The sequence below is a fragment of the Hyperolius riggenbachi genome, chromosome 7, assembly GCF_040937935.1.
Source record: "Hyperolius riggenbachi isolate aHypRig1 chromosome 7, aHypRig1.pri, whole genome shotgun sequence".
Classification (NCBI taxonomy): Eukaryota; Metazoa; Chordata; class Amphibia; order Anura; family Hyperoliidae; genus Hyperolius; species Hyperolius riggenbachi.
Window position 1 is genome coordinate 148,831,588 of NC_090652.1, and position 72,089 is coordinate 148,903,676.

Genomic DNA, 72,089 nt, shown 5'->3' on the forward strand with positions numbered 1-72,089 from the left:
CTGATCGATTTCTCATAGAAGTGAATGGAAAACGATCGGAAGATCAATCGAAAAATCGATCAGTAAATCTGCTGAAAAATTGTGTGTTTTAACGTCACTATGTACTGCTCTCCGTCTGTGCTAATTCATTGGCTTGGAAGAGAGGCCCAGAGTGATCCTGAATGATTTCTCTGGGAAGCTCTTCTGCCAAAAGTAGGCCTAACAAGAAATAATTGGTGTACACAGCAAAATGATGGCCTATCAACCTCAGAGTCAGCACATTTGAGTAGTGATGGATATGAAATAACACAGTAAAATAAAGTGCATACAGAACATGGATATGGAGATATAAATGCACAGGGTGGAGGAACACAAAAAAAAAAAAAAAAATTAAAAGAGTTGTTAACACTTTTCATTAATCCCACCTACCTATGGATATGAGTGGGCATGGCACTATGCAGTCACATGCCATAGTGCTGACAGTGCAAGTGGATATGTGGTCTCCCTCCACCACAGACAATGTAGGCATATACTATATCCACCACATGCTTCTGGGCCCTGTGGCTGCTTTGTGTAGTGCTACATCCCTGTCTCTGTCCCCAGCATTACCCATTCTGTAGTACAAGCAGAGATTCCCACTCATTGCTGGAGATGCCACGATTGTTTGAGTGATGAGCAGCAAATCCCTTTACTGCTGCCGTATCAGGGACATCATGATACTGGATGCAGCTTATGCCCTTTTATGCCATCCGTCACATGCAGTATATCATTTGTCAGTTGTAGCTGTTACCCCTATCATTCCTAAGACCACTGCTCTGCTGCCGGCACCTGATTTACTCAAGTGAGATGAAATAAACCTGTTGTCAGTTAGAGCATCCAAAATTTCAATGATGTAAATTAAAAAAAGAAGAGTTTCTCCTTCAGGAAAATGATTATGTTCACAGTAATTAGAGGCTCGCTTCAGTTGATTGCACTTCTCCTCACTTCACAATTGAGTAAATCAGGTCCTTAGTGTACTTGCATAAGGCAAGAGTGAATAGATCTGCTTCTCCAACAAACAGGACAACTTGATTGCGCCACTTCCAGCTCTGAAGGACATATCTGTCTGTTATCATGCAGCCGTTCTAGTGTTCATTCTGTTGTATTAGAGGCAACATCATGAATTTTAATGCTCACATTCCATGGGGCTCTGACATCATCCACATGTAAGAGTGCTAATGGCATAATAACAAGTGCTGGGTTAGACACAAACACATATAGGCCCTAGCTCAATTCATTTTCTCTCCTAAATTTTCTCCTAGGTAATATTTTCACATTTTATCAATACAATGCCTTTGAGGCCCCTTTTACACTTGCCTTGCAAGCGTGTGTTACGTTACCCTGTTTTACCGCAGGGTAACGCAGTGGCAATGCAAGGCAATGGGGCCTAGCACACTTACTGCGTCACATTGTGCCGGAAGTACCCAATCGGCCAATTTGTATAACAGGTCCTTGCCCTGGAGGGAGATCATGTGGCCCTGTAGCAAACTGAACAGGAGAGCAGTTTCTCTATACAGAAACTATGTACAGTGATATACAGAAAGTAAGTACTTACGTGCTGCTAGGCTACGGGAGCCGCTCTCCTGTTTCCTCTTCGCTGCAACGCTGCGAGTCATGCTGATCTGAGGTCTGTAAGGGGAGGACCGGGACTCTTGTAGAGGAGGCGTCCACCAACTCATTCACAAAAGAATGACCGGCGGCTGCGGGGAAGGAGGGGGGGGGGGCAGGCTGTCTACCTATTGGGGGTACCTACCTGGCTAACCTACTGTATATACTGGGGGCAACTATAATGTCTACCTATACTAGGGAAAACTATACTGACTACCTATACGCCGTCCTATACTGACTACCTATACGCCGCTTCGCCGTCTGTCTCCTGAACGGCGAACGCCACTCGGAGACTGAAGGCAGGGTGGAGCTCCACCCCCCGAGCAGGAGATGCGCGCGCAGCCTGCGCGCGATCTCTTGCAAACTGCAGCCCCAGGACTTGACGCTAATTGATGCGTGACCCGGTTGTTATGTAGTTAAAGAACACCTAAATTAAGGGGGATATCGAGGCTGCCATATTAATTTCCTCTTAACTTAAGCCCCATACACACGCTCAATAGCACGAACAATAGCAAACAACTTTTTTTTTAGTTGTTTAAACTTGTTTCACAACAAAAATTGTTTGATAATTGTGTTGCAGAGTGTGTATGGGCCTTTAACCATTTCAGCCCGCGGGGATTTTTCACCTTATGCATCAGAGCAATTTTCACCTCCCATTCATTCGCTAATAACGTTATCACTTCTTAACACAATTTCTTGATCTATATCTTGTTTTTTCCGCCACTAATTAGGCTTTCTTTGGGTGGTACATGTTGCTAAGAATTATTTTTTTTTATAAATGCATGTTAACAGGATTAATAAGAAAAAATTGAAAAAATTAATTATTTCTCAGTTTTCGTCCATTATAGCTTTAAAATAATCCACGCTACCATAATTAAAACCTATGTATTTTATTTGCCCGTTTGTCTCGGTTATGACACCATTTAAATTTTGTCCCTATCACAATGTATGGCGCCAATATTTTATTTGGAAATAAAGGTGCATTTTTTGCGTCCATCACTATTTACAAGCTTATAATTTAAAAAATGTTCGTAGTATACCCCCTTCAAATGCATATTTAAAAAGTTCAGACCCTTTGGTAACTATTTATGTTTTTGTTTTTGTTTTTTTTTATTGTAATTTTTTTCCTATTAACAATTTTATTTGGGTAGTATTTTGGTGTGGGAAATAAACAGTTCATTTTTAATGTTATTATATGTGTAAATTGTAATGTAAAAAATATGTGAATGTAGTTTTACTATTTGGCCACAAGATGGCCACCTTGAGTTTTTATTTCTCCTTGTGCTTCTCGGTAACCGGAAGCACAAGGAGGACGCAGAAAATTTTATTGGCAGAAAAGCTGAAGCCTCTAGTAAGAGAGCTTCGGTTTTTCTGCTGGGGACACAAATCGGTGATCGGGAATCATCCCAGGGCTACTGGGGGACAGCAGGGGGGCGAAGTGCAGCACCGCAGCAGAGCAGCCGTCTGGACGTGAGCATCACGTCCGGGCAGATAAAATATCAGGTTCCTGTAATCTTGCTGATCTTTCATGGAGATCAGAAGTGTCTGAATCACAAACCTGAAGCATGTGGCAAATCCAGGTAAACGTCAGTCAAACATCTGATCTGATGCATGCTTAACCAGAGTCTATGGTTCAAAGTATCACAGGCAGAGGATCAGCAGGACATCCAGGTAATTTAAATCTTTTAAAAAGAAGTAAAATATGGCAGCCCCTATATCCTTCTAACTTCAGCTGTGGTTCGAAGTCTAGAGTTCCCACCACATCCCATTATGGATATGGTATAGACATAAACTCACTGAGCACTATTATGAACTCCTGTACGACTGCCTATTTAAGCTATTTCCTAATAAGGCAAGCATGTGGAAGCAGTGCAATGTATGACATCAAACATCAAAATGGGAAAAAATTTGATCTCTGTGATTTTCACCATGGCATGATTGCTGGTCCTGATGGGCTTCCTTGAGTATTTTGTAAATGCTGATTTCTGGGATTCTCACACCCAACAGTCCTTGGACTTTACGCAATATGCTATGAAAAATAACAATTAAGCAACAGTTTTGTGGACAAAAGCAGCTCATTTATGAAAGGTCAGAGGAGTATGAACAGACTTTTTAAAACTTACAGAAAGGTTACTGTAACTCAGATAACTGCTCTTTATAACTGTGATGAGCAGAACACATAAAACCACAGCACATTCCAGTGTTGTCAGCTAACAGCAGAAAGCTGAGGCTGTAGTGGGCACAGGGTCACTAAAACTAGACAGCTGAAGACAGGAAACACATAGCTTGTCCTGATGAATGATCACCTATAAGTCACAGATGGAAAGTCATAAGAGAAGTCATGAGCTGGTAAGACAGGACAGTATGCATCCATGTACCTAACCTGCCTTGTGTCTGCAGTCCAGGTTGCTGTTAGTTTGGGATTTGGTAGAAACTAGAAAGGAAGATCTGCAGGGATCAGAATCACAAATTAATATTTCCAACATCTGTTCTGGAGGCAAAGAAGCCTCTAGTATAGTGTTTTTAGTAATGAGAGTATATGGGCATACAGTAGCAAAACAGGAAATTTGGGTGAAGCACCCCCACTATTTGTAGCTGCAGTTGGTAGAGCCCCAGTGCCCTCTATTTTATAGCTGCAATTAACACAAGCACTTATGGGGCACACACACGTCCATGTCACCAAACGTTCTAAGTATATCGTAGCAAATGCATTACGGATATTGTTGGGTTTGCAGTGGGGGGAGGGTTAGTTTTAGACATTGGTGTGGGGGTCGGATAGGGTTTGAGTTAGGCATGGGTGGAGGGAGGAGGTGGGTTAGAGTTAGGCATTAGTAGAGCGAGAATTGATGTGAGAATAGGGCTTGGTTTAGCATTAATAACATATTGGTAAAATCAGAACTACCACTGTGCAATTGTAGGGTATCTGTAAGTTTACTGGAATTCTACTAATGGCTATTTCCAGCTCCCAGTTTCCCCGGTGCCCTTTTTGCATGTATGCTACTGCAGATACCTATTCAGTAAGGAGTTCAAGGCAAGACTCTTATTTTTATTAAGAACAACATCAGTTTGGGTAATAACCTTATTCAACTGTCAGTTACAGAAGATGAGCAGAAAAGTTGGGCAGATACAGTACATAGTTAGTTTGGCTGAAAAAAAGACATTCGTCCATCAAGTCCAACCAGAAAAAATAAAATAAGAATAAAACAGTATCCTGAACCTGCACATATCCAGCTAATCCAAGGAAAGGCAAAAAAACTTACAAGACTTGGGTAAATTAGCCTTAAAAGGGAAAAATTCCTTCCCGACTCCAGATGGCAGTCAGATAAATCCCTGGATCAACTCTTCCGGGACTTACCTAATAATTATAGCCGTGGATGCCTTTCAATGCAAGAAAAGCATCCAAGCCCTCTTTAAATTCAGATATAGAGTTTGACATAACTACTTCCCGAGGTAAGATGTTCCAGATTTTAACCACTCTCACCGTGAAGGACCCCTTTCTAAATAGATGGCAAAAACTTTTTTCTTCCACAAATCTTGTCCCCTTGTCCGTCGTACAACCCTAGGGACAAAAAGCTCATATGCCAGGCTTTTGTGCCGTGCTGAAAATAAATAGAAACATTACATAGCATTAATGCTAATCAATAAATACTTATAGTACATCACATCCTATTCAGGAAAAATCATTACACAATGATAAAAGCAAAGAGAAAAAAAAAAACAACAAAAAAAAATAAATAAAAACAAGGAGTATTTTAGCATTTAACAGGGATGTGTGTAAAGTCGCATCTACACGAGTAGATGCGGCCGCGATGCTCCTTATCAATCGAGCCGCTGATGCGGCTCGATTGATAAGATCCGACAGGACGGATCTCCGCACCGCCGATTCCCTGCTCGCTCCCCGCGAGGGGACAATGGCAGGGAATCGAGCGGAAGATAAGCGGCGCTGGCAGGGACGAGCGGGTATCGAATGTGGCGCACGCGCAGCGAGCGGGGACGTGGCGGGCACGCGGAAGAGGCGATCCGGCGGCTAATCGAGCCGCCGGATCGCAGCCTCATCTACCTGTGTAGATGAGGCTTTATGAAAGGTAATGAAATAAGTCTGTATGTCTTCAGCACATGTAGTGAGTCACATCTTATCAGCTGCTACAGTAATTCAGTGCATGTTAGTCTTTCTACTTCACTCAACACAGGCATCCTCAGCACCCACTTCACTTCACTAGGGCATGGCCTTATAATCACTTCCTGTCCATTTGCCTTTATCACTGCTGCTTGCATGGACACAGTTTATCTTCTGCATCTGGTTTCATGTAGGACTTTATCTGTAGAGGATTTTCTTGGCATGTAGACATTCTTCTGTCTGTTATCGTCCTGCATGCATATGTAGTAATGTATTCATGGTAAAGCAATGCTGCTGTGTTAATCTGGGCTTATTCAGAATGAGAGAATAAGCGACAAAGATGATATAAACTGTAATTAAGTTAATTAAGATACAATTGGCCGTTTTCACTTAGTGCATTTACACATTATCACATTATGGTTGCTTTTTGAGCATCCTTACTGAATGTAACTGTGCAGTGGAGCACTACTGTATCCAGTGAGGGAGCACTTTAGAGAGCGTTTAAAGGTAACAAAGGATGGCGAGTGACGGATGTGTTGGGGGAGGGCATTCCAGAGGAGGGGTGAAGCGCGTGCAAAATCTTATAAACGTGAATGTGAGGAGGTAATTCTAAAGGAGGACAACAGAAGATCATGTGTAGATCTGAGATTACGATTGGGTTGGTATCTGGATATTAGTGAGGATATGTACTGGGGAGAGAAATTGTGGAGAGCTTTGTAGGTTAGGGTTAAGAGTTTGAACTGGATCCTCTGGTTAATTGGCAGCCAGTGAACAGCTTGACAGAGAGGGGCAGCAGAGGAAGATCGAGAAGAAAGATGAATGAGACAAGCAGCTGAGTTCAGTACCCACTGGAATGGGGTCAGTCTGTTGGAAGGTAGTCCACGAAGTAGTATGTTACAGTAGTCCAGACGAGATTATAAGACAGGGGTGCCCAATAGGTCGATCGCGATCTACCGGTAGATCGTGACCGCCTAATCGGTAGATCGCGGCTTCTTGGCCGCGTCCCATTGAATTTAGCAGCCAGCAGCTGTATATCGCAGTTTCTGCTGCTGGCCGCTGGAGGAGAGAGCCTGGCCAATCAGGGGAGGGGAGGAGAGAGCCTGGCCAATCAGGGGAGGGGAGGAGAGAGCCTGGCCAATCAGGGGAGGAGAGGCAAAAAGTACAGAGGCGCCAACAGAATAAAAGAAGGACTTATTTAAAAGGTAAAACAGGGGGGTAAGGGTGGACTTACCTCCCCAAAATTCACACACCACAAATGTGTTATAGTATGCAACAAAACGTTTAATCTGTACTCCAAAAATGCAACGCGTTTCGCGGGTCTCAAGCCCGCTTCATCAGGCAAAATATAGAAAGGAGCAGCTGTAACAAACAAAAAACAGAAAAATCCATAGACATGCGGTCTAAAAACAGTGGCATCAGCAAAAGATACAGTAATCTCACGGAAATAAAAACATAATAAAAAATTGAAGAACATATAGGATTATAAGTATATACCTGACCAAATACAAATTACAAATTGCAGCTCAAAAATACAATCATACAGTAAATGTAAATATAAGTGTGGCAGGGAACATACACTCATAATAGATGCCCAACTCATTTGAACTAGAAAGGGTGCATTCCCAATGATAGCAGTGCATGATTATCCCCACCCTCACCATATATCCCATATAACATGTATTTTAGTGGTGCTGGTGAACGCCAGCTCATATTCTTTGCCCCCATGAGGATTGGATAAATCTTACCTTACAAGGTGTGCAGCATAGCGCAGCGCCTCTGTAGCGAGCGGGCGCTGCGCCGACATCTGATATACTCTCTGGCCGCTCTGTGACAACAAAGCTGGCGGGAGATTCGTACGGGAGGCGTGATCTGTAGGGGGCGTGGCTCCCGCCAGCTTTGTTGTCACAGAGCGGCCAGAGAGTATATCAGATGTCGGCGCAGCGCCCGCTCGCTACAGAGGCGCTGCGCTATGCTGCACACCTTGTAAGGTAAGATTTATCCAATCCTCATGGGGGCAAAGAATATGAGCTGGCGTTCACCAGCACCACTAAAATACATGTTATATGGGATATATGGTGAGGGTGGGGATAATCATGCACTGCTATCATTGGGAATGCACCCTTTCTAGTTCAAATGAGTTGGGCATCTATTATGAGTGTATGTTCCCTGCCACACTTATATTTACATTTACTGTATGATTGTATTTTTGAGCTGCAATTTGTAATTTGTATTTGGTCAGGTATATACTTATAATCCTATATGTTCTTCAATTTTTTATTATGTTTTTATTTCCGTGAGATTACTGTATCTTTTGCTGATGCCACTGTTTTTAGACCGCATGTCTATGGATTTTTCTGTTTTTTGTTTGTTACAGCTGCTCCTTTCTATATTTTGCCTGATGAAGCGGGCTTGAGACCCGCGAAACGCGTTGCATTTTTGGAGTACAGATTAAACGTTTTGTTGCATACTATAACACATTTGTGGTGTGTGAATTTTGGGGAGGTAAGTCCACCCTTACCCCCCTGTTTTACCTTTTAAATAAGTCCTTCTTTTATTCTGTTGGCGCCTCTGTACTTTTTGCACAATATTATCCACCTGGTGGATGGGTGTGTACACCCCTTTCTTTTTCTACGGAGAGCGACTTCTTAACCTGCGTGGGGACAGGGTCAATATCCCCATCTGCGCGTTCAGTGGTTGCCTACATCTTGGCAACCCGTGTTTGTGAGTATATCTCTGATTTTTATCATTACGCCACCTATATTATCAGTATTACACTATTGGGGGCTCCCGTCTTCTTTTCCTTTTTGTTTCTTCACATAGGGGAGGAGAGGCGCGCAGCCAATCAGGAGAGGAGAGGCGCGCAGCCAATCAGGAGAGGAGAGGCGCGCAGCCATTCAGGAGAGGAGAGGCGCGCAGCCATCCAGGAGAGGAGAGGCGCGCAGCCAATCGGGACTCGGAGAGGCGCGCAGCCAATCGGGTGGAGAGGCGGAAAACTTCCGAGTTCCGACTCCACTCACGCTGCCCACCGGAGCCAGGCTGAAGACCTGGACGCCACAGGCCCTATATCCAGGTAACCTATACTGAAGGGACCTATACCCGGCTAACCTATACTGAAGGGACCTATACCCAGCTAACCTATACGGAAGGGACCTATACCCTGCTAACCTATACTGAAGGGACCTATACCCGGCTAACCTATACTGAAGGGACCTATACCCTGCTAACCTATACTGAAGGGACCTATACCCAGCTAAGCTATACTGAAGGGACCTATACCCTGCTAACCTATACTGAAGGGACCTATACCCTGCTAACCTATACTGAAGGGACCTATACCCGGCTAAACTATACTGAAGGGACCTATACCCGGCTAAACTATACTGAAGGGACCTATACCCGGCTAGCCTATACTGAAGGGACCTATACCTAACTACATTTCCGGGGGGGGGGGGGGGGGGGGAAGGTGCATTTGAAACATCGGTAGATCTCCTGGCCTCGGCAAATTTTAAAGTAGCTCGCGAGCCGAAAAAGTGTGGGCACCCCTGTTATAAGATCATGTATTAACATTTTAACATTTTAATTGTGTCTTGAGTGAGAAAAGGTGGAATGCGAGATATGTTTTTGAGTTGAAGATGATAGGAGCTGGTCAGGGAGTGAACATGAGGTATAAAAGAGAGAGATGAGTTGAATATTACCCCCAAGCACCCTTTGGGAACTGACGTTAGCAGTTAACTGTTTCCAGGCTCCAGCAGCATACACTGAACAGGAAAGGGTCTGTAAAAAAAACATTCCATGTCAGCCTTTCTCTATGTAGGTGTTAAGTAAACCAAGTGTCTTATCTATCTGCCATAAATACCTCACAATCCTTGCAATGTCCCTTGTAATTAATGTATCTAGATGACACTTATGTTTGCAAAAAATTGTCAGTCAACAGGAATAGAGTCTGAAGAAGGCTTACTAGCTGAAAGCTTACGTTTTTTCTTTTAAATTAGCCAATAAATGGTATTATCTTGATTCAGGACTTCCTGTCTGTAAAATACTGTATAAGATCTTGTCTGCAGCAATACTTAGCTACTATGCTAATGAATTACACACAAAGGCCTCAATTCACTAAGATCATGCTGGAGATAATAAGGCAAGAGAAAACTTACCTCCACACAGTAAGAGAGTTATCTTATCTCTTCATTCCTTACATTACCTCCTCTGTAGTTAATTTACCTCCTCTGTAGTTAATTTACCTCCTCTGTAGTTAAGTTACCTTCTCTGTAGATATTTTCACACACAGTTAATGAACAGCCTGTCTTTAACTCTGGAGTTATTTTAAGGATTAAAGAGTTAACTTAAAGACAGAAGAGTTAACTTTAGGTTTGCCTGAAGTAAAATGTTTCCTGAATGCTACATGCCTTATCACCATGGTAACAACTCTAGAAGAGTTATTAAAGACAGGAGAAAAGCTTAGTGAATTGAGGCCATAGTGTTTCTCTCCCTCCTGCTTCTTCTCCCTTCCCTTGCTTGTAGAGTCGTTAAACACAGGCTTGGGGCTGGAATGATTTGTTGGTGATTTGTCCATACAGGAATAGTTAACCTTTAATTTTATCACCTGAGTTAGGTAAAAAATATCTAATGGTGGCCATACATGGTTCAATTTTTTCATACAATCTTACCATTTCTATGTAATATAAGGGAACTGCCTAAATTATCATTTCAGTATATTCACTCAATTTACCCTTATACTACATAGAAATGGTAAGATTGTATGAAAAAATTGTACCATGTATGGCCACCATTAAGCTTACCTAACATCAATTTTGATCACCCAAATGAGCCCCACCAGCCAACCCTTTGAGCTCCCCACCAAAAAAAAAAAATTTAATCTGGAGTCGCCATTGACTGTAGCGCATTTTGGCATTTTACACATTCAAAGGAAAACTTTAGTATGATTACACTATTTGTTTAACTTATTGGAGCTGCTCCTTCTTAGTGAAGCATCCTGAAAGACACGACTTCAGCCATACCAACTATAGGGCCTAGCACAACAGGGTAAAATAATGTACCGAGACCTGAAGGTAAATAGTTAATCATTAGCCCTGTCACCTGTTAGCTTCCACACACACATTCATTTTCACATTCAATTTTCTGTAGATTTGATCACCCAGCTCAGCGGATCATTCAGAAACAGCCTTATCAGTCCGCCAACAGCGTGTACACACACGCATACTGTCAGCTAAAGACTGCCCAGTGGGAGGGTCCGGCGGACCCCTCGTTTCCTTTTGTAGTGTGTGTGTACGCACCTTATCACATCTGCTGACTAAATGATTAACAGAAAGTTTGCTGTACTGGTTAAAGGACAACCAAGGTGACATGTGACATTATGAGATAGACATGTGTATATACAGAGCCAAGCACACAAATAACTAGGCTGTGTTCCTTTTTTTCTTTCTGTGCCTGAAAGAGTTAAACATCAGGTATGCAAGTGACAGTTTCTCTCTGGGTTGGGACCGGGGCGGACTCAGTCAGACTATAGCATAACCCTCACTGATAAGTAATTACAGTCATAAAACACTTTTCTGTCAGTAAATGGCTTCTGAGAGCAAGAAAGAGATGAAAAGGGTCAATAATTCATAGATTTGAGCTCTGGCATACTTCAGTGAAGGTGTCATTGAGCAGAGACAATGAAACAGTAAAAACTTAAAAACTAGATTTAAATATAAAATAAAACTGTGGGATATCTAAAAACATTATTTTTAGGAGAGGAAGGATAGATACAAATGTTTTTCTCATCAGTTTATTTTCACCTCGGATGTCCTTTAAAGACACCACCTTTGACATAGGAGACCAAAGTTAAAATCTTGGCTGGAACTAGGTCCTATTCAGTAAGGAGACCTTGGGCAAGACTCGCTAAGGCTCCCACATGGCCTACTGAGGATGGCCTTAGTGGCTGCAGTTCTCACGTGCTTTGAGTCAGACAAAAGAAAAGCGCTATATGCATTAAAAGCACCATATTTAGTCTGCTTCCACTTCCTGGGCCAATGGACATTTAAATGTTAGCAGAGTTTTCCCCTGAACACTAGCTGAGACACAACAAAACGGATATGATATTGTTTGGCTGGTAGCTCCACAGGAAATATAATGGACTGCCTGGCAAAAGCTACTTATTGCTGACAAAAAGTAAGGAAAGGCCAGTTCAGGCCTCGGCATTGGAGAAGGTTCTGGCTATCTTCCATAAGTCAGATGAGTGAGTAAATAAACATGGTAAGGACTATTGAAAACTTTCGCCGATAACTTCTGAAGAATCTCTTTTGAACAGATATATGCTTAATTTTTACATTCTTTTCAATTGCAAAATATTTCAGCATACAGTAACTACTCTGACACCCAGGTGGTGAGAAGCAGTATACCAGATTTCCAAACAAGCCCTCAGTGCCTGCACTTACATTAGAAAAACAGTTTAAAGTGCTGACATGTTTAAAAATGCCCAGATGTGATAGAAGGCTTCGGTAGCAAAGCATGATGGGAAGTAACAATCATCACCACCTCAGCCTAATCTCAACCATGCTTTTTCTATGAAGATGAAACACTCAGCCATAATAAATGCCACAAATCTTCCTAACTCTACTCTACAGCTAGCAGATTTCACATACAAACTACTAGCAAAAGTAATAGTGTTTCAGTCACATTCCTTTTCACCAGTGGTTGGGGTCAGAGGGTTATTGCTTGCAAACTACAGCATGGACCCAGCAGAGAGGTGATCAGTTATAGTTACTGTTCAGGAGCTGCTGAGGCACTTGGAGAATTCAGAGCAGCCTATCCCACAAGTGGCTGACAGTTCTCATCTGAGGAGGGGTGTGTTCTGCATGAGGAATATTACATCTGCTTTGGGAAACTTTACATGCTCGGCAAAGGCTTCCAACTCTGACTCCAAGAGGATTTGACATCTCCCTGAAGCTGCTTTATAAAACCTGAAAATGAGGCACTGTCTGACGCCTTCACTTGCATGGGACGAGTTCATAATCTTTGCATTAACTGTCCTCACAGCACAAGCTTTTCCCCAGACGGAAATTAAACTCAGTCAAGGTGAGTGATGAATGATGAGCATCATTTGATTATACATGTATTAGGCAGACCCTGAGTACATCATCTCCAGAACTAATTTGTGTCCTATTTATTGCCATACTTTGTTGGGACTTTTAATGGCTTCTATTTTAAGTGGTCTTCTCGCTGAAGGTCAAATACATCATTTTGTGGTACTTGAGGATTTTCTTGTCTGCCAAAATCTGACAGTTTACTGGGCTCTGCTAAGTAGAATACAGGGATGTGTCTTTTTATTGTTCTACGATTTATATGTATTTCTAATGCCTTTAGCAGCATAAATAAAGGGATAGCTGCCTTCAATGTGGAACACTCATGCTAGGCAGATGGCCCTATCTATTTACTGCAAGGGGGCACAACACACTGCACAGCTGTGTCTTTCAGGCTCAGTGGCGTAGTTATAGGGGATGCAGAGGTTACGACCACATTGGGGCCCCTGGACCAAAGGGGGCCACTAGGTGCCCTCCTTCATACATCTTATTAGCTTTTAATTGGTGTTATGCCGGTAATGAACACGTGCATTGTATAGTGGTAATCCTTAAAGAAAACCTGTAATGAAAAATACTTTCCCGAGGGGTACTCACCTCGGGTGGGGGAAGCCTCCGGATCCTATTGAGGCTTCCCCATCCTCCTCGGTTCCACGGCGGCGAGGATAAAGCTCCCCGAACAGCGGGGATGTAAATATTTACCTTCCCAGCTCCAGCACAGGTGCAGTATCGGCTCTCCGCTCGGAGATAGGTGGAAATAGCCGATCGCTGTTGGGCCGCTCTACTGAGCAGGCGCAAGCGGACCCAACAGAGATCGGCTATTTTCGCCTATCTCCGTGTGGAGAGCTGTAACAGCGCCACCCGCTAAAGCCAGGAAAGGTAAATAAATCAGTGCTTATCAGCGCTTGTCAGGCTTATCGAGGGAGGATTCCGGGCCACTTTGGAAAAGCCAGCGCTGGACTGCTTGCAGCTACGGGGAGGGGGAAGCCTCATTGGGACCCTGAGGCTTCCCCCTTCTGAGGTGAGTACCCCCCAGGGTAACTTTTTTGTTACAGGTTCTCTTTAACAAACTGTTCAAACTTTTTTTTTACTCTGATTACACCTCTCAGACACTGAGACACTGAGCTGTCCTTAGTAGGTTTTGGGGCTTCACATCAATAGAGTTCCTGGGGGCCCATATAAAATTCGCACTGCTGCCCCAAGCTCCTTAGCTATGCTACTGTTCAGGCTGCTATTAGTGTACATGATGGTCAACTGAAAGAGGGGACGTAGAAAGACTACGGGCTATGCCGTGCAGGAGAATATCTCAGCCCCTGGTGACGCGATTCGCCCCCCCCCCCCCCCCCCGCCAGAGCCCTGCGCTGCCCGGACCAATGAGTTCCGGGCAGCGCTATGGGCTGGATCCGAGACGTCTGACGTCAGGACGTCGGCTGACGTCCATGACGTCATTACGATCGTTATATACGCGTTCCCCTGTTTGCTATTGATGCCGGCAACGATCGCACTAGAGGGACACATGCGCCCTCTAGTGGTGTTTCATGTAGCTACCACTCTGGTAGCTTTACAGGAAACAAAAAATTAAAAAAAAAAATGGATTTCTGCCTATTTGGCAGAATAAATAAACCACCAGGAGGGTTAATTGCCTTTAGTAATTCACCTTTTTATTATTATTATTATTATTATTATTATTATTATTATTATTATTATTATTTAGTATTTATACAGCGCCAACATCTTCTGCAGCACTGAACAGAGTCTTGTCACTTAACTGTCCCTCAGAGGGGCTAACAATCGAATCCCTACCATAGTCATGTGTCTATGTATGTATTGTATATGTATCGTACACTGTAGTGTATATATTGTAGCCTAGGGTGGTAGGGCCAATTTAGGCGGAAGCCAATTAACTTATCTGTATGTTTTTGGGATGTGGGAGGAAACCTGGAGTCAGTGTTGCCAATTCATCCCTTTAAATACGGACACTTATGAATTATACATGACTTGTGGCTAGTTAGAGGCAATTTAGGCACTGATTATGTGTGAGAAGCCCCAGAACCTGTATAACTTAGATGTGTATTTAAAAGAATGAGTTGGCAACCCTGCCTGGAGCGCCCAGAGGAAACCCATGCAGAAACGGGGACAACCAGGGACCCAGCACTGCAAGGCGAAAGTGATAACCACTACGCCCGAGTTCTGCCCAATTTCATTACCTTCATCTAATAAAAGTAAAGCATAACAGGATTGTGTATGCAGAGTTATAGATTTGATAAAAGTTTATACACTGACATAAAAACATTGGATGATAAATTATTATTATTATTACCAATATCATTTTTATCTTTATTATCTTTATCTTTTTTACATTTATAGTGCCAACACCTATATATAAAGTACATTATGTTGTAGATGGCTTGTTGTCCCTTACAAGTATGTTATGCAAATTACACTGAAAGAAAACTGTGGGCAGTTGGTGTTTGCTATCTGACTAGGTGCTCACTGACATTTATGTCAGCCACTTATCAAAAGCCTGAGGTGTTTTCCTGACATTTGCTGATTGCTTGCATTTAGATTTCATTACATTGCAAATTGCTTAAGAGTGGACATATGGGAGACCTGCTTTGGATAAGACTTTCAAAAAGCCTGAAAACTACCTAGCTAAGCATTCCTGTTCATGTCAGTGGGATGGTTAGACACAAGTGTTCCCAAACTGGCTGCTGATGACTTTACTCTGTAGGAAGCTGTGGAGAAGCAGAACAACTGCTGTCTTGTGTCATTACTAGTTTCTGGGGAAGATTGCTCAGCCACTCTCCCAATTCAGCCACCTGTCAGTCATTCTCAGTGCTCAGACTTACATTATAATGCCAGTTCGAACTGATTTGATTCCAGTTCTGTTCCAAACTACTGCAAGCTAGAATAAAAAGCATTTCACTGACTTGAAGAGAATTATTCCAGCTAATCTCTATAAACACTGATTAGACCTGTTGAGAATTAAAAACATCCTATATAATAAAACCTGTCACTGCATCCTCCTGCGTTCCTATGTCCGTTGTGATGGCGCGCATGCGTGCCTGTGTTCGTGTCATGGCCGTGCGTGTGGGGGGAAGGGTCACGGCCGTGGCCTAGCTTCTGTTTTTTAACATGCAGCTTTTTTTATTAGCTATTATCATAATTTAGAAAGAGCTGCAATTAAGAATAATTCCATTGTTGATACCTGTGTGTGTAACAAGTAAAAACACTTTCTGAGAAGCTGTCTCTGCTTCAGGCACACACACAGTTCAGAAACACTCATTAGAATATTTTAATATATAATAAAAAGCAGTTAGAATAAAATGCAACGGCAGCTTTCAGGGCAAGAAAAACTACACTTTTAAACTTGTAATTGTATTACTTATGCACAAAAGCAAATATGATAATTGAATAATAAAAAGTAGAAAAACACATTTTTATTGAATGTTATGTCAGAGTTTCAGACCATTTTAATGTCAATTAATTGCTGTCTTCCATGAGTTTGGGATTGGGGACAATAGTGTATTGTTATATGCACTTAAATTGGTATGTTTTGCCTATCCCTATCCCATTTTCCTTGTTACTGTAAAACTGTGTAAAATACTGGTGACAGGAAGTTCATTCAGTTCATAACAACAATACTAAGGGTGTCACCAGGACAGGAAGACAGCAAGTGAGAACACATTTAATCGATTGGAGACTATTTTCGATCACAAAATAAGCACCCTGATGAATCAGATCGAGTAAAGGTTGATCTATTACATAATGAAAAGCTCTCGGTTCTTGTTCCACCGATTGAAATAACCCAACATACTTGATCAAATAATGTTAATAATTCGAGCGAATATTGGCCGATAAGAATTGATTCTACATCAAAATGGCAACTCGATTTTTGATCCATTCAATTCATTTATCGGTTATAATAATCGATTAAAGTAAAAATTCGACCAGTGTATGGCCACCTTAAAGAGACTCTGTAACAACATTTTGAGCATTATTTCTTCTATCCTATAAGTTTCTATGTCTGTTCTCTAAGATGGCCGCTGCCATGCTCCACGGCTGCGCAGTACGCTTTGCACTTGGGGAGCATGCCGGGACCTAATACGCGGCGGGAGGCGGGCAACAGGCTGCGCAGTCACGCTAGCGGAAAAGCGTACTGCGCAGCCGCGGAGCATGGCGGCGGCCATCTTAGAGGTGGAATTGATGCGACCCGTTCGGTGGGGTCGGGCCAAGCCATAGGGGAACGGAAAGACCTGCATTGATGGCGGAACGGAGCGGAGGACGGGCAGGACGTCCTCCGTGGATTCTGCTAATAAAAAGGTACAGTGTGATTTTCTTAATTTTGGCCTCGAAGTCCTTTAAGGGCCATTTACTAAGCAGGATGCCAGTATCATTGGCACATAATAATAAAGTTAACTTTCACAATGTATTTTTCTAATCCCTGTGTTATTTTCTTCCTCTCAGCTTTTACTGATGTGAGCCAGCAATTTGACTGCCCTCTGTTTTGGACAGAATACAATGGGAATTGCTACAGGTTCTTCCCAATGAATAAAACGTGGGCGGAAGCTGATTTCTATTGTTCTGAGTTTTCGCTTGGTAGGACAACCGGCAAATTAGTTTCCATCCACAGGTGAGTTACTTGGCGGTTCCTCTGCATGATAGAAAACATGAGAAACTTCCACTGTGTTTGCTTCCTGACTCACTAATAAACAGTATGGTGAATGCATTGGCAATCAAGCCATGTTACCCAGAACCAAGTAAGCTTATCTGAAGCAATTCTTGCTTTTAAACACTTTAAACCATCTTTCGGTGGACCGTATTCTAACAATTATAATAATATTTTTTTTTTAAATCAGGCTAAACTGTCTGGATAGCTTTTTAACACGATTCCAAAACCAGGGTTATATCTAGGCTGCTGAGGGCAAGTACAGATTGTGCATATGAGTTGGGTGCACAGGAGTTGCCGATAATAAAAAATAATGTTCATTTAAATTACCAACATTTTGCTATTGACAAATCCAGTGCCCATTCTCACGTGAACCACCCCCCTGGTGCTTTAAACAACCCCCCTCCCCCCACATGCACACACATACACACCTATTGCTTAAAAACCTAATCCCTCCTCCTAGTGCCTCCAGAGATATGCGGTCACGTTAGTGTCAGCAAAAGAATATCAAGGTAGTGGATGGTATGAAAGCCAGGTCAAGGGCTAGTCTGTCCGTTGGGTACTGTACATTACAAGCAGCTCCCAAAATGCCACTTTATTTTTCTCTTAAAGCAGAGTTATTCTTTACGTTTTTCAGTGTACTGCTTTCAAAATGTTTTAATGTTATCTCTCTTTTCAGCTGGGATGAAAACATTTTTGTGTTTGATCTTGTAAATAGTCAAGTCCCAGGAATACCCACAGATATCTGGATAGGGCTAAGTGACCGAAGACAGGTAAGGATTATTCTACATCATACATAAACTACCTTTGCTTATTTCTTCTTTGTTGGAATGCATTTATTACAAAATGTATTATCTCCACTGTTCCCAGACATCATGTAGAGAGTGAAAATTATATGCAAAAAGCACTGCTTATGTGGAGACTTTAGACCTTTCAGGCAGAGGTTAGAAAACATTAATGGCGTATGTGGTCCTTTGAACCATTTCAAATGTTATGACCCTTTAATTATCCAGCTCATACCTGTTGTCCGCGGCCAGCAGACAGCTGTGCTGGTACTAACAATTGGGAAAGGACTGGACGCTGATTTCTTTGTCTATTAGACGGCACCAAATTAATGAGTCAGAAACAAACGTCTATTGAAAATAATTGAAAATAGAAATACTTTTGGAGACTCGCTTGGACATCAGATGAACCAGATCTGCAATAACATCCTCAGTTTACTGTTGTGATTGGACTAATTTAGGAACTTTCATTGCTGTACGTTTTTACCTTGTAGTTCACGCATATTTGAAAACACGAATGATTTGCGATTCTCTGAAATCCAGCATCTGATATATTTCAATGGCATCACAATTTTATGTGTTCACAGAAATGGACTAAGGTGAAAGGGGGCCTCAAGCAAGCAACAAGTTTGGGCCCACCTGGATTTATTTTCGTAAGATGTGTTGGAGGCTATCATAACTCAGGCTCCTGCCTAAGGGCCTTGTGGATAATCCAGCTCTGTGCAAGTTACATTTAGGGATTTTTCTGTGTTTTAAATTCAGATGATGTGCTACCTGTTCCTGTAAGCTCAATTTCCATCACTACTAAGTCAATTGCTGTATTGTTGTATTACTGCACCCCTCAGTATTAGTGCCACCTATAGCTATCGCTTTCTCACTGTGCCACCTCTCCCACTCTGTGTCCCTTTTTGCTCATTCTTTTACAGTTTTCCTTTCATGTCAACATTTGTCTATCTACTTTGCCAAATACATCGGATATATTAATAGTTTAGGTGAAATATTCCCATTTTCTCTGCTAATAGGTTCGTGAGATGGAACTGTGCAACCCTCTGTTGCACTCAGTGGCAGGACTTGTCATTGTCTGAATGGTTATGGCCCACTTCTACTGCTGGTCAATTCAGTAAACATTTAAAGGACACCTGAAGTGAGAGGGATATGGAGGCTGTCATATTTCTTTCCTTTTAATCAATGACAGTTGCCTGGCAGCCCTGCTGATCTATTTGGCTGCAGTAGGGTCCGAATAACACCAGAAACAAGCAAGCTAATCTTGTCAGAAACATGCTGTGTGCTTGTTCAGGGTCAATGGCTAAAAGGAGTAGAGGCAGAGGATCAGTAGGGTGCCAGACAACTGGTATTGTTTAAAAGGAAATATCTCTCTCGCTTCAGTTGTCCTTTAAGTGCAGTGTAACTATTTCATGATGCTGTCAGGTACATTTGCCAACACTCCCATTGTTTTCTGTGCATCTGGGAGGCTTTGACCTCATCAGGTAATGTAAACCTGAAGTGAACATAAACTGATGAGCTAGACAATCGTATTCATAGTCCTAATCTTAAATATGACTTTCTTCGATTACCATAGTCTTATTTTGGTTAAGAGGTTAAAAAATCCAAGTTTGATTTTCTCAGGGGGATATTGATTTTTTTTATCTCCCATACAGAGAAAACCTTGAATGTTCCTACTCTTGCAAGATTGTAGCCACTTAGGATTTAGGACCTGTTATTATTTATTATCAGTGAGATTTGCTGAGTTCCAACTGTAGTTTAACTGCAAAGATACTGTTATTTAGAGCCCTGAAATCTTTTTTTGTTTTTGTAACAATTTGTATTGAACAAAACAGAAGAGAAGGAAGTCAAGCAAGCACAGATACATATGTTCAGAAATACAAGTGTAACGATTGGTGTCAGCACGCAGAGAGAATCTGATTATTGGTGATCAGCAGTTTCACCAAGAATGCAGATATATACCCGATTATTGATGATCTGTAGAATCACCGATAATCCAGATATATTGCTAACCTCTGGACACCTAAGGTATGTGAGTGTTTGGTGTAACAGTAATACTTTGAGACATGCACCTGCTGAGCAGGTGATCAGAAGCAGCCTGGAATGCTGCTTTTGAGGACACAGGAACCTTCCAACAGCCTGAGATTCTCCAAGGGGTGGAGTCAGGCTGAAGGTAGGGTTGCCAGGTCGGCTGATGGAGAAAACTGGACAGGGGGTGGAGTTAGGGGCGGAGTCAGAAGCGCACTTTTATGTAGAGTGGGGCTAAGCAATGGGCTTTTTAAAAAATGTTTTTTACAGTATTTATATCGCACTGACATCTTCTGCAGCACATTACAGAGTACATAGCCATGTCACTAACTGTCCTCACCAGTACATGCACATAAGAGACCACTTTTCACCAGTAAATGCACATAATAAGAGACCGCTTTTCACCAGTAAATGCACATAATAAGAGACAGCTTTTCACCAGTAAATGCACATAAGAGACAGCTTTTCACCATTAAATGCACATAAGAGACATCTTTTCACCACTAAATGCACATAAGAGACATCTTTTCACCACTAAATGCACATAAGAGACATCTTTTCACCACTAAATGCACATAAGAGACAGCTTTTCACCAGTAAATGCACATAAGAGACAGCTTTTCACCAGTAAATGCACATAAGAGACAGCTTTTCACCAGTAAATGCACATAATAAGAGACAGCTTTTCACCAGTAACTGCACATAATGACAAACAGCCAGTTGTCCCCAGTATATGTAGCCAGGGATATATGTGCCCAGTATATGTAGCCAGAGGTATATGTCCCCAGTATATGTAGGCAGGGGAATATGTCCCCAGTATATAGAGCCAGCGGTATATGGGCTCAGTATATGTAGCCAGGGTGTATATGGGCCCAGTATATGTAGCCAGGGTGTATATGGGCCCAGTATATTTAGCCAGGGTGTATATGGGCCCAGTATATGTAGCCAGGGTGTATATGGGCCCAGTATATGTAGCCAGGGTGTATATGGGCCCAGTATATGTAGCCAGGGTGTATATGGGCCCAGTATATGTAGCCAGGGTGTATATGGGCCCAGTATATGTAGCCAGGGTGTATATGGGCCCAGTATATGTAGTCAGGGGGTATATATGCCCAGTATATGTAGCCAGGGTGTATATGGGCCCAGTATATTTAGCCAGGGTGTATATGGGCCCAGTATATTTAGCCAGGGTGTATATGGGCCCAGTATATGTAGCCAGGGTGTATATGGGCCCAGTATATGTAGCCAGGGTGTATATGGGCCCAGTATATGTAGCCAGGGTGTATATGGGCCCAGTATATGTAGCCAGGGTGTATATGGGCCCAGTATATGTAGCCAGGGTGTATATGGGCCCAGTATATGTAGCCAGGGTGTATATGGGCCCAGTATATGTAGGCAGGTGTGTCCCCCCCCCCCCAGGAGGGAAGCAGTCAGCGCAGAGAAGAGGGAGAGCGGTGAAGAAGGGGGCCATCTCCCCCCCCTTCGCTCACCTTCGGGTCCTCTCCCTCCCTCGCTGTCTCCTCCGATCGGTGTGTGCGGTGGCTGGCAGAGGGGCGGAACTTACCTTCCGTGTCTCCTCCGTCTGGTGACTGGTCTCGTCGCAGGCGCCGCGCGGGATGAGTTGCCACTACTCTGGTCTGATGCAGACCAGAGCAGCGGCTGCGGCACCAGAACTTCCGGCCGGCGCATGGAGCGACACGGAAGGTAAGTCCCGCCCGCTGCCAAGCAAGCGCCACCGCCAGTCAGCCACACACAGATCGGAGGAGACAGCGAGGGACGGAAAGCATCTAAGGTGAGAGAAGGGGGGGAGATGGCCCCCTTCTCCGCCGCTGCCCACCGCTTTCCCTCCACTGCGCTGCTCTCCTCCTGCTACAGGCGGCTGTCAATACTGACAGCCGCCGGAAAAGGCATAAAACCGGACATCTTAATTGTCCGGTTTAGCATGCCTTTTTGCACCGGACACAGCGGCCAAAAACCGGACTGTCCGGTCTAAAACCGGACACCTGGCAACCCTAGCTGAAGGTAGGAGGAACCTGAGTGGGAGTGACACCTGAAGGGTGGATGTCACTAGCAGGTCTGGAGACTATCTCTTAGGGAGAGAGATAGCTCCCAAGGTATAACAGATATCAAACAAAGCCTAGTCTTGGTGTGAGGTCCGTGGTCTCTACCCCCTGGAACTAGTCTGACGTATAACACAATAATAATACAGAGTCCCTAGTCTGGGTGTGAGGTCCGTAGTCTCGACACCCTGGAACTAGTCTGGAGTATAACACAAATGATAATACAGTTCCCTAGTCTTGGGTGTGAGGTCCATAGTCTCGACACCCTGGAACTAGTCTGGAGCATAACACAAATGATAACACAGTTCCCTAGTCTTGGGTGTGAGGTCCTTGGTCTCTACACCCTGGAACTAGTCTGAATAATAATACAATGATAAACAAAAATAATCTGGCTCAGTGTGAATTCCCAGGTCCTCCTGGTTCAAACACACTGTAGGATCTGACTATTGTCTGAATGCTTCCACGTAAGTGTTCGCAATGGCAGACAACTAGCAACTGGCAAGCAAGCTGTATATATAGTTGCTGGACTCTGCCGCCCCGCCCGAGCCACTCAGCCAATCAGGAGTCCAGCAGGAATCAGCTGATCGTCCTGATCAGGTGATCCATCTACTGCTGGTATAAAGGTCCTGACTTCTGTCTCGCGCGCGTTGTTCTCCATCCAGGTGCACTAACAGACCCAGCCACACCAGACGCACGCCACTGCGTGCAAACCGCCGTGTTGGACGCGGAAACAGCCGCCTTGCTGCTAGTACATGCGGCGGTTTTTCTGCGATCTATCACAGTATCAGACGCATGCTGCTGCGTACAAACCGCCGCGCTGGACGCGGAGCCAGCCGCCTTGCTATCAGTACATGCGGCGGCTTTTCTGCGTTTCCTCACAGTACCCCCCCCCCCCCCTGAGGAGGGGACTCCGGACACTTTCCACCAGGTCTTCTAGAATGTGGGTCTAGAATCTTTTCAGTCCCACATTCCCATTGGTCTTTTACCATCACAGGGAGGGAGGGAGGGGAACCCACGTGCACCGCTGGCTTCAACCGAGACACATGGACTGATCTTACACCTCTCATACTGCCTGGGAGATCGACAGCATAGGTGACAAAATTAACTCTCCTGATCACTGGGAATGGTCCTATAAATGTAGGACCCAGTTTGGTTGATAATCGCTTCAGAGCCCCATGCCGAAAGGATACGTACACCATGTCTACTGGGGAAAACTCCCACTCTACAGACTTTCTCTTACTAGTCTGATTTTTTAGAGTCCAGGGTTTTCTTGACACTGGTAAATATTGTAATGTACCCGGTGAAGTCTGACGTGATGTTTTACCCCCTAGAATGTCTCGCTGGCAAGGGCCCAGACTGGGCATCCAGTCCTCCACCGTCTCCGCAGGTGCCCTGACCACCCTTCGAGGTAGGCCGGTCTCAGGCTTGGCATCTTTAACTACAGCTTCTGCTTTAACCTGCACTGCCACTCCTCCAACCTGTATCTTGGTAGCACAAACTGCCACTCTGCCCAAACAATGCTGATGGTAATAGGCTGACCATTCCAGCAGCTGACCTGAAGCCCAGTCAATCTGTGGGGAGTGGAGTTTCAACCAGGGCATACCAAGAATAATGGTGGAGGTTGCCATGGGCATAACCAGGAACTGTAATCTCTCTTCATGTGACGCCCCTAAACAACATGACAACAAGGGGGTCTGAAAAAGAGATTGACTACTCTGCAGCAGTGAGTCATCCACTGCAGTGACCAGAATCTGCTGGTTAAGTGGGGACAAAGGTATCCCCAATTTTTTATCAAAATCGTAATCAATGAGGTTTACCGCAGAACCGGAGTCCACAATGGCTTCTGCGGAACTAGTCTGACCCTCCCATGTAATAGAGCAGGGAAGGAGCAGACGATCGTTGTTTAAAGGGAACGACTGCTCGCCTATGGTGTTGACCAACCCCAGACAGCAGCATTCTCCTGGCCCCTTATCACCATCTAGGTTGCGTTTTCTTGGCCCTCTGTGACTCTCTTTCTCCTGACTCAACCCTGAATACCCGATTTGCATCGGCTCGTCTGCGGGTGATGGAGATCGAGAAGAGTCGTGTAAGACAGACCTTCTAGCATTCCTACCACGAACCTGTCTCTAGTAGCGCAAACGGCGATCTATCTGCACGGCCAACGAAATTGCCTCGTCTACAGACTTGGGCTCAGGATGTCCAATCATCACATCATAAACTGCATCCGACAACCCTGCCAAAAAACAGTCTAACAGTGCAAATGAGCCCCATCTTGCAGATACTGCCCATTTCCTGAACTCAGCTGCGTAACTCTCAACCGGATCCCTGTCTTGCCGCAACGTCTTGAGCTTCCGCTCAGCGGTAGAGGCAATGTCCGGATCATCATAAATTATAGCCATGGCTTCAAAAAATGCCTCAACCGAGGCCAAAGCCCCATCTCCTGGCTGGAGATTATATGCCCAGGTCTGGGAATCCCCTGACAACAGAGTCTTAATAAATGTAATTCTCTGTGCCACGGTTCCAGATGAATTAGGCCTCAACTCAAAGTATGATAACACTCTATTTCTAAAGTTCTGAAAGTCAGATCTGTGACCAGAAAACCTTTCGGGTACAGGCATACGTATGTCTGTGCTAGGAGGAGATCGCACTGAGTTTATAGCTGATTGAAGTTCCTGAATAGCCCCAAATAGCTGGCTGATCTGGGTCTGTTAGTTCAAAGTTACCCCGGAAAGATTGTTTACCGCGGTAGTCAGGACTTCAACATGCCTATACAGTGCGTCCATTTGGTTTGGGTCTGCCATTCTGTAACGATTGGTGTCAGCACGCAGATAGAATCTGATTATTGGTGATCTGCAGTATCACCAAGAATGCAGATATATACCCGACTATTGATGATCTGCAGAATCACCGATAATCCAGATATATTGCTAACCTCTGGACACCTAAGGTATGTGAGTGTTTGGTGTAACAGTAATACTTTGAGACATGCACATGCTGAGCAGGTGATCAGAAGCAGCCTGGAATACTGCTTTTGAGGACACAAGAACCTTCCAACAGCCTGAGATTCTCCAAGGGGTGGAGTCAGGCTGAAGGTAGGAGGAACCTGAGTGGGAGTGACACCTGAAGGGTGGATGTCACTAGCAGGTCTGGAGACTATCTCTTAGGGAGAAAGATAGCTCCCAAGGTATAACAGATATCAAACAAAGCCTAGTCTTGGTGTGAGGTCCGTGGTCTCTACCCCCTGGAACTAGTCTGATGTATAACACAATAATAATACAGAGTCCCTAGTCTGGGTGTGAGGTCCGTAGTCTCGACACCCTGGAACTAGTCTGGAGTATAACACAAAAGATAATACAGTTCCCTAGTCTTGGGTGTGAGGTCCGTAGTCTCGACACCCTGGAACTAGTCTGGAGCATAACACAAATGATAACACAGTTCCCTAGTCTTAGGTGTGAGGTCCTTGGTCTCTACACCCTGGAACTAGTCTGGAGCATCACACAAATGATAATACAGTTCCCTAATCTTGGGTGTGAGGTCCTTGGTCTCTACACCCTGGAACTAGTCTGAATAATAATACAATGATGAACAAAAGTTATCTGGCTCAGTGTGAATTCCCAGGTCCTCCTGGTTCAAACACACTGTAGGATCTGACTATGGTCTGAATTCTTCCACGTAAGTGTTCGCAATGGCAGACAACCAGCAACTGGCAAGCAAGCTGTATATATAGTTGCTGGACTCTGCCGCCCCACCTGAGCCACTCAACCAATCAGGAGTCCAGCAGGAATCAGCTGATCGTCCTGATCAGGTGATCCATCTCCTGCTGGTATAAAGGTCCTGACTTCTGTCTCTCGCGCATAGTTCTCCATCCAGGTGCACTAACAGACCCAGCCACACCAGACGCACGCCACTGCGTGCAAACCGCCTCGTTGGACGCGGAAACAGCGGCCTTGCTGCTAGTACATGCAGCGGTTTTTCCGCAATCTATCAAAGTATCAGACGCATGCTGCTGCGTACAAACCGCCGCGCTGGACGCGGAGCCAGCCACCTTGCTATCAGTACACGCGGCGGCTTTTCCGCGTTTCCTCACAACAAGCATCCATAACATGGGTACAACCAGATCTGACATGGCTTAAGAGGAGCTTAAAAACAACATTCAGAAAAGTTTAATAGGAATCAAGAAAAGTCCAAGGATAATATATTCACCTGTGAAAAAGGGAAAATGCATGACAAGGCAAATAGCAATGCACAGCTATTATATCACTATCATTTAAGCCTTCTCCATGGGTTCTCAAAAAAAAAAAAAGATTCTCTGCAGTGTCGAGGATAGTAGTGCGACAAACCATCTGGCAAAGAAAAGCCAGTCAGAAGGTGTGCATGAAAAAAGGGCGCCGTGAAAAAAGGGCCCGAGTTGATAACGAAATGGCGCAGGTTATTAACAAAATCGGATAATGGTAGACATCGTTGTCAAGCTTTGTTAACAATAAATACTGTTGTAAAAACAGACGAGAAATAATAACGAAAAAATATTAACGTTAAATATCGTTACGTAATTCAGCAATACAGCTTAACCCAACCCTACTCTCACACCGAACCCTCCCCTGGTGGTGCATAAAACTAACCACGCCCCTGGTGGCGCCTAAATCTAACCCCCCCCCCCCCCCCCCCCTTCGGTGGTGCCTAACCCTAACCACCCCCCTGGTGGTCGCTTATCCTAACCACCCCCCCTGGTGTTGCCTAAAACTTACCACCGCCCGGGTGATGCCTAACCCTAACCACTACCCCTGGTGGTGCTTAACCCTAACCACACCCTCTACAGAAACACCCTTTTACACATAGTAACGATAATATCTTTGATAACGTAAAATTTGTAAATATAAACAAAATAATATGACAAAAACTATAACGTTGCAAGCTTCTAAAACAATAACATACTTCAAAAACTATAATGTTCTAACGTTGTTAATGATGTTTATCACGGCACCCTTTATTCTGCTTTTTTTGCCATATTAACGATAATTGCATGAAAGTCTATGGTGGCGCCCTTTTCGTCCACCCTCAGCCGGCGCCCTTTTTTCCTGCTACCATTAGAAGTATTAATGGGAAAAAGGAAGCACGATATCAGGATATCACGATAACAGGTTCTCCCCGTCCAGACAGAGCACCCAAAGATCTATCAAAGCTAGCCTTAGGTAGGAGTCAAGGGGGTAGCCCTCCCCTATTTCATCACTGTCTTATATACAAGAAGTTTTAAATCAGGATGATACCACGGTACAATACCCTACTGTCTTATATACCTCTCCATCTTCAAAGGGAACCTGAAGTGAGTAAAATTATTTAAAATAAACACATGATGTAACTTCAAATGAACATTACATAGTTACCTTGCCATCAGTTCCTCTCAGAAGCTCACCATTTTCTTCTGATAACTATCCTTTCCAGTTCTGACAACATTTTGTCAGAACTGAAATATATTAGTTGCTGTCAGTTATATATCAGTTGATGTCAGTTATAGCTGATAGGACAACTGAATGTGCAAGGTAATGTCCATGTTTCCCTATGGCTCAAGTGGGCGACTGTCAGGTATAGCAGTATTACCTCACCAGCAGAGAGTGCTGCAGCCGCCGCTTCCGCGTCTGACGTCATCCCGGCGGCGGCCGCATCCTCTCAGACATCTTGCACAGCCCCTGGCAGGACAGGTCTCTCCTCTGCACATCAGATTAGGTCAGCACGCTCGCGGGCGGCAGGACCTTGATAATCAGAAGAGACGGGTCAGCTGATCTTGCGGTCAGCTGACACCAACCTGCCAATCACACGCTGCTGATTGGTTCAGCCCTCTGGGCGGGCGGCTTGAATTTGCTTTCTGTATTTAAGCTGGGCAAGTGGCCATTGGCTGATCAGCGGTGGGTGGCGCCGGGGAGCGCCGCTCTATATATAGTTATCGCTGGTCAGTCTCAGGTTGTCTGCCGTTGCGAACACTTACGTGAAAGCACTCAGACCATAGTCAGATCCCACAGTGTGTTAGAACCAGGAGGACCTGGGAATTCACACTGAGCCAGATAACTTCTGTGTTATCATTGTGTTATACTTCAGACTAGTTCCAGGGTGTCGAGACCACGGACCTCACACCCAAGACTAGGGATTCTGTGTTATCATTGTGTTATTCTTCAGACTAGTTCCAGGGTGTCAAGACCATGGACCTCACACCCAAGACTAGGGATTCTGTGTTATCATTGTGTTATACTTCAGACTAGTTCCAGGGTGTCGAGACCACGGACCTCACACCCAAGACTAGGGATTCTATGTTATCATTATGTTATACTTCAGACTAGTTCCAGGGTGTTGAGACCACGGACCTCACACCCAAGACTAGGCATTGTTTGATATTTGTTATGACCTATTGCACTCCTGACTATCCCTCTGCTTTCTGATTCGGTACCTACGCAAATCTGATTACCTGTTGCCCTGCCTGCCCTTGGTTACCGAATCAGCCTTCTGTCTCTGTACCTTATCTGCCCGTGTGTTGCCGACCTGGCTTGCCCGACCTTGAGAGCTATCTCTCTCCATTGAGAGATTAGTCTCCAGACCTGCTTGTGACACCCACCTTCCAGGTGTCACTCAGCCACAGGTCCTTCCTGCTACCCAGCTTGGGGCTCCACCCCTTTGGATGTCTCAGGCTGCTGGAAGGTTTTTGCACTTCCCAGAGGGAGGTATTTCCCATACTGCCAAGGACCACCTGCTCCTCGGGTGGTCTTACTCAAAGTCATTACTGTTTCACCAAACACTCACACTATATAGGTGTCCAGAGGTTAGTTATACTTGGATTATTGGTGATTCTGCAGATCATCAATAATCAGGTATATATCTGTATTCTTGGTGATACTGCAGATCACCAATAATCAGATTCTCTCTGTGTGCTGACACCGATCGTTACACAAGGGAGTTTTTATATTTCTATATCCCTTGCCTGTCCCAGGCATCAAATAGAATAAGAAGGCTTCTGGTTCCCAAGGTATAGTAAACTCAGCAATTGTTTTAGCCAACGACTTCACCTGTTGCCAATTACCAGAAATTTTTCAGCCTGACCACAACATGTGGAGCATGTCTCCTGACTGGTCCCACATCTCCAGCAAAGATCAGACTGTGAACTATACATTTTGCTGAGAAGGGCTGGACTGCGATACCACCAAGATAGCATCTTAAAATTACATTCTTACATAGAGACATTTAAAGTCATCTTGTGAACCAGATTGCACACCCTCGTCCATGTCTTCCCATCAAACCCCTTCCCAAAAGCTTTCTCCCATTTATCGAGGAAAAGGAATGGCGGTGTTAAAGTACTCATCAGCACCCCCTGGTAGAGTCTAGAAATATATGACGCTGTTGTTGGGCTTTAGGCCAAAATCTAGCCTGAATTTAGCCTGAAATCTTAACCCTTACAGTAAGAAAAAAAGAACAGGCTTTTTCTGTGTAGGAATTGGTGTATATGTTCACACGCTTAGCTCATCGTGTTACACATCACTTCAGGTGCCATTCAACAATACGAATGCCTCTAGTGGCCGCTTAGGTTTTTTACTGGATTATGCTTTGCTTTGTTTAAGACTGGAACTTACTCTGAGAAGACCCAGAATAGTTTGGTGTCCTGGACCTGTATAATTAAATCACCACTATGATGAAAAACTGTCAAATGTACCATAAATGTATTCACATACATTGAGGATGTGCATTTGTCCTAAATAAATTGCACTATAAATGACTTTTTTCCTATGTAACTCAAAAACCACTTACATACAGGTTTTGGATTAGTATACTGTATCTTCTGATGGGGAAATTCAGGATTTCCTTTATTTTCAGAAGCACTCCCTGACGGCGGTGGCACACTGTTCATTTGCCAGAATAGGGTATAGCCTGTATGCTGGATGGCTGGCATTTTGTATAGGTCCTTGCCGGGAAGTGCTTTTCAAAATGGACTAGTCCATATCCTGTTGCTAAGAGGTTCAAAGCACTCAGTACTGTATGTGACAGTGACACTATTAGTACTGTAAGTGACACATACATAGGATAACAGTCATTTATAGTGCATGTTACTCTGGGACAAGTTACCCGAAGACTGTTGGATTGGCCCAACTTAGGTCAGATGTAATTGTCAGCAGTTTAATCTGTTTCTCATTTGCTGGGTTGTTGTAAGATTACTATTATCCTGCTTCTGTTACATATTTGGCATTCTCAACTTCCAGGAATAGGATCCCAGGTTTTATTGTAAGCCGGGACACTGGCTGCAAGTACTGCATTTTTTGGACTATAAGACTTACTTTTTCTACAACAAAAATGTGTGTGTGTGTGTGTGTGTGGGGGGGGGGGGTCACTGCGTCTTATAGTCCAAATGCAGGGACTTCCTGATTTGTGAACGCCTGCCAATACGAACCTCCAATCCGCCGCACTGTCAGGTATTCCCTGTACTGTGCCCATGCAGAGGAGGACACAGGAGGGCAAATGGAGGACACAGGGTGACACAAAGTAGGATACAAGGGCGACACAAGGGGGCATAGAGGAGGACACAAGGGGGACACAAAGGGGCATAGAGGAGGACACAAAGAGGACAGAGGCTGGACACATGGGGGACACAAGAGGACAGAGGAGGACACAAGGAGGACAATTGGGGGAATCATGAGGGATACAAGGAGGACCGAGGAGGACACAGGGAGACTCAAGAGGTACAAGGGGGAATAAGGTACAAAGGGGTCATAATCCACAAGATGCCCCTTCACCATGGACGCACCAGGTTTATTATATATACAGTGGGATGCGAAAGTTTGGTCAACCTTGTTAATCGTCATGATTTTCCTGTATAAATCATTGGTTGTTACGATAAAAAAGTCAGTTATATATATCATATAGGAGATGTACACAGTGATATTTGAAAAGTGAAATTAAGTTTATTGGATTTACAGAAAGTGTGCAATAATTGTTTAAACTAAATTAGGCAGGTGCATAAATTTGAGCATTGAAATCAATATTTGGTAGATCCTCATTTTGCAGAAATGACAACCTCTAAACACTTCCTGTAGGTTCCAATGAAAATCTGGATTTGGCTTGAATGTATTTTGTACCATTCCTTCTTACGAAACATCTCTAGTTCATTCAGGTTTGATGGCTTCTGAGCATGGACAGTTCTCTTTAACTCACACCACAGATTTTCAATTATATTCAGGTCTGAGGACTGAGATGGCCATTCCAGAATGTTGTACTTGTTCCTCTGCATGAATGCCTTAGTGGATTTTGAGCGGTGTTTAGGGGCGTTGTCTTGTTGAAAGATCCAGCCCCGGCACAGCTTCAGCTTTGTCACTGATTCCTGAACATTGGTGTCCAGAATCTGCTGATACTGAGTAGAATCCACGCGTCCCTCAACTTTGACAAGATTCCCAGTCCCTGCACTGGCCACACAGCCCCACAGCATGATGGAACCACCACCATATTTTACTGCAGGTAGCAGGTGTTTTTTTTTGTTGTTGTTTTTTCTTTTAATGCTTTCTTCTTTTTCCTCCATGCATAACGCCCCTTGTTATGCGCAAATAACTCAATTTTAGTTTCATCAGTTATTCCAAAATGAAACTGGCTTGTCCAAATGTGCTTTAGCATACCTCAAACGGCTCTGTTTGTGCTGTGGGCGGAGAAAAGGCTTCCTCTGCATCACTCTCGCATACAGCATCTCCTTGTGTAAAGTGTGCGGAATGGTTGAACGATGCACAGTGACTCCATCTGCAGCAAGATGATGTTGTAGGTCTTTGGTGCTGGTCTGTGGGTTGACTCTGACTGTTCTCACCATTTATCGCTTCTGTCTATCCGAGATTTTTCTTGGTCTACCCCTTCGAACCTTAACTTGAACTGAGCCAGTGGTCTTCCATTTCCTCACTATGTTCCTAATTGTGGAAACAGACAGCTGAAATCTCTGAGACAGCTTTCTGTATCCTTCCACTATGATGGTGAACAATCTTTGTCTTCAGGCCATTTGAGAGTTGTTTTGAGACCCCCATGTTGCCACTCTTCAGAGAAAATTAAAAGAGGAGGTAAACGTACAATTGACCCCCTTAAATACTCTTTCTCATAATTGGATTCACCTGTGTATGTAGGTCAGGGGTCACTGAGCTTACCAAGCCAATTTGAGTTACAATAATTAGTTCTAAAGGTTTGGAAATCAATAAAATGGCAACAGTGCCCAAATTTATGCACCTGCCTTATTTAGTTTAAACAATTATTGCGTACTTTCTGTAAATCCAATAAACTTAATTTCACTTCTCAAATATCACTGTGTGTGTCTCCTATATGATATATTTAACTGACATTTTTTATCGTAACAACCAATGATTTATACAGGAAAATCATGACGATTAACAAGGTTGCCCAAACTTTTGCATCCCACTGTATATATACATATATATATTTAAAATATTGCTCTGAGACATTTCAGCATATTCTAGGCTGTGATAGTTATACGAGTATTTTAGTTACAGAAGCTAAAACATTCTTGTTTATGTTAGAAGCAACTTTCAAATGTCAAGGTTGTAGATAAACGTACTGTGTGAAGACTGAAAAGAAGAAGTTTAAAAAAATCTAATTACTGCAAAAATCTTCTATGTATATTTGCTCAAGTTATTATACATAAATATTAATAATCAATACAGTCCTTCTAAAGAAAGTAATAATTATTGTTAAACCCTATATAATATAATTTAATATTTTGAAATAAATTGAATGCTGTATTTTGCAGTGAAAGTTTCAAAACACATTAGCTGTATTCCACAAAGTTGTTTTGACTAAGTGTAATGATCTGCTCAGCTGTCTGCATGGGCAGACAGCTGTTTGTCCATTCCTTAGCTCTGAAAAAGAGACCTGTCTTCGCTTTGCAGGTTTCAGAGTTGTTCTGCTGAGGAATTTGCATACACTTGTCATGCAAATTGCCTAGCTGCCTCCTTTGAAGGCCTGCAGTATAAAAGCCATGTTCTCCCAGAATCCTTTGCTGGTCATAATGGTTTGTTACTGCTAAACACTCCTAGAGTCAGACAGAGGCGCTCAAACCTATTGCTTGACCCGCTGAGTTGTGCTCCCATTTTTGCCTAAGGAAGCGGGGTCACTGCGGGGCCTGCGAAACGCGTTGCATTTGTGGAGTTGAATAAATTATTTGTCAATTCTGTTTTATCGAGACTCAAGTGAGTTTTATTTTTTGTAAGAGGGAGGTAAGTCCACCCTAACATCCCCCTCTGCTTTTAAGCGGTTTTTAAAGCGTTTTACTCTACTCTGCCGCCTCTGTATACCGAGTTTTTGCTGATTGATACAGATAAGACTACTTTTGATCTTATTCTACATAACACAACTGTTATATACTTTTTTGAATGTGCTTAGAAGATTGATGAGCGCTTGGCTATAAAGCCTTGATGAGATGGAATACTGTTAGAAGGAAACAATACTTGGAACTGTTCATATTTTGAATATATGCTGTATGATAAGCAAATACAATTTTTTATATAAAATCATATACTGAGTGCTCTGATTCATTTCAAGGTATACAGTCAATCTATAATTACTGTTATAGAGGGTTCAGACCCCGCTATGCCGGATGTATATGATAGCAACACTTTAAAGGCTGGTCCTTTACTGAGTTTGCAATCATGAAAAAGGAAAGAACCGCTCAGGTTTTTGACAAAATGAATTGTTCCCCCAAATTGTTCAATGTAAAAGAATGGGAATCTGTACTGAGAACTCGATAACGTCTGTCAGTATTCCTATATGAATCCTATATGCATTTTTTTCGTTCTGTGCAGGAAAGTGTGTCAAATCACAGTGCTGTAGACAGTTGTCCCATTAATGACACCAACCCCGGTTTCACTATGCACCCACAAATCACATGTAAATAATATAAACTGAAATCTAATAAAATAAGGATCCCAAAAGTGAATATTCTTCGAGTAGTAGCTGCAAACCAGTGATAACCCTTTAATAGGCAAATTATGACTTGGACTTATATAGCTAGTGAGTAGTCTCAAATTATTTAAAGGAAGAAGAATAACAGTATAACTCACCTCTTGCGTCCTTTAGATTATAAACTCGCAAAGGCAGGGCTCTCTCACCCTTTTGTGTCTTGGAATTTGCTGTACATTTTGTTTATCATGTTACATTTGTCACTGTAATTACTGTGTGTTCCAATTCTCTATTTTGTACCAGTGTCTATATTTTGTGTATACCATTTTCTGTATTATTATGTACCGCATGTTTGTTTCTTACTCTGTACAGCTCCACGAAATATGTTGGCGCTTTATAAATCAATGGTAAAAAACATGAGTATATTACTGTATATTTCTATCGGTCACTGTCTGCTCTGATTCTTCCCTTTCTTATTACTGACAGGAAGGTGAGTTTGAGTGGACAGACGGATCAGAACATGACTATGATTACTGGGATGGAAATCAACCAGATGATGCCTCCAACAGCAGTGCTGAAGATGAGGACTGTGTGGAGATCTGGTACAGATACTATAGTGGTAAGTAATATAGGTAGATTAGAACAGCCTGTAGTCAACCCAAATAGCACAGCAAGTACTGTAATCAGAAATACTCATTTAAAAACAAATGCAATCAACGTTTAATAAACTTTGTCAAAAATCCATATCAAGTGATATCCGTGAGAAGATCTCCTAACCTACCGTAGTGTGTGTATTAGCAACATTCATAGAAACAAACTTTTATGGCACTGCAAATAGGATTCAAGCAGTTACTTTCATTTTTACCAACATTACTTTTGTGTGAAAAACAAATACTTGGAAATTATGGTAGGACTGGCTTAAAGAGACACTGAAGCGAAAAAAAAATGATATAGTGAATTGGCTGTGTACTATGAATAATTACTAGTAGATTAGCAGCAAAGAAAATATTCTCATACTTTTATTTTCAGGTATATAGTGTGTTTTCTAACATTGCATCATTCTCTGATATGTGCAGATTACACAACACTCAGCATTCAAAATGAGTCTTTCAGAGCAGTCTGTGAACTAATGAACTCTCCTCTAGCAGAGAAAAAGTAAACAGTTCACTTATAGTTGAGATAATAAAAGTCAGATGACAGCCCTCTCCAGAGGGCTGTTATCTTAAGACTTAGTTGGAGAGTTAATGGCTTGTTTGCATAGAGATAACAACTGGAGTTTCTTAACTCTTCCTGTACTGGAAACAATTAGACTGATGTATCTGATCTTAATGTTTAATCCCGTAAGGCCCATACACACGTCGGATTTTTGCGAACGACCCGTCGTTTGAACGTTCCGTCGTTCGCACGTCAAATCCGGCGTGTGTACAGACTATCGTTCGGGTGATAAGACTGGTTTTCAAACCAGTCTTGTCACCCGAACGATAGTCTGTACGCACGCCGGATTTGACGTGCGAACGACGGAACAACGGAACGTTCAAACGACGGGTCGTTCGCAAAAATCCGACGTGTGTATGGGCCTTTAGCTTTACTACACATACAAATCATAATATCATAATTTTTTTTCGCATCACTGTCTCTTTAAGGTTGAAGGATTTGCATAAAAGAGTAGCTTGATCGCCTCAGCTGTATCCAGGGTCGTGGCGGGATAGTGTAAGGTTGTGGCTGGTTTACACAGGAGACCTGGGTTTAAACCTCGGCTACTCCTGTTCAGTAAGCCAGCACCTATTCAGTGAGGAGACCTTGGGCAAGACTCCTGAACACTGCTTCTGCCTATAGAGCATACCCTAGTGGCTGCAGCTCAGGGGCTTTGAGTCCGCCAGGAGAAAAGCATGATATAAATGTTCTGTGTCTTGTCTTGTTAGGGTCAGATGGAATAAGTGAATTAAAAATAATTTACTTGATTCAATATACCATAGCTATTGGGTATGAGATTCACATAAAACCCTTGGTAGCCTTTACCCAAATGGCACATAAAACATGTTTGCTCACCAGGGAATGCTATAGTGCAGATAATTAGTTATAGCACATAACATGTTTTCAGCACTACTTCTGTCCACTGTAACTACCCAGTAGCCCATTTCATTGATTGGAAAACTTGCTGTCTGAGTTTTGAGCAAAGCTGCAAAGTGAGATGGAAAGATTATTATCAGCAACATTAAGCCCCCTTACACATTATGACATTGTGTTGCACTTCTCCACCGCAGTGGCCATTAATCTCTATGAGACAGGCCACAGTACTCACGGTGCAGAGGCTGCTGCGCATTGCTGAGCAGTACAGCATGACACACGACTGCATGGGAGTCGCGGTGCAGCACGCATGCATGCACATAATGACTAAATCCTAAGACACACTTCCTGTCTGGAAGTGTGCACATGACTGAGGGGTCTGACGTCTGACGTTAGTGACATACATGTTCGGGGCGAGATCATGCAGACTCTGCTGTCGGCGCAATCTGCCGCAGGGACCAATCTGCATGCAATGTTGCATTGCGCTGCGACAGTCTCTTCTACTGTGTGCAAATTGCACCACACCATACCCATATGCAATTAATTTTTTCAGTTTTCTCTAAGGTGATATTTTTACACCTTGCCATAAAATGCCCTTTAAACCACCAGCAAGCAAGAAAACACTCAAAATAAATCTGATAGTACTTTTTCATCAGCTTTTGGATACTTTTTAAATTGTAAAATGCTGAAAAGTTATTTTTTAGAGAAGATGAAAATTATCTCCTAGAAGATAATTCAGGTGAAAAAGTTAATTGCATATGTGTGAACTAGTCTAAATTACAAAAATAATGAGTTCTTTGGCATTGACATAATACTTGTCTATTTTTTTGTACTGAGAGTGGATCCTCATACCCTCTTTCCCTGAAAATAAGACCTACCCTGAAAATAAGCCCTAGCTGGAATTTTGAGCATGCTTGAAATATAAGCCCTACCCCGAAAATAAGCCCTAGCGGAAGTTAAAGAGGAAGAGGCAGCCAGTAAGTGGGGACATAGTGGTGCAGTGCCAATTGGCCACTGATCCTGTCATCCGAGCATACAGCAAGGTTTTCAGCTGTGTGCAGGGAAGACAGGGCAGGTGCCTGATCAGTACAGTAGCATACTTTCAAATCTATGAATATCACAGTACAATGGAACAGGAAATGTCCTGCTGAGAGACACTTCCTAACACAAATATAAGACATCCCCTGAAAATAAGCCCTATCACATCTTTTAGAGCAAAAATTAATATAAGACACTGTCTTATTTTCGGGGAAGGTATAAAGAAAAATCGTATGTAGACAGAGTAATTCCCACATAGAAGCTAACATTCTGATACTTCTTTTCTATATTTAGTAATGCAAGTTCTATACACTGTAGTAAAGGCAGCAGTACCAGAATAGTTAAATAGCACAATAACATGCAAATAACACAATAATTAACTACCTAAACAATTCAACATCTTCACGGTTCATAAATCTATACATTCCTGTAAATAAATGTGTTCCAGATGTCTATCTGCCTTTTCTACGTGTGTTTAATGATGCTGTCCTTTTGTGTACACATGTGAATGTACTTTATCATATATCTCTGCACCTTGTCTATTATATATCTCTGTACCTTCATGTAATCAGTTATCACTGCTAGCAGTATCTACATTTCTGCATGTTTTTTTTTTTTTTACTTTTTAAGCAAACCAGATGGCGATATGGTGAGCAGTCATTGATAGAGATAGAAATAAAAGTTAAAAAAAAAAAAAAAAAAAAAGTTTTTGTATTGCTGTCATAAATCTGAATATATTATTATTATTATTTATAACACTTATCATTGTCATCATTACGCCACATAAAGGATATTTTAGATATGGCATATAGTACACAAAATAAGTACCACTTCTACTTAAATTAAAGCCAGTTAAAGTATAAACTACGACAGAACAGGTAGAAATGGGTTACTCAATAATGAACCAAGGGGGCCTTTACATCCGAATCAGGAAACAAAGGGTGCAGGAGCCCTTATTCTACTGAGGCAATCCCCTGCAACCTTTTTTCCAGGCGCCATTTTTTTCATGTAAACCTTTTCACCTCCACTGTTGTTTCTTTTTTTTTACATTTGAAAGCTTTATTGAGGGAAAAAAACAGACAAATATATCTGAAACAAGAGTCAAAGCTGGTTAATAAGTAACCACAGAAACAGTATTGATAACGCCAACTGATATACAACAAAATATATCTAGTACATAAAAAGACACTAATTTAATCACTCAAATGAGGTTAAACTCAATTAAAAGCCAAAATGATGAACAGTCAACATTAAAACAATCCAAAAGAAGTTGAGTGATAACATAAACCAGGGTGAAAAAAACATAGCGACAGAAATTGCCAACATACAACATCAATTATATATACATATAAACATATAATTGTCATGCACACATTTAAATCTAGAATAGAAGAACACAGAGATATATACTTGCATGAAGGTGCATTGGTAAGTTACTTTGACATAGATGATACACAGACTAACCAAAATGATAAAAAGACCTAAAAAAAACCATAAAGCAGGAGAGAGACAATAATCTTCCCTATTACACCTTACACATTCAGGAACACCTTAACTATAAGGGAAGTTATGTAAGTCTTTTATATGCATCTGAGTCTTTAAACTCGACCCACTGTGCCCATATATTGCTCTGTCCTATCTTTGAAGGCTAAAATAACCGCCTCAAGATCAGAGATCCCATTAACACAGGTAAACCAATGTTGAATCCTATATATAAGAATGGCACTGCCACGCAAAGATCACTATCAAGGATAGATTTTGTAACTGTTTGTATTGTATGTCTTCTGATTTAACCAATTGAGGACCGTAGTGTTAAACCCCCCTAAAGACCAGGCTATTTTTTACTTAATTGGCCACTGCAGCTTTAAGGCCAAGCTGCAGGGCCCCACAACACAGCACACGAGTGATTCCCCCCCTTTTCCCCCACCAACAGAGCTCTCTGTTGGTGGGGTCTGATCGCTCCACAGTTGTTTATTTTTGTTTTATAAATATTTATTTTATTTATTTTTTAATAAATTTGCCTTTTTTTAATATCTCTTGCCCTTCACCCTCCCTCTCCCTGCCAGCCAATCAGCGCGATCGGCTGACAGCCGTTCACTCTCCAGCATATGGAGGGGACAGCCGTGTCACACGGCTGTCCCCAGTACAGTGCTGCTCCCAATCGCAGCGCTGTACATGTAAATAGATGGCGATTACACCGTCTAATAGTCTCCCGAGGAGCGATTGCCGCTCAGAGACTGAAGGCGGGGCGGAGCTCCGCCCCCAAAGCAGCAGATGCGCGCAGCCTGCGCGCGATCTCCTGCTAAACAGAGCCCTAGGACTTGACGCCAATTGGCGTTAGGCGTTACTGTGGCTGCCGCTGCGGCCACGCCCATTGGTGTGGGGCAGTCAGCAGGTAGTTAACCTCCTTAGCAGTAATCCTGAGTCAGGCTCAGGATGGAAATCCGCAGCTCAGAGCAGTAATCCCGTGCAGATCTCTCTGTGGTATGTTTTTTTTCTTGTTTTTGGGGTCTAAAAGCTTGTGAAAAAATTGCACGGCTTTTAGGCCCTACATCTACAAATAATCATAACGCCAGGGAGGTTAAGCAATAATATATATAATTGTAAGTTTTACCCTAATGATTGTAAGCTACTATATTGGCCTCCTCATCAGAGCCTCTGTGTTGTCCTACACTAATTGTTTCTCTTCAAAACAATAAAAACTGCTTTGTTAGAAAATAAAAAAAGGATAGCTTTTGTGGAAGTTTCATAGAGAGCACTGGATTGCATGACTAGGATTGACCACTTGTCTTGGGCATTGTCTGATCTTGCCCCACTTGCGGTCACTCTTGGTTTTGCTGCAGGTACTTCTGGTGATCCCTGTCATATCTCTAGATACTGTTTCTCTGATGAGGTTGTGGCCTTGGCTATAGAAAGAGAATCAAAAGTTCTGGAAGGTTAATGAGGGAACATCTGCCACTGGGATTGTGTGGGATGCTTTAAGGTGTGCCTTAGGGGAGAGTACATGTCCTGTATTGGGGTGGCCAAATGGTCTAGGGCTGCCCTACTGCAGCCACCTATTATTATATCATATTTTTTTTCACTTCAGTGTCTCTTTAAGTCAAATGAAAAAAAAAACACCTACTGTGCCCACGACATCCTCCTGATCCCCTCCAGGCAGTGGCTACGACCCCCACAAAGCTGGGTTGTCGCTGCTAGTCTGCGGCTACTGAGCAGGCGTGGCCTCTAGCTACACACACACCCAGGTAGCAGTCAAATTCCCTACTTTGCATGTAAAAAATGCTCCTGACACCAGGAGCTCAACCAGGGTGCGCACTGCTCGGGGCCACGCGTGTGCAGTAGCCGCTGCCTGCAGGGGATCAGAAGGACGTTGTGGGCACTGTAGGAGTCCAGGGGCCTGGAAGAAGCCCCAGGTAAGTTAAAATCTTTTTTTAATTTGACTTAAGATTCCCTTTAAAGGATACCCGAGGTGACATGTGACATGATGAGATAGACATGTGTATGTACAGTGCCAAGCACACAAATAACTATGTTGTGTTCCTTTTTATTCTTTCTCTGCCTGAAAGAGTTATACATCAGGTATGTAAGTGGCAGTTCCTACCTGAGTCAGGACTAAGTCGATTTTTTGGTCGATTTTCCGTCCGAACGATTTCCGATTCGATTTTCCCATCGATTTCCAATTATCCTTTCTTATCTATTTCCATTCACTTCTATGAGAAATTGATCAGAAAAACTATCGAAAATAAGATCGGACATGTCAGAAATTATCTATCAAACCCATCTATTTAAAACACAAAGTTGTATGGTGTATTCCCAGCATAAAACACTTTCCTAGCAGAAAATGGCTTCTGAGAGCAGGAAAGAGATAAAAGGGGTCAATAGTTCATAGATTTTAGCTCCGGCATACTTCAATGAATGTGTCATTGAGCAAAAATAATAAAACAGTAAAAACTTCAAAAGTAGATTTAAATATAAAATAAAACTCTGGATGTCGGGTGTCCTTTAAGGACCTACATGTACTGCCGGTTGATAGTACTAAAAAGAGTCTACGCATATTTGAGCATGGTGAAAAAATTGCAGCCATGTTGACATGGCTTGCTAGAGAGCATACTGCAGCAGTACTATACCTGCTATACTCTCGAGCACACAAAGCAGAATCACTGAATCCCACGCTGTAAATGGAGAATTCTTGTTGTATTGCAAATACCTGTATTCTAGTAGCACCAGTCACAGTGAGGAGGAGATAGTCAATTATCTATCAGCCCTGGCTGTTCCACAGCTTGGTGAAGTACAGCTTAATTCTCTTGAAAAAGATTTATTGGAGAGAGAAATTGTAGCAGCAATCTCATAGTAATACCCTATTTTTAGACATGCTTAATAGAGTGAAGAAGCAAGTACTCTTCCAGCTTCAATGCAAGAAGCACAAATTATTGCTATTTCTAATACAGATAAAGATCCTTAGTTATGTCCTCCTACTGCTCGATATCCTTGATAAGTGTAGATGCGAAGATATTGGCTAAAATTCTCACAACTAGATTGGGGTCTGTCCCAGAGTACCTTATCTACCAGATCAGACAGGTTTCATGCCGGGGTACAGACGTTAAAGTGAACCTAAAGCCAAGAAAACCCCCAAAACAGATACTTACAGTACCTAAGGAGAGGGAAGGCTCTGGTTCCTATAGAACCTTCCTGTTTCTCTCCTCATCCTCTTGTTACCCCGCAGGCTTCTCCGTTCAAATCTCTTGCCTAGGGAGGCTTCGGATGTCTTCGGGAGCCTGAGTGACCCCGAAGACGGACGGTTCTGTACTGCGCAAGTGCGCGAGAGAGCATGCTTACGTGTGCGCAGTATGGAGGGACCCGTTTTCGTGAGCTCAAGTACTCCCAAAGACCTCCGAAGCCCACCTGCAGCAGAAGAGACTGCTAACTGGGTAGCCGCAGGAAGAACGGGACGAGGAGAGGAACGGGAAGGCTCTATACGACACAGAGCCTTCCTCCTCCGTCAGTAAATATCTGTTTGTTTGTTTTTTGGACTTCTGACTTAATTTAACTTGCAGAGACTTTTCACGTATCTATGTACACAATATGATAATATAGGATCTAGAGTGGTGGTCTGAGAAGGCAATCAACTCTGTTGAATTTCCCTTCCTTTGCACAGTGGTACGATGCTTTGGGTTCGGCCCAAGATTCTTGGGCTGGCTCAAGATGCTATACCAGTACCTGGTGGCAGAAATGCAGACATCAAACCAACAACATTGATTCCGTTAATGCCTTTAACTAACTAACTGTACATGGTTTGTTGCAAGCTTTCAAAGCATTAGGTTCCTTTGTTAGGAATCATACAGGACTTGATCAGAACCTGGCGCTGATCCAGTTTTGTAACCTTTACTTCCACCAATAGCAGTCCTCGCAGTTTCCCTGCAGCTTTAAGCTCTCACTCCAGTCACATGACCATGGAGCTCTTGTTGGGAGTTGGGAGCTCGATGAGGTCACACAGATGATTCTGGCTGGGCCACTCAGCTTAAGGACCCGCCAGCGGGAGAACGGAGGGGACCCGGAAGAGGCCAAGGGACTTCGTGGGCTATGGGGGGCTGGAGGAAGCCCCAGGTAAGTTCAGCATTCCATTTTTGAGCTCTGTTCAGGGTCCCTTAAAGTTGGAGATAAGCCTCTGTAGGAGCACAATCCGGCTTTTTCTGAAGATAAGATTCTTTCTCAGAGGGAAACATATATTTTTTTAATGGGCCAGTTCAACTACACTACATAACAATGTAAGACTAAAGATTCAGCTGGCTACAAAACAATGGATATAAATGTATACTGTAAATGCATACAGGTTTTCTTTTCTTTTTTTTGTTTTACAGAATTTGGTTTTTAAACACTTATTTTCCTATAGGTATTAATAAAACCTTAGAGACAGACAAAAAAATGAAATGGCATTGTAGTGACATTCCACACATCATAACGACTTCTTTAAAGTTCATTAGTAGCCTGTCCAAGTTCTCCCTGCTTTCCAAATGTATGGAAAGCAGGAGCTTTTATAAATGTAACTAAAAAATAAAGAATAAGTTCTGTGAGAAACAAAACATGCTAATACTCTCCACACAGGGACGGATGTGCTCCCACCTAAAGGCAGCATAAACTGTATTGCAGGAAACTACAGAATACATGCAGAAGTACATGACACCGCTAGATTTGCTATAAATTCATAGGCACATCAAGTATATTACCTTATGGGGGAAACATAAAATAAATGTGTTTATTTTAATAAAACTAAATAAATCTGTAATGTCATGTGTCTGCAGGTGTTGCTGTGGATCAGCTGGTGTATAGTGGAGCTACTGCAGCTCTGCCATAAGGACAGGGGCACAGAGGAGCCTTGGCACTACTCCAGGGTGATAGGTGGCATATTCTACATACCGGGTACAGCCGTAGCTGATGTGGTGTTTTCAGGGCTGTTATTTTTGGCACAGCAACGCTGAAGTAAAGTTTACTGCTACAAAAGTATAGAGATTCTCTTGCCTCTATAGCCAATTGTTCAGTCACAGAAGAATAAAATTCTTCATATACTTTGTGTAAAAAAATACTCAGGAATGCCTGTTTTCAATAACTAACAGCTCTCAATTTGTCAGCAGGTTTTCTGGCAGAGACACCAATCCCTATCTTCGCTTAGTATACAGTGGCTACAGAAAGTATTTAGACCCCCTTCACTTTACTAAAGCAGATCCAAGATGATAAACTAACTATAACAAGTAACTTGTCTATATATCTTATCTAAAGTTTAGATAGTTTACACAGCAAATCTGGCTGCATACAGCTTCAACAGTTTATGATGATTTATTCCTGTGATACAATAAGAGCGGCCATGTTCTGTTTGTCATCATTACAGAGGTAATCTGCAACTGCATCTCCACCCATCAGCCTGTGAAAAATTCACTCCCCTCTGCCTCTGAAATCTCTGGGTAGTAACCTCCTCCTCCCCCTGCCCAGACTGAGCTCCCATAAGCCCTTCCTACATGGGTCTGAGTGCCTTGGCATTTTGGAGAAGCTGTGGGCGAGGCTTGTTTAGTTTATAAGGAATTCAAGTATTAAAACAAAAAAAAGAGTATTTGGCTTGAGGAATGCCCTATAAACTGTATGTAAGGAACACAATTATGCAATGAATAAAAGTTCATCTCGGATCCACTTTAAATTGCAGCCTGATGCTACAGGCGTTTACATTTTTTGCCAAAAACGAAAACAGAATTTTAGACAAAAGTTTATAAAAAAAGAATCAAGAAGAATCACTTTTTTGTAAGTTTATTTATTTATTTATTTTATTTAAGACCTTCATTTGGCTTATTTGCAAGGCCCCCAAATGCAGAGCTTGCATTGGAATGGTGGACCTGCTGCAGAGTAGGGGTTGAAAACAAGCCTTTATCCATAGTAACCTGTCCTATCACCAGAGCAGGATTATCCACCAGGCAACCTAGGCAGGTGCTTGGGGTCTAGTGGGTGTCAAGGAACCCACCTTCCACCTTCTTTGACCTCTTCCCACTTTAGTTTACTTCAGTCTCTACTTCTATACATTATAAACCAGCATGACTCTTTAACAAGAAGATGTTTGCCTGTAAAAGCAAACACCTTTGTGCAACTTTCTCTCCCCTCCCCTAGGATCAGTAGCATCTGTATTAGTTTACTGTTACCAGAAAGCTTATCAATCTCATACCAGGCCTGTGTGTCTCTACAGCTCCAGAAGCCCTCTTGGTGAGTCACAAACAATTCAGTAACTCCTTCTGTACCAGGCACAGACAGACCACATTGTCATTTTAATGAAAGATGACAGGAATGGATGCTAATCTCGTGGGTATTCTTCTTGCTCCTGTCAGATGCTGCTGCTTTGCATGCCACAATCTTGTATTTCATCACATTCCATCCTTCAGATTTGTAAGCGTGCTGCTGTAGAAGGTGACATTTTGCTTCTTTGCCAGTGCAATCTGCAGCTGAGGGTGGATGCTTGACACAGATCCTTATTAGCATATTCTATCTAAAGGTTGCCATTTGCATACCTCCCATCAGGCCACAGGAATTCAGTCATATCTCATTTTTAAAAAAATGTTCAACACATTCCTCTTAGTGTCACCAAAATTAAACAAAAAAGTTATTTTTATTTTATCTACTTTTTTTTTTCTAAAATTGCGATTCTTGTATTCATGCAGGCAGCATTTTTCCTACATTTTTCTCAGACTGACAAGACCCACTTGCTCTTTTGTAAAGCTGTTATTGCTTCTATCATTCATTTGGAAGGTAGCTTGGTTATATATTTAGTGAAATTATGTATGTGGAAGAACGGATGCTGAACTGGGTGAATATATATGTTACTGTCAGGAAAGCACAGTAGGGAGCACTCAAGCAGCTAGTCTATGAAAAATTATGCGTGGAAAACAGGCTCCGATTTTAGCTTTCTAGTTTTGTTTTGTTTTTTCAGTCTGACCCATTTTGTTTTATATAAATAGCAGCATGTTCTACAGATCAGATAAGTTTACTCAACAGATAATTCAACCCAGTTTAGACAAATTGATTGCGCCCTATCAGGCAGACTCCTTACATTCACTCTTTGGCTTCGAAAATCCAGAATAGAACAAATACATTGTGGCCAAATTCCTATTTATTTATTGTAAAAGCCTGTGCCAATAATATTCACATCCTAAGTGAAGTATATCCCTTCATACAAAGTTCACGAGAAGTGAGGTTGTACTCCAATACACTAACAGATATTCAATGTACAGAAGGTAAATGAATGTTACAAAGGAAGATCCTATTCAGGTGTGCAAATTGTGTGCAACGGAATCAGTCCATTGGTTAAACGAGCCCTTTTTCAGGCTTCCATAATCAAATGTAAGCAGGGAGTACAGTGAGATATATAAGGGAAAGCCTAGCTATAGAGGCTAACGGCCGTCGGCCACCACGGTTTTGGAGCAGAGCTGGGTGTCAGGGGGCCCAACTGCTACCTACATTGACCCATCTCAACTTACCAGAAAGACTATCATGGGGAGCCAAAGCTCCTACCTTGCCTTGGGCACCATTTTGTCTTAATCATTCTCTGTTTTTTGTTTTCAAAATGTTTTACTGAATTTTCATCATATACAGTATAAAAGGCATGTATAGTGCAGCATCGTGGCATGCAAGCCTTCACATTCAACATCCAGCATTGATAAGAATACAACATATTCAATAGAATAAAAAAACAACCCGCAGAAACAGAAGTCCTGCCCTCTGAAACCACTCCTTATCCCTCCCTGCCCACTCTTCTCTCCCTGTTCCGCTTTTCCTTGTTTTTATCACCATAGATATGTGACTAGTTCACTTTCAAAGGTCCTAACTTTTAGTTAAGTAGGTCCACTGTGGCACAACACCACATGATATATTGGAAAGGCTTAACAATTTGTTGTATTTCCTCTTCATAGAAACTGTATTCTGTATATTTTTCCATTTCCTAAAGAAGGACTTGGAACTCTTTTCTGTATGCGCCAAAGCATCTAGTCTGTCCATGCTGAATAATTATAAAAGCTCTTGCTGAATATCCCAAACTGTTGGATGAGATGGATCTACCCACTTGTTGTAAATAACTTTTTTGGCTGCTGCCGGTACTATGTGTCCCAGTGGTGAAAGCTTATGATGGTTGATCAATCTCCGCAGCCGGTTGGACTTTAAATCCTTCAAAATGGAAGAGAAACAATTGAGGTGAGATTAATTGTGTCTCTCTTGCAAATTTCTTTAAAGAGAACCTAAACTGAGAAGGTTATGGATTCTTCCTTTTAAAATAATACCAGTTGCCTGACTCTCCTGCTGATCCTGGCTGTGTCTCTAATACTTTTAGCCACAGCCCCTGAACAAGCATGCAGATCAGGTGCTCTGACTGAAGTCAGACTGAATTAGCTGCATGCTTGTTTCAGGTGAGTGATTCAGCCATTACTGCAGCCAAAGAGATCAGCAGGATTGACAAGCAACTGGTATTGTTTAAAAGGAAACAGCCACATCTCTCACAGTTAAGCTTCCCTTTAATTAACTTTTCAACATCAGTCCAATAAGCTTGAATGATATTGCACTCCCAAACACAATGAAAGAGGTTGGTTTGTGGGAGTTGGTATTTAGGGATCATTCTCTGTTTTGGTGTCCTCACTTTGCGTGTATTCATCTCTGTAAGCTTGAAAATTGGCTTGGCTAAGCCCTACACATGGACTGGTGCCATTGCACGCAAATTGTACGTATATACTGTATATACCCGGGTGATTTACTGTGGAAACTTTCCAATGTTGGGCGCTGCTCACTACTCCTCTAATTGCCCCTCTCCCCCCTCTCCTCTCTGTGGAATGGAACATTCTGCTCAGCCAGAAGCCAGGCAGCAAGTCTGTATAACTCGGATTTTTAAACTGCTTTCTGAAATAATCCCTAACAATGTCCTAAAGACTTTTTTTTTTTTGGGGGGGGGGGGCGTTTTGTCTATACAATTTGAACTGTGTTGGATCTTCTTTTCTATTAACATTTGGAAAAAATAGGCTATGCTCATCTTGATGGACTTTGTTTTTCCACTTTTAGTTATGTTGCCATGCAGATTTTGTATATGGGTATTCTATCCTGCAGTTATTGATGCCCATGTGAGTTTCATCTCTCACTCTCACTATGTATTGGTTCACTTGCTTTGCTTGATGCAGAGACGTCACAGGTTTTACAACGATGTGCTTTTCCCCACCAGCACTCCGGTCCTGGAATGACAACAGCTGCAAACGTGAATTCCCCTTCGTGTGCAAGATCCCGTCTGTGGCACGCATGTGACCGTCCCTTCCACTGCTGGTATCCACATCAGGACTTTGTGCAATGTTTACTCCTCACAATCATACATGATATAACCTTCACTAGAGTCCCGCTGGAAGAAGACTTATTAATAAACTGGATATTAAGTCACAGTATGGAAGGATTCTACATAAAAAAACAAACAAACAATCTCCAAGCCAATTTAATAGCTGGTATAAGAGAACAGAGCTGAGTGTCTGCAGCAAAGGAAGCGCTGCTCAATGTGCATAGCAGAGTGATTAGCGTATGCCCACTGAAGGTCTAATGTTCAAGGAAAGTTCATGAATTCAGTGAAGAAAAAGGCATAAAAGGAGGAGGGTGTGGCCAGGCAGTCATTGGTCATGGACTACTGTCCCTCACACAAAAGTGAGCACACCTCTCACATTTTTGTAAATATTGGATTATATCTTTTTATGGGACAACACAGAAGATTTGACGCTTTAATACAATGTAACGTAGTCAGTGTGTACAGCTTGTATAAAAATGTAAATTTGCTCTCCCATCAACACACCTTAACACACAGCCATTAATGTCTAAAATGCTGCCAACTAAAGTGAGCACACCTCTAAGTGTTAGCATGGTGAGGCCTGTTCTGAGTGGAACTTGTCCTGTTAAACCTTTGTATAGTTATGGCCACTGTGCTGTCACGGGCCAACCTCAATCTCTACTGGCCACCTTCCTCTCTCATAAAGTTCCCAGGTGTCTAATGGCACCCCTCCAACTCCTATACAGTTCTCTGGTGTCTAGTGGTCCTCCCTCACCTATACAGTTCCCTGGTGTCTAGAGGCTCCCACCCTCCCTGATACAGTTCCCTAGTGTATAGGGCTTTCCTCCTACCTCCCCCATATGGCTTCCCTGGTGTTCTAGAGCTTCACCCCCAATATATCTACCCTGGTGGTCTAGAGTAGGCCAAACATAATGCAAAGTGGGGACACCACTCGAGGGCCAAATTTAATGGATCTGAGGGCCAGATTTGGCCCACGAGCCGGAGTTTGACATGTATGATGTAGAGCAACAAATAAGATCCTTAGAGAGTTCTCTGGCACGAGGTTCCATGCTTAACTTCCAGTGACCGATATGAGAAAGTGTGAGAGGGGTAACACCTAATGTAATACACCTTCTTCCCATTCACACCTGACACCTTGTAACACTGACGAGTAACAGAGTAACATGACCACAGGGAGGGAAAATGTCTGATTGAGCAGAATTGTGACATCCTTCAAATAGGGTTGTACTAACTTTTGTTGTCAGAGGTTTAAACATTAATGGTTGTGTTAAGTTATTTTGATGGGACAGCAGATGTACATTCTTACACAAGCTATACTACTTTACATTGCATCAAAGCATCATATCTTCATTGTTGGATCATACAAAGATATAATGATGAAATTATTCACAAAAATGTGAGAAGTGTACACACTTTTGTGAGATTAAGTGTCTCTTTAAAAATTGAGGTGTGGGCCTATTAATGCAGAAATCCAATGTAAAAGACAGCAACAAGCTGGTGAGAAATAAATATATTCAGAAATGCATATAATTGTTGGCATGGCAGCATTGTTACTCTACAGCATGATTCCCTTTCAGGTTGTCTTTCACAGCTGTTTTCAGAATAAAAGTGACAATCCAGTGGTTATCTGAAGACCATAGAGCCAGCGATGTACCTGGTCATATGGACATATATCGGAGGTCCCTCTGCGCCTGCTTCTATTAGTATGGATTGTTGCATGTCATACTCACCAAAGAGGAGGCCATGGTTACATCCCTGCAGCTGTGCTCATGGCACCCTAATTTTCTGCATTTGATGATTGCACTTCTACGTAGTCTGTATACTAGTAATGAGCTCGAACTATGCATAATTTTAATTTTGCATCGAAATTTGCAATTACGGTGCAAAATCATAATGCGAAATTTCAGGGAAAATCTTAATTCTTTTCGTATGTAAACATAATCAGAATTTTGGGTAATTTTGAGTAATTTCTTGTTGACTTTAGCGGGTAATGGCAAAGACCCCATACATGAATGATGTAGTCACCAAAATCGCTAGGTAACAAGTCAAGAAAATAGAAAATTGTATACTTACCTGACGGTAATTTTCTTTTCCCCATGCATCCATGGCAACACAACGTGTATTGGCCCCGCCCCCTAATACCCCATAGGACGTGATAACTATAAGTGTTTTGTCAGTCCCCCCCCTGCCATGTCTGATAACTAGTACCTCACCGAACAGTGGGTGGGTGCGCTGTGTTGCCATGGATGCATGGGGAAAAGAAAATTACCGTCAGGTAAGTATACAATTTTCTATTTTCCCCCTGCCTCCATGGCAACACAACGGGATTTAACTAGCCACAGAAAAGATGGGAGGGAGACTGTTGCAGGTGCCAAATAACTCAAACTTTTTTATTTTGTTGTTAAATTGCTAATGCAGAGGAGCCCGAAGATATAACTGCTCTTCCGAACTCTAATGCAGTTAACCCAGAAGTGTCCACTCTATAATGGTTAAAGGGAAGGTTCAGGGAGGGTGGGTAAAAAATAAAAATCAAATTCCACTTACCTGGGGCTTCCTCCAGCCCGTGGCAGGCAGGAGGTGCCCTCGCCGCCGCTCCGCAGGCTCCCGGTGGTCTCCGGTGGCGCGCCCGACCTGGCCAGGCCGGCTGCCAGGTCGGGCTCTTCTGCGCTCCAAGGCCCGGAACTTCTGCGTCCCACGCCGGCGCTCTGACGTCATCGGACGTCCTCCGGGCTCTACTGCGCATGCGCAGAACTACTGCGCATGCGCAGTAGAGCACGGAGGACGTCCGATGACGTCAGAGCGCCGGCGTGGGACGCAGAAGTTCCGGGCCTTGGAGCGCAGAAGAGCCCGACCTGGCAGCCGGCCTGGCCAGGTCGGGCGCGCCACCGGAGACCACCGGGAGCCTGCGGAGCGGCGGCGAGGGCACCTCCTACCTGCCACGGGCTGGAGGAAGCCCCAGGTAAGTGGAATTTGATTTTTATTTTTTGCCCACCCTCCCTGAACCTTTCCTTTAATGAAGGTATTTATAGAAGTCCAGTTCGCTGCCTGACAAATTTTTTCGGGCGTGACCTTTGCTTGTGCAGCCCAGGAGGTAGCAATACTCCTAGTCGAATGGGCCTTAATTTCTTTAGGAGGTTCCCTATCATTTGCTCTGTAAGCTCTCTGTATGATCTTTATTAGCCATGAAGCTATTGTCCTGGAAGAAGCCGGCTGCCCCTTCCTATAACCTGCATAGACAATAAATAGTCTGTCTGACTTCCTGATGCTTTCGGTAGCAGCAACGTATGCTTTTAACCACTTGCCGACCGCGCACTCATACCGCGCGTCGGCAAAGTGGCAGCTGCAGGACCAGCGACGCAGTATTGCGTCGCCAGCTGCAGGCTGATTAATCAGGAAGCAGCCGCTCGGGCGAGCGGCTGCTTCCTGTCAATTCACGGCGGGGGGCTCCGTGAAAAGCCTGCGGGCCGCCGATGGCGGCTCGCAGGCTAAATGTAAACACAAGCGGAAATAATCCGCTTTGTTTACATTTGTACGGCGCTGCTGCGCAGCAGCGCCATAAGGCAGATCGGCGATCCCCGGCCAATCAGCGGCCGGGGATCGCCGCCATGTGACAGGGGACGTCCCGTCACTGGCTGCACAGGACGGATAGCGTCCTGTGCAGCCCTGATCTCCGGGGGGGGAGCAGGTAGGAGAGGGAGGGGGGAATTTCGCCGCGGAGGGGGGCTTTGAGCTGCCCCCCCGCCAGCCACATGCAGGCATGAGAGATCGGACCCCCCCAGCACATCATCCCCCTAGTGGGGAAAAAAGGGGGGTGATCTGATCTCTCTGCCTGCTACATGATCTGTGCTGGGGGCTGCAGAGCCTACCCAGCACAGATCACTCAGCACAGCGCTGGTCCTTAAGGGGGGGTAAAGGGTGGGTCCTCAAGTGGTTAATGTTTGTGCCACGTCTAATGCATGAAGAACTGAAGAATCCTGTTGAGTAAATGTTGGTAACGACCACTCTTGATTTAAATGATATGCAGAGGAAACTTTCGGCAAGAAGCTGTGAACTGGTCGCAGTTGGACTCTGTCAGGGTAGAACACTAAGTAAGGCTCTAGGCAACTCAATGATTGTAGCTCTGACACTCTACGAGCTGAGGAAATTGCCACAAGGAAAATAGTTTTTTGGGTCAGATCTTCTATTGAACACTGATTAGCCGGGTGAAACGGTGGCTTTGCCAAATATTCTAATACTAATGGTAGATCCCAAGTCGCAAACATAGGCTTAACTGGAGGTTTCATTTTTAGCACCACTGACATAAATTGTTTCACTAACGGATCAAATGCCCATCTTTGACTAGTTAGTGTTGATAAGGCAGAAATCTGCACTTTGATTGAGTGAAAGCTAAGTCCCTTCTCTACTCCGGACTGTAGAAAACTCAACAGTTGCGTCACTGATGGTTTTAAGGGGTCAAAGGTATGTACCCTTGAAAACTCTATGTATACTCTCCAAATTCTTTGGTAAGTACTGTTCGTCGTACCCTTACGAGCCTTAAGTAAGGTTGAGATCACTGGCTCTGAGCATCCTATGTCCCTCAATTTCCTCCTTTCAATTTCCATAACATCAGCTTGAGATGGGGGGGAATACTGGACCTTGAGTGAGTAAAGACTCTATCAGGGGAATCTGAAGTGGTTGAATTACCTTCATCTGTAAGGCCATGGGGAACCAGGGTCTTTTGGGCCAGTAAGGCAGTACTGCCAGAAGGGTGACTGGTTCCGACCTGAGTTTCGTCAGGAGACGTAGTATTAGCGGAACTGGCGGGAATACATACGCCATGCGAAAGTTCCATGCCGCCGTCAGCGCGTCCACTGCTTCCGCTTGTTGTTCCGGATAGCAGCTGTAATATCTTTGACATTTCTTGTTGAGATTCGTGGCCATTAGATCCACCTGTGGTGTTCCCAGAACTGAGCATATCCAGTTGAAGGTCTTCTGATTTAGTTCCCATTCGTTGTTGGATATTGGTACTCGACTCAGGTAATCTGGGACTACGTTCAAAACTCCTGGTATGTGAGTTGCTGAGAGGGAGACAAGATGAGAGATTGCAAACTTGAATATGAGCCTCGTCTCCTGAAGAAGAGTATGACTCCGAGTCCCACCTTGATTTTTTATATAGGCCACAGCTGTTGAGTTGTCCATCCTCAGAATTACTGGCTTGTTGGAGATTAGATGCAGAAACGCTCTCAATGCACAATAGGCTGCTCTCAACTCCAATCTGTTGGCTGACCAGTTCTTCATGAATTGGGGCCAAGTTCCCTGCGCCATCTCCTGCGCACACATCGCTCCCCACCCGGATGTACTGGCGTCTGTTGTTATAAACAGTGGCTGACTCTGTTGTAGTTGTACTTGTTTGAGGAGATTCTTGTTGGAGAGCCACCAATGCAGATCCTGTTTCATTGATCCTGTTATGAGGATATTTTGGTGAAGATTCCACCCGTCCCATTGGCGAAGGAACCCTTGTTGAAAACTTCTTAAATGCCAGTGGGCCCATGGAATCATTGGTATGGTAGCTGACATTGTCCCTAATACCCTCAAACATATCTTCGCACTGGCCCGATGTGAATTTAGTATTAGAAAGACTCTTTCCTTTATGGTTGACACTTTCCCTGGGGGTAGACCGACTGCGTTTTCTGCTGTTAGGAATCTGGCTCCGAGATACACTAGGTCTTTTGTGGGGACCAACTGGCTTTTCCGGTAGTTTATGATCCACCCGAACCTTTCCAGAGTGGAAATAGTTTGTAGTCTGTGTGCCAGAATTTGTTGTTCTGTGTCCGCTAGAAGTAATATGTCGTCCAGATAGTGATGACAACGTACCCCCTGTTCTCTCAGCAGGGCGATCACTTCTACAAGAACCTTTGAAAATGTTCAAGGGGCGGTGCAAATTCCAAAGGGAAGGCAGACAAATTGGAAATGTTTTTTGCCTACTGCAAAGCGTAGATATTTTTGATAAGAGGCCAGAATAGGGACGTGCAGATAGGCGTCTTCCAGATCTATTGAAAGTAAGAAGTCGTTTTCCTTTACTGTCGATATTATGGTATTCAGCGATTCCATCTTGAACTTCTCCAAGTGAATGTAAGAGTTCAGACGTTTTAAATGTAGAACTGGCCTCCAGTCTCCTGTTTTTTTCTGGACAAAGAACAGGGTTGCTAAGAAGCCCTGTTTCTCCTGTAGCTTTGGCACCGGGATTATAGCCTTTTTTACTATTAAGTCCTGCAAATATGATTCCAGTATTTCCCTCTTCTCTGGCATCATGGGAATCCTTGTTCTTCTGAATACATCTTTTGGTGGAGTTTTTAGAAAGGTCCAGGAGTGTCCTACCGTTACTGTGTTTAATACCCATGGTGACTTGACATGGGATTTCCAAACTTCTGCATAGTAGGCTAATCTTGCCCCTACCGGATACTCCTGGGCCTGGAAACTGTCAAAAGGACTTCTTTGGAACCGCAGACGGTGTTGTTGCTTTTTGCTTATTATTCTTAGCATACCTGGTCTGGCTAACCTGCCAGTTTCGTCTGTAATTTCGTCCCGGTCTATAGCTTCTGGAATTACGATATCTTGAGGTTTGCTGCTGGGTCTGGACTGTTGAAAATTGCCTTGTAGGACGCCTGTCCTGCGGGATGAGGCCCGACTTGCCGCCCGTCACTCTAGTGATGGCAGAGTCCATCCTTTCACCGAAGAGGGACTTGCCATCGAAGGGTATCTTACACCAGGTAAGGCAAGAAGCCGGGTCTGCCACCCATGACCTAAGCCACAAGGCCCTCTTCGCAGTCACTGACACCAGCATTGACCTAGCTGACGAGCGGATAACATCGATGGCTGCTTCCCCAACAAAGTCCGCTGTGATTCTTAAGTCCTCTAGAGAGGCAATTAAGTCTTCTTTACTCACTTCATCTATAATTCCCTGATGCAGGTTATCCGTCCAAGCCCTGATGGCTTTGGCTACTGAGGTGAGCGCTATGGCTGGTTTACATGCTCCCCCACAACCTGTATAAATCTTTTTAAGGTCCATATCTATTTTTCTTTCGAGTGGGTCCTTAAAAGCCACGGCATCTTCTAACGGGAGCGTAACATGCTTCGCTAAGCGTAGGACAGATGCATCTACTACAGGGGCATTCTCCAGAGCTTTAATTTCTTCTTCAGGGAGAGGGTATAGTTTTGCGAATCTGTTTGCTAGAGGAGGTCTCTTCTCGGTACGTAGCCATTCGTCTTCAATCAGCTGTTGTATTTCTGTCATTATAGGAAAAGGCGTCTTTGTTTTTGTGAGATGTTTGTAATAGCTCTTCTTGGGTTTCTCCGGTACCTCCTGCACCTCGGAATCTTCCCAGGCTATCGCTTCCCTCACTGCTTTCACATAAGGTTCTACCAATGCGAAGTCGAAACCAACTTCCAGTTCAGTATCCAGAAGGACCGCTGAAGACGTGGAAGGTTGATCTTGTGAGGCAGTATGAGATGCTGTTACCGGTAATTTTTCCATGTATTCTTGCATAGAATCTTGAACTGCTTTCTGTATAATTTCGGAAACATCGACGGGTTCAGCAGCCGTCTCTTTCCTTAGATCTCTGAAACAATCCGCGCACACAAGTTTACCCGGTACAAGCGGCTGCGCGCAAGCCCAACAAAGTTTTTCTCGGCTCTGATGTGGAGATCTTGATCTTGACTTTGTTCTCTTATGAGACTTATTATGTCTAGATGTGCGCCTGCTGGACCTATCCCTAGAGTCTTTACTGTCCTTCGAGCGGCGTCTTGTAGGCGAATGTGAGGATCGTCTCTTATTGCGTGACCTCGTGCTGCCACTGAAAGACAAGAGAAAAAAATCCCAGATGGCCGCTTTAGCACTCCTATGTATATATATATATATATATATATATATATATATATATATATTTTTTTTTACCTACCTGTCACCCCCTTACCTTGTATAATAATAGTACTGGTCTTTTTGGGGCCTGTGGGCGTCCATAATGAGGCAGCCAAATGCAGGCTGAAAAGAGGAATACAAGAGAAGATAAGGATAGGTCCAGGGAAATATAGCGTAGTGTAAACTATAAGAGCTGACAGTAGCACCTAACACCCCCTTACTATAAGAAGAATACCTTGCGTCTGTGTCTCGCGCGCACACCCTGTAGCCACCATCTCCGTGTGGTTTGAATTCTTAAATAGGCTGTGCGCGCTACCGAGCGGGAACGCGTCTGACGCGTACTTCCGGTCGCCTTAGCAACCAATCAGGTTAGGCGGAAGTGGCGTTCTTGTCCGAGGCGCTTCCTGAACACAGCTTTGCGTTCCACCAGCCGCCGGAAACTATAACATTGCGGAGCGCACGCCACATTTGCCTGCTCCGGCTCCAACACACCACGCAGAAAGAAAGAGGAAAGGACGCCCGCCCTGACCGCACTTTTAGTACGGTATAGTTACTTTTTCCACGCCATACTGTCATTTGCAACACTATTAGCATTGAACGGCTATACAGTAGGCGAATGCATATACCCCCAAGAGCCAGCAGAACGGGTTTTTTTCCCCTGCCATATGTTAAGCCCATTTAGAACTTGTCATAAGGCCTTGCAGCAGGGGAGGCTTACCTGCGCGTAGATCACATGATGCGACCGGTAAGGGGGGAAAATAAAAAGTTTGCAGGGCTAAAGCCTGCCGTTCTGTGAGGTGAGGGACCAGGAAAAAAGACATGGCAGGGGGGGACTGACAAAACACTTATAGTTATCACGTCCTATGGGGTATTAGGGGGCGGGGCCAATACCCGTTGTGTTGCCATGGAGGCAGGGGGAAAGTTATTTTTCAAAAGACCTCGTCGTTTTTGAGATAATCGATTTTGAAAATGCAAAGGAAAAAGGTTTTTTGAACCGTCAGTTTACTGAGTTTAAGAACCAGTTCTCCTTTGCATTTTTAAAATCGATTTTCTCTAAAACTACTAGGTCTTTCTTAAAATAATGTTTTTGAATTATTTCCACTATACCCCTTAACCACTTGCCGACCGCACGCTTATACCGTGCGTCGGCAAAGTGGCAGCTGCAGGACCAGCGACGCAGTACTGCATCGCCAGCTGCAGGCTGATTAATCAGGAAGCAGCCGCTCGCGCGAGCGGCTGCTTCCTGTCAATTCACGGCGGGGGGCTCCGTGAATAGCCTGCGGGCCGCCGATGGCGGCTCGCAGGCTAAATGTAAACACAAGCAGAAATAATCCGCTTTGTTTACATTGTACGGCGCTGCTGCGCAGCAGCGCCGTAAGGCAGATCGGCGATCCCCGGCCAATCAGCGGCCGGGGATCGCCGCCATGTGACAGGGGACGTCCTGTCACTGGCTGCACAGGACGGATAGCGTCCTGTGCAGCCCGGATCACCGGGGAGGGGACAGGTAGGAGAGGGAGGGGGGAATTTCGCCGCGGAGGGGGGCTTTGAGGTGCCCCCCCCGCTAAATGCCTGCAGGCACGAGCGATCAGACCCCCCCTGCACATCATCCCCATAGGGGGGAAAAAAGGGGGGCGATCTGATCGCTCTGTGTGCCCTCTGATCTGTGCTGGGGGCTGCAGAGCCCACCCAGCACAGATCCCATTAAACAGCGCTGGTCCTTAAGAGGGGGTAAAGGGTGGGTCCTCAAGTGGTTAAAGTGCACCTTAAGCCAGAAAAAAAAATGAGTTTTACTCACCTGGGGCTTCTACCAGCCCCCTGCAGCAGTCCTGTGCCCTCGCAGCCACTCACTAATCCTCTGGTCCCCCTGCTGCCAGCTAGTTTCGTTTTTGCCGACAGGCCCGTCAGGACTGGCCGCAACGCGTACAAAAATACGCGGTGCCGCATATTTATGTGTTCGTAATGCGGCAACGCGTATTTTTGTACGCATTGCGGCCGCAATAGCGCTAATTACAGTCGGGAATGCGGAAAAAGCTATGTGTGACCAGAGGATTAGTGAGTGGCTGCGAGGGCACAGGACTGCTGCAGGGGGCTGGTAGAAGCCCCAGGTGAGTAAAACTCATTTTTTTTCCTGGCTTAAGTGTCTCTTTAATATACGTTTGGTGACAATAGCATGTATGGGAGCTTAATCACTAAATCTAGAAATGAGAGGCTGAGAAAGGGTCGGCACTGCTGTGTAGGCTTGTTTAATTGTGCAAGTAACAGTATTACAACTCTTCATGAAGGTATACATGCAATAAATGGAGTGGAGGGGTGCACATACCATTCCAAGCGGGCGAAGGGTGGCGGTGGGTGCAGGGCACTGCAAGCTTTACAGTCATTTCGCGTGATGCACGCTTCTATGGAGATTTGCAAACTGAGTGGTCAGAGCACGCTGGGGCAACCATGCAGAACAGCGGGCACCAGCAACCACTATCCAAGCAAACCTGCCTCATACTGCAGTGCCAACAGTTTTCCAGCTTCTCATAACCACCCAAAGTCGGCATACAATTATGCGAAAATGTGCGTAATTACGTGAAGTTACGAATGGATTATGCAAAATCAATTGAATGTCCAAATCGTAGTTACATATGTCTGTAATTTTGAAAAATTGTGCAAAATTTCACATAATCATAATTAGCAGACTGCGATAATCACTACTGCATGCAAATGAACAGGCACGATGGACACAAAGCAGAAATGTGGTGAGAAATGTGGTCAGGATACCATGCCAGCTGCTATGGAAATCCAGCAATGACCTCCTCCATGGTTATTATTACAGGAATAGGAGCACTCAATGCTGGTCATACCCAGGCCTGGTCCGCCCATGATGCCAGTGGAGGTGACTTCCTCAGGCGGCAGAAGTCTGGGAACAGCACCAGGCAGTAACAGGAAGTGAGGAGAGTGCCTGGCCAACCTATACTGGGGGCAACTGTACTTAGCTACCAATACTGGGGGCACCTATACCTGGCTACCTACCTATACTGAAGGTGTTTTGGGGGGGCTCACCGCAGCTATAACGTGCAGTGCAAATTGTCAGGTGCTGTGTAATTATTCCAATTCGTCGGGAGGGGGAGCGCATCCTCACAGGTTTGCCTCAGGCGGCAAAAAGTCTAGAATCGACCCTGGTCATACCATTGTACAGCACTGGATAGAGTTATTTTTTAAAGTCAGCCACAGTCAGTAAAAATATAAACCATCTATGGAACAATGATAATAAACAAAGCAATAAAGTAACTTTTGCTCCTTGCTCTTAAGAAAAATATTTTCCTGTAGTTTAAACTGCTTGTACTGCAGAAATGCAAATGGTGCAAACTTGTACTAAAAGCTGAAATGTTCATATTTTTATGATAAAATAATGTATTATACAGTTTGATTAAAGAATTGCGTCTTTTACACAGTATTGTATGCTATCCCTTTTATCTACCAGTATACTGTCAGATTGCTAACACACACCTACAGCAGTGCCACAACCTTTCTCCGAAGGTGGGTCAAAGGTTTTGACACTATTTGCCGGATGCACTAATGTTTGTTAAATTTGGTATTTGCAACTAGTGCATGCTAATTAGAGATGTCTCGAAGCTCCGATTTTCGGTTCGTGAACCTCCGCAAAAAGTTTGGTCCGAGCGAACTTTCGCAAACCGCAATAGACTTATGGGGAACGAAATTTGAAAACTAGAAACATTTATGCTTGCCAGAAAAGTGATGACAAAGATGTTTCAAGGGGTCTAACATCTGAGTTTTTACATGGAGGAGTGGGATACACGCCAAAAGTCTCGGGGAAAAATCTGGATTTGACGCAAAGCGTTTTAAGGGTAGAAATCACATTGCATGCTAAATTGGAGGCCTAAAGTCCTTTAAAACATCTTGCGTGTGTATACATCAATCAGGGAGTGTAATTAGAGTACTGCTTCACACTGGCAGACCAAACACATTGTATAACACACTGCAAACAGCTGTTTGTGTAGTGAAGGCCATGCTGGACTGGTGCGTAGGTGATGGCGGCTATCCAGCTTATATGGTCGGGCTGAGGTAGCTCAATGACAGAACAACAGTGACTGTCCAGCTGATCGAATTTGGTCTGTTAATGAAAAAACAACCTTATTATCTTGTGTCCCCCCCCCCCCCCCCCCCCCGGGGCACTCATATAGCCGGCGGTCATTGCTTCATTGTGATACACAAGCCCCTTCACCGCGGCAAGGTAACACTCACGAAGGGGAATTGACACATGTACATGCCTTTTGTTTTGTTGTTGCAGCCGCAGTGCAGCCAGAAAAATTAGGCAGGCATGTACACGCACCAGAAAAATTATTATAGCGGCCGCTGCTAGCAGCAGCCTTAAAAATTCAGGAATCCACCTGGAGTCCTGGACCCTGTTGGTGGTGGCGGAGAAGGCAGTGAAGCGGCCTGCAGGCAGAGATGCTGTGTGGTGACCGACTTAGTCTTGGGGCAGGCACTCACACGGCGTTCAGGCAGAGATGCTGTGTGTGGGGACTGACTTAGTCTTCGGGCAGGCCTGACCATGCTTTGCAGACCAGGCATCCATGGTCAGATGGACCCTTGACCCAATGCTGTGTGCCAGAGATGTCACCACTTGCCTTTCAACATCACGGTACAGTTTAGGTATCGCTTTTTTGAGAAATACTTGCGGCCTGGTATCTTACACTGCGGTGTGTGGCTTTGCTTTTGTGTGCTTTTGTGTGCTGCTTTTCCTCAGGTGGTCATCCCATTGCAGTTTGTGCTTTGTAATCATGTGTCTTCGTAAGGTAGTTGTCCCTACGCGAGTCTTGGTCTTTCCACGGCTCAGTTTTCGGTGGCAGAGAGTACAGATGGCATTGCTCTCATCTGAGGCAGACAAACAAAAAAATGTCCACACTGCTGAGCCCTGTGATGATGGCACTTTGGTGATGGCTGCCGATGGAGTGTTAAGTAGGGTGCCAGAATCAGAGCAGGAGGAGGAAGATATGTCACGCTTCCGTGCGGAAGCTGAGGAAGATGAGGTGTTTTGTGTTAAATAGTCAACTATGTCCTGACAATATTGGGGGTTGATGGCACATGCCTTCTTATGAACATTGTACTTTGGTCGAGGGCCACACGAAATCACAACAGCGCGACCTCGAACAGACCTGCCAGGTGGCCTGCCTCTGGCTCTGCCTCTTGTTTTGTCCATATTGGGGGGGATGAAGTGAAAGGTATGCACTGACTTGACTAATACAATGTACGGTTACACAGGTGCAGTGAACAGGTTGCAGTGACTGCTGGTACAACAATGTGCAGTTACACAGGTGCAGTTAACAGGTATGCAATGACTGGTATTACAAATGTGCAGCTGTCACACACACACACAGGTACTGTGAACAGGTGCAGTGACACTGCGTGCGGTCATGTAGGTAGGTAAGTGCACTGTACAACAGGTGGGTATGCAGTGATTGGTATTGCAAATGTGCACCTGTCTAACACACACACATACACACAGGTACCGTGAACAGGTGCAGTGACACTGCATGCGGTCCGGTAGGTAGGTAGGTGCACTGAACAACAGGTGGGTATGCAGTGATTGGTATTACAATTGTGCAGCTGTCACACACACAGGTAGTCACTGAATGTGCTGGACCTGGAAGTGGCATAGTAGGAATTACCAAGGCTGTATATGCAACACAATAGATCACAAGAACATTAGCTCTCAAAAGAGCTGTTGAGGATGAGGAGTGCTTTTTAGCAATAAGATCAGCAAGAAGGAGCAACCGAACAAGCCCAACACAAGAGCCTAACTAGGCTTTCCCTGTCAGCAGCAATGTTCTCTCCCTTCTCTAATTACTGCAGCCACAGTAGTGAAATGGCTGACGCTGCCTGCGTTTTATAAGGGGGGGCTCCAGGAGGGAGTGTAGCCTGATTGGCTTCCCTGTGCCTGCTGACTGTGATGTAGAGGGTCAAAGTTGACCCTGATGATGTAGTATAGGTGGCGGGTTGAACCACCGAAGTTCGCGCGAATAAGTTCGCATGCGAACCGTTCGGGCCATCTCTAATGCTAATTTTTCTGGTACCAACATCAGGGGAGTACCGCATGTAACGCAATTAGTGCAAGTCGCTGTATCTGGATAACATGCACTATGCTAATTACTTATAGCAGTTCATGCATTACTTTGGTAATGTAATTTGCGCTTATTGAACAACTTGAGTTGTTCTCTATGTAAATTAGTTTGTCGAACAGCTTGTGAAAAATATTTTGGTTTCCTCATAAGTAAATGGAAGCAACAAGTCTGTTATCTGTCATGGAAAAGACAGGTGATAAGGTTTTAGTGAAAGAAAGTTCAAGGGGTCATAACTTTTGTTTCTTCCTCAGCTTAACCTCCTGAGCAGCTCGTCCATTACCACCAGAGGGGATAGCATGGCCCAGGGAGATTTTTTTTTCTAAAAACTTTTTGTACATCATGTAGCTAGCACTTGGCTAGCTACATGTGTTGTCCGATTGATGCCGCTCACGATCGCCGTGATCGGCGCCGTTATACATCCCCCCCGCCGGAGCCCGCGCCGATCGGGGGCGGGACACAGCACCGGGGCAATCAGGGGACACATGGGGGGATTTAAAACAAGTTTTTTTTTAAATAGCCCTCCTGCGGACAAAAGGCCGCAACAATTGAAAGCCAGGGAGGTTAAAGCAGAACGTCCTCGCTGCTCTGAAGGATACGCAACAGCATAATACCCTTTAAACAAAAAACTTTTTTTTGTTACAGCTGATTCAAATACTAAAATAAATCTGCACGTTTTCTACTATCTGGTTTTTCTTGTATTCCTGTATTGTCATATTGCTGTATGTCACCCCTAAATATTGTCTGTAACCTCAACTAATGTCCAGCGCTGCGTAATATGTTGGCACTTTATAAATACAATAAATAAATAAAATCCGCCCTTCTTAACACCTAACTCTAAAACCCTCCTTCCTGACACCTAACCCTAATATCCCACTTCCTGATGCCTAACCTTAAAACTCCCCTTCCTAACCTTATAATGTTCAAAACTATAAATTTCAAAATGATCATTTTCAAAAATGAATAATTTGTATATACAAAACATTAAAAATATTAAAGCAATAAAAATGTTTTAACTACAATGTCATTTTCAAAACAATATTTATTGCATGCTCAAATGTTTGGCTTTGAGTGCATAATATTTGCATTAGTACCTATGGGGCGCCCAGAATGTCCATTAGCCACTGGGTGCCCAAATTTCCTGCTTCCTATATAGGGTTGGCAAATGAGTTTCAAACTATGTAATAGTACTGCTCAGATTAATACATAATATGAAGGTAAGATGAAATGGTTTTTATAATGTTTTTCAAATTCAAATATAAATAATGATTAGATCAGGTTCAATGCAGCCAGTCTGTGTTTTCATTGACCCCTGATGTGGTACTGTAGTTTGTATTAAAGCATGTCTGGTGGTGGCTGGATGGTGTAATGGTTAAGGGCTCTGCCTCTGACACAGGAGACCAGGGTTCGAATCTTGGCTCTGCCTGTTCAGTAAGCCAGCACCTATTCAGTAGGAGACCTTAGGCAAGTCTCCCTAACACTGCTACTGCCTATAGAGCGCCTCCTAGTGGCTGCAGCTGTGGCGCTTTGAGTCCGCCAGGAGAAAAGCGCAATATAAATGTTATTTGTCTTGTCTTGTCTGTTCAATACAATGTCAAAATACACAAGATGTTTTTGTTATTAAGACAGAAATGAGGTTGTAAAAACCTGCAGGGCAGCTGAACTTTGCTGGTAACCTTGGAACCCTCTATCATGTAGTCTTCTGAATGATAAAGAACACAATGCCAGACACTCCAAGTCCATTATCGAGCAGGGGCACCAAGAAGCCTCTGTAATTGCTTTAACATGTGAAAAAGTTTCCATTATGTGGTTATCATCATGGAACATAATAAACAGCAGTCTTCACGAGTCGTGACTAATGAATTTCTAAAGGACTTGCTCAGCGCGGTCATCCTGCGTCGTGATGATGGCTTCTTCACAATAAGCCTCCCCTTGAACTGTGATTAGGAGGAGATATACACTATGTTATGCATGTCTACTAATCCACAGGACAGTTCCTGGAAAGTGAGCTCTCAGGAGAGCTGTTATTCTGCTGTAATACCTCTGGAAATGTATACAGTTATCTGAACTATGCACCCCGCTAAAAGTCCCCACTGTAGTTTTGCTATTTATTACTGCCTTTGGACTGAGTTAGGAAAACTTGTGCTCAGCATGGTTGCCTGAGCTGATGGCTGTAATGCTCAAAGCAGCATGGAATTCAATGTTAAAAGGGGCTTCTAATTTCATAATTTTACACCCACTGGATATCAAAGGCAGAATGAAAAATTTACGAGATATGAGACTGCTGGGCTGGCAGCCAATGTAAACGGATTCGCAGCATTTGTCACATACATTTGCAGTAGGCTAGTGCTCTCTAGTTGAGCACTGCCAGACATGTTGCACCCTCCACAGTTTTCTCTAGATAGGGGAGGATTGAGTAAAATGAAGGGTTTGCACATTTGAGTCACTGCATGCAAAGCCCAGGGAATAAACTGTGTACATATAAATTTACAAAAACAAAAATCCCTGAAAAAAGGCTGCAGTGCTAGTATAAATAATCAATTCTTTATTAAACAAATCACTGGTATTAAAGTTAAAAACATTTTAAAAGAGCCACGTACCATGCATGTCATGAGCTACAATACCAAAGGTGGAGGCAACAAACACTGTCAAACAATGAATCCCTCTGACCAGCAGAGAAATTGCTCCTCTGGTGCAAAAACGACCCGGGTCCTGAATTCTGTTTACATTTGTTTATTCCACCAATCTGCATAAAGTGAAGTGCACTACAATGATAACAAGAACCCTGATAATAGTGAAAATGCATGATAAAAAAAGGGAGGGGATAAGTAAGTGAGTGGGATGCTGATTGACTTAGATGCAATAAATTGGTTGCAACAAATGAACAGTTAGGGCCCGTTTCCACTAGGCGATGCTTTCTGCATTCGGTTTTTCCTATTGCAGGCAGCCCCGGGTGTCTTCTGGTTGTCTTCCAGAAACTTGGGATTTCGATGTCACGTGCATTCATTGATAAGTATGGTTTGTTTTAAAGCAGATAATAGCCTCCCCCCTCAGCTTTAGAGAATGGAACATGACTATAATTTCCCATACAGATAAGAAAAAAATATAGTTCTGAACTGCTTTCAATCACCCCTACATCTTTCAGAGCGGACACTCCACTGTCAGCCTGATTTAAAACTGCAGCTGCGGTTAAGATGAATATGGGAATCTACTCCGTGTATGAGCCCGCACTGTGCAGGCACAATGACTGCCCATGCTGACTCAGTAGCATGGAGTCACTTCAGCATGGCTTTTTCATCTTGCAGAAGTGGGCCGTCACTGTGCCTGCACAGTGCAGCCACACTCGTACATGGACGGGAGTGCGTCCGTGAAGAAGTGGTGCCGGCAAGCAGTGGAGGTAAGTAGCTAACTTTTACCTTTTTTTGTCACAGGTTTTCTTTGAGGCTCTATAGTCAGTACAGCGCTTGCAGTTACAGTGTGGAGAGTGATCAGATGTGGCACGCTGGCAAGGTGATAATATACCAGATTCACCACATGAAGCTAATGTATGCCTGTCTTTACTCTGAAGGCCCGTACACAAGCTGACACAAACTGCCTGATTGTTGTCTGATTTTGGTTTGTTGGTCAACAATCAGGCATGTGTAGGAGTGGCACTGGCAAACAATTAGACGACCAACTGATAACAGGCGGTTTGCCCGATCCAACCGGCGGATCAACTCACTGGACTGTTGGGCTGATATCGTACAGTAGGCCATGTGTGTACAAGTCATTTGAACGACTTTTTTTTGAATGCGGCCAGCCAGCCAGCCATATCATGCAGTCCGTCATTCCGTCAATTCAATTAGTTGCTGCGTGGAAAATACAAGTCGTGTAATTGCTTGTTAGTGCGGTTGGTCATGGAAATGTGATGTACATAAAAACTGCAGATTTCTTTACAAAGCAAGCCTGAAGGAAAGAGATTTCTGGTACTAGAATTAAATTTCAGGCTCCCTAATAGCCCTGAAAAGCCGACTTAATTAAAAGGGAAGTTCAAGGTTCTCAAAAATAATTAGTTCTTAAGACCACTTCACTTTAATGCAGCCAAGCACAAATATCGTATAAAAAAGTATGAGATGCAGTAAAGGTTTTCCTGAAAATTTAATTTAATTGGGAAATGATGAGATCTTTCAAGAGATACACTTTAGCCTTTGGGTCAAGATGTACCGTATATCCTGAATTATCTGACCTAATGAAGAAGCAGCATCTCTAAAGCAGGTCCGGAAATGTGAATCATTTCAATGATCTAGGAAATGTAAGATGCCCTTGGCCCACACCAAAAATTACTTCAAGCAAAAAAAAAGTGTATATTCAGAAACATCTTTTAAAGGGGCACTATGGCAAAACATGTAAAACACATATCTATGCACACGTTATATACTGTACATTTGTCCCAGAGTGAATGCTCTGTTTTACTCCCTATCCAGCAGTCAATTACAGTAGGCATTATTAATCTGAAGATCCTAACCTCTTGCTGACAGGTTTTGGACTAGTTCATCTCCTAACAGGTGGTGCTCAAAGTTTTTTTTTTATTATTGTTTTTGCAATACAAATTGCACGGAAGTGCATTGACAAAATACGCTTCTGCGAAATAATTAAAAATATCTGCAGCACCACTGACTTTTATAATGTCCAGTTGCCGCACGTCACCGCACGGTTGCTCACCGATGCTAGCGGCGTATCGTACCGCAACAGGTATGAAATGATTCATAGACTTCCATTGCTTTAGCGTTACCCTGCGGTAAAAACGGGTATCACAATGCAATGAAAACGGGCTAGAGTGAAAGGGGCCTAATGCTACTGAACCCCCCCCCCCCCCCCCCAGGACCGCTTTACGCCATTGGCGTCAAGTCCTGGGGCTGCAGTTCGCAGGAGATCGCGCGCACGCTGCGCGCTCATCTCCTGCTCGGGGGCGGAGTTCAGCCCCGCCTTCAGTCTCCAATCGCCGCAAGGAAGACTGTTAGATGGCGAATCCGCCATCTAATTAACATGTACAGCGCTGGGATCAGCAGCAGCGCTGTACTGGGGACAGCCATGTGACACGGCTGTCCACTCCTGAGGCTAAAGCCTATGACAGCCGATCACACTGATTGGCTGGGAAGGTGGGGGGGAGGGAGCAGGGAATACAACACAAAAAAATAGGCATTTTTATCAAAAAACAACGAACATAAATATTTATGAATACAAAAATAAACACGGGGGGGGGGGGACGATCAGACCCCACCAACAGACAGCTTTGTTGGTGTGGAGAAAAGGGGGGGGATCACTAGTGTGCTATGTTGTGTGGCCCTGCAGCTTGGCCTTAAAGCTGCAGTGCCAATTTAACTAAAAATAGCCTGGTCTTTAGGGGGACTTAGCACTGTGGTCCTGAAGTGGTTAATCTTGTTTTTTATATGCTGGATCTACACAAAGTAGTCTAAGTTGGTGAAGTGAAAGGAGAAAAATATTTATAAAAATTAAGCAAAGAAATAATAAACTGAAAATTGGCATGTGCATATGTATTCATATGAATTTACCCCTTTGCCATGAAGCCCCTAAAAAGTCCTGGTGCAAGCATTTACCTTCAAAAGTGAGATGAAGTCCACCTGTGTGTAATCTAAGTGTCACATGATTTGTCAGTATAAACACACCTTTTGAGAAATTCTGTACAGGGTTTTCAACACCACTAAGCTAGTGGCATCACACCATGAAGACCAAGGAGCTCTGCAAACCAGTCAGGGACTAATTTGCTTTTAATATCCCTGATGGTGATCAAAATCCATCATCTTCAAACGGAAAGAACATGGTATAGCAACAAACCTGCCAAGAGAGGGCCAACTACCAAAATGTACAGCCCAGGCATGGAGGGCAGTACAGAGACCAAAGGTAACCCTTCAGGAGTTGCAGAGTTCCACATCAGAGACTGGAGTATCTGTCCATAGGACCATAATAAGCCGTACACTCCATAGACCTGGAATTTATGGAAGATTGGCCAGAAAAAAGCAATCACTTAGTGTTAAAAATAAAAGGCACTTTTTAAGTTTGCTAAAAGGCATGTGGGCAACTCCCCTAATGTTTGAAGGAAGATGCTCTGGTCAGATGAGACTCAATTTGAACTTTTTGGCACTCTATTGACTTGACAAAGCGGCCATCAGCCATGGAACGCATTGTCCTAGTGCTAAAATAAAATGTTACCTATTCATCTGTCCTGTTATGTATACTCACTTACATCATCATTGAGTCGTCGTCTCCATTACAGTAGGCTGAACTTTTTATTTACCAGTACTTGATACTTGATACAGGCTTTTATATTTATTTCTTCTTTTTTTTAGGTGCCTCCTAGCGGGCTTTAAGCTCCGTCAGTCACCCACTCAAGGGTTATGTTGTTAGCTTTTGATTTATCATAAAGTAACACAATAGCTTTTTGGGAGCTGCATCCATCAAAATCCTCCCAATGCCAGATGGGGCGGATCAGTGAATAATGGCGCATAGCACCTATGCATACAAATGGCGCCGCATTAAAAAGATACGCTTATCGCTATTTATCGTTAGTACTGCATAATAATGGCGCACAGGGAAAAAAGAAGAAAAACGGCACACACTAACGTTATTTATCAATAGTGGCACACACTAACGCTATTTATCAATAGTGCCGTTCATTTGCCAAACAGCAGACGTTATTGGCCACAGTAACGTTATTTATCAATAGTGCCCTACATAAGCCAAACTGCAGAAGTTATTTAACTGCAAAAAAGTGAATGGATTTAATGTAACACTGTCAAGGTTAGGGTTTGGCACCACCAGGGAAGATTTAGGGTAAGGCACCACCAGGGGGGTCTTAGGGTTAGGCACCACCAGGAGGGTCTTAGGGTTAGGCACCACCAGGGGAGTCTTAGGGTTAGGCACCACCAGGGGGGTCTTAGGGTTAGGCACCACCAGGGGGTAGTTAGGGTTAGGCACCACCAGGGGGGTCTTAGGATTAGGCACCACCAGGGGGTCTTAGGGTTAGGCACCACCAGGGGGTGGTTAGGGTTAGGCACCACCAGGGGGTGGTTAGGGTTAGGCACCACCAGGGGGTGGTTAGGGATAGGCACCACCAGGGGGGTTTAGGGGTTAGGGATAGGTACAGAGAGGGTTCTGTGTGTTAACGCTAAATAACAATAAGGCTTTAACGTTAAATAGCGATAAGCGGCAAATGGATTAGCGGGAACACCGTGCGCCATTATTCGCAGGCGCCATTTTCAGATGGATCCCAGATGGGGATGGTACTGTTGCTGTTACTATTGCCACATGCACAGAGAATGGTTGCGGGACTAGCAACCCTGACTTGTAAGTATCTTATCACTTTATTTCCTAAACCCACCTGAACTTACTACACCAGAAGGGGCTCCCAGTGTCCCTGTGTCCTTTTTCTTTTGCGTGATTCACAAGGAATATTTGAAAGTTTTTCATATTGTTTGAAAATACAGCTAATTGCTAGCAGTTTTATACCTACATTAGAAATGGGTGTTATCCATATTATTTATTGGTATTTAACTTTTATTTCATGTGAACTTGAGGTGCCCCTGCTGCCTCTGTAATGCTGAAAATATAACCGGGTGTGGAGGGTTCACCAAGGAGGTGGAGCAAAAAGTGAACCCAGGGCTGGATTTAGGCCAAGGCCACCTAGGCCATGGCCTAGGGCACCACAGGAACAAGGGCACCAAAGCAGCAGGCTAAACTGTTGCAGCATTTGCAAACTTGCAAATGCTGCAATGCAGGGAGATCAGGCGAGCACCTGACCATGGTACTCTGCTGCTAGCTACATGTGCAGCAGCATTCTTGCTCTCTGTGCACGTTTCCATTGCGGCCGGCGGCTATGCACTTGGGCAGCTATTGTCAAGAATAGAGATGATGAGTGTGGCCCCCAGAGAGCTGTGTACAGTGCACCATGCCCGTGCTGTTGGACACACCAGTCTAAATGTTTGCTGTGTGGAGACACAGGTGCAGCAAATGCCACTAATGATAAGGGGTTGATTCACTAACCTCAGTATTATTGCCCTTTGCAAGCAGCGCATGGCAATTTTACTAGTATTCATTCAAGAAATGTAGAGTGCATTGCGCACATAGTACAACTTGCCCTATGTAAACAATGCTTGTGTTCCTTGTATAACACACATTATGGTATTTGCTTATTTGCCTATTTTGTTTTAGGTACATCAGCAGGTCCAGAAAAAGGTAGCAACTCAGTCATACTGGTGCTGAAATTGCAAAAGCCAGACATGTAGTAAATAAACTAAGATGTGTGTGGGGCACATTTTCGGGAATGTGATCAGTTCATTCAAAGCTTTTACAGATGGACAATTGGGTGTGACATCTGAGAGGAATCATTATGCTGGTCTGTTACCATGGCATTTGCAGCAGACATCTGGTTCCTGCCTTGCTGTGCAGTAGGAATTTCCAGGTCACTGAAAAAGGGTTCGTAAGGAACCTCACCCATCCCTTGAGTGAAAACAAGAAATGGCCATTAGGATTGCACTAGGGAATTGTACATGTCCCTGTGAGTCGACCTCCAGATGTTCTCTTAACTTTTCTTGGACATTACGCAGCAAGAGATGTCAGTCTGAAATGCTAGAAAGCATCCTGTTAATATCCATCTTTCATGTCTGCTTATGCACACCAAATTACCATTTATTACTATTTAAAGATCGTGCAATGCATCAGAATTGCTGTAACTATTTCCAATCTGGAAAACCACACTGGCCCATGTGCAATTATATTTTTCTCCTCAGTTTTGTCCTAGGAGATAATTTTTCATCTTCTATTTAAAGTAACTTTTCAGAATTTTTCACTTGAAAAAATATCAAAAAGTAGGTGAAAAAGTACTATCAAAATAATTTTGAGTATTTTCTTGCTTGCTGATGGTTTAAAAGTCATTTTATTGACAAGTTTCAAAATATCACCTAGGAGAAAACTGAGGAGAAAAATGGAATTGCATATGGGCCACTGTATCTAACTAGAAAGGAAGTAAATTGTGTGTGTGACGGGGAAGGTGCTAGAGGCTTTGCTTATGTCTCCATGTCTCAGGGTCGGATTCCCCACTAAGCATCACAAGCAGTTTATTGTGGCCCCAGTTAGAGCCTAGGGGGCCCCATTAGCATGTAATCCAGCCCTGGTATCCCTCACATACATCATCTGTCTGCTGCTGCTGCGCTGTGGGTGTTTCCGAGCAAGTGGTGCTGTTGCCATGGTGATGGGAGTGCAGCATGACAGCACAGCTCTCTCCAGCTTGGCCTGTCCACAGCGTCAGCCCCAGCCTACTGTGCTCACTTTGGCTGATGCCAATGTCCTGCCCACTTCTCCTTAGCATATTCAGTGTCCCAGGAATCAGGACTCACTGGTGAATACGGCCATACAAAATAGTGAGCGAGTAAAGATAATGTGATAGGGCTAAGGTTGATCAGTGGCCACTAATGCCCAATTATCTTTGGTGGTTGAGGGTGGGGGACCCAAATTTTCCTACTTTGCTTAGAGTCCCGTGCGGCCTTAATCCGGCTCTGCCATGTGTATGTGACAAGAAGAGTCCATACTAACTTTTCAAGGATAGTGCTGCACTGTCTCTAAGGCACGTGCCACGATACGGTAAGTTTTTTCAATCTCTTCCAAGTCCTGAGTCTGGCTGCTCGGTTTATTTTTTGTGGATTCCTCAAATCTCTTTTCCCTTGGGTTTCCAAAATTAGATTCTTCATTCATTTTCTTCATGTAAGAGAGTTGCATGTCTTCTAAGACTAAATTACCACAGTCTACTACTTTAGGATATTTAACCGGGCTATTCTGCTCTGATCTGTGCTGCGTGGGCT

General features: G+C 43.7%; 1 protein-coding gene across 2 annotated transcripts; it reads left to right on the top strand.

Moving 5' to 3' along the window:
• Positions 1-12,457: 12,457 nt before the first annotated feature.
• On the top strand, positions 12,458-49,469 carry CLEC19A (C-type lectin domain containing 19A). 2 transcript variants are annotated; one of them, XM_068246853.1, is made up of 6 exons: positions 12,458-12,817; positions 17,287-17,452; positions 18,168-18,261; positions 18,858-18,923; positions 34,761-34,893; positions 48,109-49,469. In XM_068246853.1, the coding sequence occupies exons 1-6, from the start codon at positions 12,709-12,711 to the stop codon at positions 48,186-48,188; spliced, it is 648 nt and encodes a 215-aa protein (XP_068102954.1). In that variant the 5' UTR covers positions 12,458-12,708; the 3' UTR covers positions 48,189-49,469. The 2 variants fall into 2 exon arrangements, with proteins under 2 accessions (XP_068102954.1, XP_068102955.1); XM_068246854.1 differs by lacking the exon at positions 18,858-18,923.
• Positions 49,470-72,089: the final 22,620 nt, after the last annotated feature.

Coding starts and splice junctions, on each gene's coding strand:
- CLEC19A (XM_068246853.1), top strand. CDS start 12,709: ATGAGGCACTGTCTGACGCCTTCACTTGCATGGGACGAGTTCATAATC. Junction 18,262..18,857: donor GGCTAAGTGACCGAAGACAG/GTAAGGATTATT, acceptor ATGTGTTCACAG/AAATGGACTAAGGTGAAAGG. Junction 34,894..48,108: donor CTGGTACAGATACTATAGTG/GTAAGTAATATA, acceptor TTTCCCCACCAG/CACTCCGGTCCTGGAATGAC.